This window comes from Lotus japonicus, chromosome 6 (genome assembly GCF_012489685.1).
Source record: "Lotus japonicus ecotype B-129 chromosome 6, LjGifu_v1.2".
NCBI classification, from domain to species: Eukaryota; Viridiplantae; Streptophyta; class Magnoliopsida; order Fabales; family Fabaceae; genus Lotus; species Lotus japonicus.
Genome location: NC_080046.1, coordinates 57,237,019 through 57,293,806, shown reverse-complemented (window position 1 = coordinate 57,293,806; position 56,788 = coordinate 57,237,019). Strand labels below are relative to the sequence as shown.

The 56,788-nt window shown below is 37.5% G+C and overlaps 5 protein-coding genes across 5 annotated transcripts; 1 reads left to right on the top strand and 4 right to left on the bottom strand.

The window, feature by feature from the left end:
• Positions 1 to 726: 726 nt before the first annotated feature.
• Positions 727 to 7,679, bottom strand: LOC130724300 (prefoldin subunit 3). The gene is made up of 6 exons (XM_057575497.1): positions 7,498 to 7,679; positions 6,633 to 6,690; positions 5,269 to 5,340; positions 2,382 to 2,501; positions 2,189 to 2,290; positions 727 to 1,144 (listed from the first exon to the last, which is right to left on the bottom strand). Exons 1-6 carry the CDS (start codon positions 7,641 to 7,643, stop codon positions 1,064 to 1,066), a joined length of 579 nt encoding a protein of 192 aa, XP_057431480.1. The 5' UTR covers positions 7,644 to 7,679; the 3' UTR covers positions 727 to 1,063.
• Positions 7,680 to 24,825: 17,146 nt separating this feature from the next.
• LOC130725625 (uncharacterized) lies at positions 24,826 to 26,088 on the top strand. Its single transcript, XM_057576837.1, has one exon. The coding sequence runs from the start codon at positions 24,826 to 24,828 to the stop codon at positions 26,086 to 26,088; it is 1,263 nt and encodes a 420-aa protein (XP_057432820.1).
• A 6,805-nt stretch (positions 26,089 to 32,893) lies between these two features.
• Positions 32,894 to 34,022, bottom strand: LOC130723399 (transcription factor bHLH148). The gene has a single exon (XM_057574437.1). The coding sequence runs from the start codon at positions 33,692 to 33,694 to the stop codon at positions 33,047 to 33,049; it is 648 nt and encodes a 215-aa protein (XP_057430420.1). The 5' UTR covers positions 33,695 to 34,022; the 3' UTR covers positions 32,894 to 33,046.
• Positions 34,023 to 40,714: 6,692 nt separating this feature from the next.
• On the bottom strand, positions 40,715 to 43,356 carry LOC130723846 (protein SINE3). Its single transcript, XM_057574983.1, has 4 exons — positions 43,188 to 43,356; positions 42,991 to 43,098; positions 42,240 to 42,674; positions 40,715 to 41,150 (listed from the first exon to the last, which is right to left on the bottom strand). Exons 1-3 carry the CDS (start codon positions 43,284 to 43,286, stop codon positions 42,276 to 42,278), a joined length of 606 nt encoding a protein of 201 aa, XP_057430966.1. The 5' UTR covers positions 43,287 to 43,356; the 3' UTR covers positions 40,715 to 41,150; positions 42,240 to 42,275.
• A 6,423-nt stretch (positions 43,357 to 49,779) lies between these two features.
• Positions 49,780 to 54,391, bottom strand: LOC130723439 (probable protein phosphatase 2C 42). The gene is made up of 4 exons (XM_057574493.1): positions 53,799 to 54,391; positions 53,087 to 53,457; positions 50,977 to 51,213; positions 49,780 to 50,225 (listed from the first exon to the last, which is right to left on the bottom strand). The coding sequence occupies exons 1-4, from the start codon at positions 54,136 to 54,138 to the stop codon at positions 50,013 to 50,015; spliced, it is 1,161 nt and encodes a 386-aa protein (XP_057430476.1). The 5' UTR covers positions 54,139 to 54,391; the 3' UTR covers positions 49,780 to 50,012.
• Between the last annotated feature and the right edge of the window lie 2,397 nt (positions 54,392 to 56,788).

Genomic DNA, 56,788 nt, shown 5'->3' with positions numbered 1-56,788 from the left:
CCTACTGGATTACCCAGTTTTCTATTATTGCATTACTTTTCATAGACTGTATGATTGACCAGTTGACTTGATCATGCAAACATCATCTTTGACTATCAATGGCAATATTATATTTCATCAGAAACACTGCAGATCTACCACCATTTTGAGGAAAGATAAGCTTAAGCTAACATTGTTGGAGACAATTGATTATACATACACGTGGAAAACCACGGCAAAGCTAAAACTCGGTAGACAGTTACAAAAGCTAAAGAATGTTGCATCTATTCACTGTAATTTTGGCTCATCTGTTCACAAAAGCTAAAACCGTACATGCACTAAGATTTCTTGTCCTTTATGTTTTAAGTTTAGGCTGACAGATTGCATTCATTCGTTGAGAATGCCTGTTAGTAAACGTCCGAATTGATTCTCAAATGTTCAAACCAATTCAGGTGTTGACTTGAATGTTTTGTTTCAAAAGTTCTTCTGGTCCTAAAATCAAAAATAGAATGAAACTACAAAACCTAGATTCTACATGATCATAATCAGTTGTGAAATTTTACATATGCATGTCACAATTTACAAATGTATCCAGGCACAAATTAAATCCATCTACTATTCAATTTTACCATAATTAATTTTATGAAAATCAATTCTGACTATACCGATCCAAACCTTCTTTAGGGCCCTTCTGATTATCCCCCTATTCCATAATTTGCATTTAAACACAGAACAGCCACTCGGAGATGAGTAACATTAGCATCAGCTATATAAATTAAACAAGGAACACCAAATCCCATAGTAGAATATATCCATATGACCACACCAAACAAAACTTTTCCCATCTCAACCTAATATATGGGCATTTTACAAATAATCCAGAGACTAACAAATCAACCAAAATGTATATATAAAAAAATAGCTCCTCTCGTAGGATCTACTGTTGAGAAACCGGAACTAGAGGCAGGAAGCAACCCACAACTCATCTAAATTAGAAACTGGCGAGAGATTAGAATCATACTTTAAATTGAAAAGGTACAAGTGCCCAACTTCAGATCCAGGCGTGAACAAATTATCTATTATACTAGTCTTGAGCAGTCGTAGAAGCAACTTGTTGAAGTCTTCGGTTATGAACATCCCAGTTATACACGCGGGCAATCGTGACCTGATATGATATTGATAAACATTCAATAACCAAAGATAACTATTATTTTTTTAGTTAAAAAAAGGATAATTATTGTTTTGACTTTTGAACCTTATGAAAAGATTGGTTAATAACTGATAAACACACTCAACGATATTCATGCAAAAAGAAGTGTTCAAGTATCCTAGAGACATTTACAAGGATAAGGGTGTGCAAGGTAGACATGAAACAGTAGGAATGAAAACTCGTGGGTTGGAAATGCTCACAGGACATCCTTGAATGCTTGCTTACTAAGGATACAAAGGAATGAATAGAGATGTGCCACAGTTTGCATTTCATTGTTCGTATGTGTGTATGAAGATGCAATATCAATTTCCAAATTAAATGATTAATATTGATTAATTTTGCAATTTAAAGTTTCTCATTTTCTTTGCAAAAAAAGTAACTAGTGAAATCACAACTTTTATATGCCCCCCTCTAAATTTTCACCTCTATGTTTTCTCCTGTTTTGATTACTTTCTACCATTTCTCGTTCTACCCCTCCCTGTCATTAACTCTCCTGTTAATACCTTCTAGGTATCTATTCAAAGTCATTCTCTATTCGGTTCCTAATATATAACATAGAATTCATGTTTTGTGTATCACTTGATAATTCAACAACTCACCAATCCTTTGACCAATAGAATTTCTAAAATGGAGGAACCCAAATATATTTAGAACTAGATCTTGCCAAGAGGACAACCTACAACACCAACCTGTTTTTCTGGAGTATATTTATGGACTCACAAGGAGATTTTGTTGAAAATGTAGCATATGACAGTAAAAATAGTTTATTAATTGTAAAACATGTAACTACACGAATGCATCAAAATATTCATTTGATCTTTTCAGCTAATGATTCTAAGAAAATTCAAATTTTCAGATATAAAAGTAGTATAGGGCTCAAGGAAAGGCACTTTTGCCATGCTGCTCAAGTTCAATGCCCTTTTAACATTGATTTACTTTTCATGGAAAGGTGTAGAAAACGCAAAAAGATATCGATCACTAGATCGTAAGCAATCTGACCTGGGTAATTGTCACCTGGTCCCTCAAGAACAGTAGATCGGCAACAAGGACTTCTAAACTGGCTTTAGCATTATCCAGGTTCTTATGTAGAAGACTAGTAGCCTGCAAGAGAAATTTATATTCTACTTATGCAGGGTTCAAATTTAAAAGAAAGGTAAAACAGTAATAACACCTAAAAGTAGCTTACAAGTACCTCTTCTAATGAATATTCCAACATAACATTGGCTCCCAGCCATAAACACACGGAATCGGTTTCATCTATGCGAGCTCGTGAATATATCCCTTCTGACACTTCAAAATCAGTAATAAGTTCCTGCATTTGAAGTCAAGCATAAATTTTCGAACTTATAACATAACTGATGATTTTCACAGCAGCAGAAACATTTGAGACATTATTAAATAGGTGTCATCATATGGTTTACGTAAAAGTAATGCAACAAAAAAAAATCCAAAAACAATGATGAAAAACACAATAACAAAATTAAATAGTCCAATCATACAGTCACAAGGTTATAAAACACGTTAAAATCATACATAAAATGACCAAATATCCAAATCTTAAGTTCAGAAAAAAATAAAAAAATAAAAAAACACAAGTTCATAAGGTGAAAAACTTCAAACAAGAGCAAAGAAGTTAGAATTAACAAGTATGCTAATAACATTCTAACTATATGCTGTAAGCCTGTAACGGACTAAATACCACTTACATTTAACAGTCAACATAGAATAAATATGCTAATAACAGTCTAACTATATACTGTAACAGACTAAATACCATTTATATTTAATAGGCAACATAAAATTGCAAAAGTTGTGTTAGACAGCATCAGAGATAACGCTCATGTATGCAGACTTCAGACACTCACAGCCAGCAACAATGTCCATACATAACAAAACTACCCAAACAATAAAAAAAATCAACTATTTACATGATCAGGTTACTTATATTAAAATTGAAGAGGGAAATAAGGAGGGTAGACCACACGGAGGACAGTCTAATTGTTAGAGGTAAAGGGAAACGAAAATTTTAGAAACCATTGAGAAGGATCTTGATTTAAATCTTATCATTAGACATGATCCATCGATGGTTCACCTTCACTGGGTAGGAGAAGGCTTCATGTTGTTGTATTAGATTTCACATTAAACACTACTATAGTGGCCTTTTACTCTTGAGCACCTAGACAGCTCCAGAGAGTAGTTTATACAAGTATTCAGGGCCAACCTCATAAATAAAAATGAAAACCTAGCAAATAATGAATAAAACTATGCTGTTATGCATAGGTATCAGTCCAACATCTGTCCACAGACAGTTTCTTTTGTATATTTTCCTTCATTCCGTCAAATGAAATCTACCTACCATACAAAATAAAAATACACAACTGAATAATTTCTGCACATCCTTGGTGCTTCAAACATGCCATATTTTACATAAATGACGGTAATGGCGATACTGAATCCCATCAGAACAACAAACTGGAAAAGCTTATCCTAAATTCTGCAAGAACCTAACAAGTGTGAGCATATAATATGAAACTGACACAGTACATTGAGCAAAAACATGAATACTCTTGCACCTGTGTCTAGAACTGCATCTATATATTGGGAAAGAGCATAGGAACTTGGTATTTTATTGCAAGAAATACAAACAAATACACCAATGACAGAAAGAATTGTGCAGAACTTCAAGGGTCTGCACCTCCTTTTCCCAAAGGCCTAACTTCCACCCAATGACTAATACTCCCCTTTTCTTTCCCTCCTATTATTCAGACATTGTTCCCATCCTACCCTCTCTATCTATCTTAGGCTAACTAATTTCAAACAATTAGGTGGGGCTACCTAACTGATTAATCATGGTACCTAGTACCTACATTGTAAGATGAGGGGATGAGCACAAAAGCAGAATGTACGTAGCTTGAAAGAATGAATCAACTATTAGGGCTTGCCAATAGAAATGGTAACTGACAGAAGAAACTCTTAGAACTTGGGTTAGGCCTAACTCTACACCAAAAACTAGCTTAGAGATACGGGTTGCTCCCCTATATGAACACTTATTTGGTCATATCTCAAGTCAACGTAGGACTTCTCAACACACCCCCTCACACCCAGGGATGGACATCTAGAGCGTGGAATTTGCATGAGTGAACATCTGCGGGTGACCCGTATATGGATAGTCTTCAATAAACGAATCTAGGATAAGCTATGATATCATCTGAAAATTTGTGTTAAGTTAGCTTAGAGGTGAGGGTTTCTCTACCCTTTATAAACACTTATTTGGCCATATCTCTAGTCAATGTGAGACTTCTCAATATAAACATATGATATATAACTTGACATAAAAACTATACACAAAAAAACCTCAAAAGGCATAACTATCAACTATAAACATATACCACAATTACAAAAGCAATCTGAACCACCAACTTCTTCATATAGGATAAAAAACAAGCAAAGGCGGAATGTGAACACCTCTATTTTAGAAGCGAACTAGGAAAGCTGAGCCAAGAAATTAGTTCTTCTACGAGAAATCAGAAAGTCTTTAGGATGCACAAAAGGTATTAAACTTAAGGCATACATAGTAAGCACCACTTTATATGCATTAACAGAATAAGATACATAAACTTTCATATTCCAGTTGTCACAAAATAGCTAATCTGACTATTCATATCAAGAATTGGCATAAGATAATACTCCCTCCGTTCCTTTTTAAGTGTCGTTTTAGAAGATTTTTTTTGTTCCTATTTAACTGTCATTTGATGTTTTAAGCATACAATTTGTCTATTATACCCTTACTTTTTCAATAACTCTACTTTACATTTTCCATAAAATTCTCCTTTCCCAATAACTCTCATTCTCATTACCTCTAGAATTGGAGGTAAATGGCTTAATGATATGAGAGAGAGTGAAAAAAACTAACATTCCACTATCTTGGTTGGATAGTTTTATGACTTAATGACTTGAATGTGAGAGGGTAGAATAGGAAAAAAACTCTAAACAGTCCACTATCTTGGTTGGAGAGCTTTATGCTAGAACGACACTTAAAAAGGAATGGAGGGAGTAACTAACAAGTCTATGTAACGTACCTCGCCAGTACCCTTCTTAGCCTGCAACGTACCAACAACATCTAAGCACTTCTCAATGTCTGGTATCTTTGCCTGCAATCACCATAAACAAATACGATCATTAGAGTATGTGGGTTAGATACTGAAACAAAAAGGATACAGTGAGAACAAACAGCATAGTTTACTTGTTTTACTTCATTTTAAATTTAAAAGTTTGCATTGAATCAATTAAAAAGATTATTTTTATGATTGAAACTAATTACATTCTAAACCAGCATTTTTTATCCAAGTATGAAGACAGTTAGGAATGGTGGTAGTTCAAAAATATGACAACTTTTGGATCGGAGTCTATATCTACCATCATAAATACAATGCAACTCAAATCAACTGTAAACTCAACTGTTTGGTCTGCTAATGAATGGTTATACATTATATATGTTTTCTGATGTGACTAAGTAATCATATGCAGACTAAAATATACTGAATTAATAATATAAAAATGGAAGAGCTCGGTTTATAAGAAAAAGGAAACTTGTGATATCATGAACACGAAAAAGGAATGGAAATACAAAAGACAAATCTCTCAGCTACCAAAGCAGTGAGCCGAAGCCTCTGGCCGAAAGATTCCTCAAAATGCAGACTGCCCCTCTCCCTCAACAACCTCTTCGTAAAGTCCGTTTCTGACACCATTACGCTCCACTTAGCATAAAAACCTCCTCCCATATTTGTTTTTATTTACCACAGGTCCTTTCTTTATAGCATAAACTCTCCATACTTTTGGTACATGGCTTAATTGATCCAACAAATGGCCTATATCCTCTTCGGACTTGCCTCCTTGGGCTCTATCATTTTCAAAAACTATATCATGGAATCCCATGACAGTGACACACATACCAAAATAACAATATATGGCATGTTACAGCGAAGAGCTTGATCTTGTCCAGGAGCTAACTGGCATAAAAAATGTCAAATGCATACTAGCTCTTTTAGGATTTGACATCTTACTCAATGCCATTGGTTCTAGCTTAATATATATCAAAATTCTTTTGTCTTTGCATCCCTCAATCAAAATATCAAAAAAGCACTAGTAATATAAGTGTATCTGTATGCCTCAGTGTGGCTTCTCCAAGGTAGATGGTAAGGTATAGTATATAGATATACGAGGCAATGAAACCTAAAGATGCATACTAGCTCTTTCAGTAGTTAACATCTTACTCAATGCCATTGGCTCAAGCTTGAAATATAATAAGATATTTTTTTTCTTTATATCCCTCAATCAATATAATAACAAAGCAATAGTAACATAAGTTTATATGTATGCCTCAGCGTGGCTTCTTAATGAAAGATGGTAGAGTATAGTATATAGATATATGAGGCAATGAAACCTGAAGATCCCTTTGCTGCGCAAGAAGCTTCATTTCAACCAACCTGTATTGCTGAAGTCTGCAAGAAAAATATGCCGGTTCATCATTCACACATAAGTGCATCTTAATTCTTAAAAGTAAGACTGAAATTTTGGTTTCTCAAGGTCAACACAACGGTAAACTGTGAAATCTAGTTTCTTTGTAAAATTAACACGTTATGACATGATAACAATGCAAGGGTAAGGTGTTCCTAATGCATAAATCCCATATTAAAAAAAATATAAAAAGAATCAAAAACTTAAGCACGACACTTTCCAGAGATTTAACTGACGAATCGCATTAATAGAAACTAATAGTCACATTCAAAGCTACCTCATTCATTAATCCAACAATGAAGCATACACCAGATGTGCAGAAGTAGTGAACAAAACTTATTATGCATCCAAAATCACCCCTTTGCCCACTATAGCGCGCTATTCCCGCTAGCGGATTTTTGGCTCACCGCGATGGTCCCTGATCGCGATTTGACATCACTGATCCAGTCACTTCTAATTTCCTCACCTTTCCAATCTCCAAACCAAAAGGCTTCACAGGTACAATCTAAACCATCCAACTTGATATCCTCACCCTACAATACATGCAGCTGAAGTTGCTATCTACCCCTTCCTTTGAATGAAAAATCTTCATTTCTAAACCATTCCCTAATACCTACTTCCAAATTCTTCTGAAGCCACATGCATTTCTCTACTCTTACTAATTTACTATATTCTCTTAAGTCTCATCATCATTGCTAATTTGAAATTTCATACAAAGAGACTCACCACACTGATCTAATACCAAAAGCAGAACCTAGAAATTGAATTTATGAAAAAGATGAAAAGCAAACCTCTCTTGGAGAAAAGCGAGGGTGGAATTAACATCGAGGCCTAACTGTGTGAGGTAAGTCTGGACATCCTCGACGAACTGAGCAGCTGGTATTCCTCTTCGCTCCGTCACCGCTGAACCTGATGAAGACGACGAAGAAGCAGCCATTGTTGTTGCTGTGAATGTGATCGACCACCACGACACGACGCTTTCTTCCTTGTCGTTTTATTCTGGGTCCAATGGGCCTATGCTTGAAAAGCCCATGCAATTCAGAAGCCCATAAGCTGCAATCGAAAATTGTTTTTGGGCCTTTAGAGAAGAGATCATTTTTTTGGGCCTGTCAATTTGCACCATGGGCTTTTTGGGCCCATCCCCTTTTTATTGGCATCATAAATTAAACAAAAATAAATTGTGTGCACCATTTTATTTTAGGCACCAGCGACACTTATAGTTTGTGGCAGAGGTTTTTAACCGCACAACCTACAAAGTTTTTTTATTCTACAGTTTGTGCAGCTAAATGCTGATGGTTACGAAAAAACGTTATATACCAATCTGTAAATTAAATTCCATCATGAAAACTCATTATATATTTAGCCAAAATTTGCAAACCCCGCCTAATATGGACCAAAGGAAAACCACCCTAGCTAAGAAAGGACAAGGAATGTGTGAACCTATGCAGAGAGTTTTAATTCATTCACTTCAAAGTTTCTTTTCTATCTCAATTCTACTCACGTTATCTTATTTAACTCTTCTTTTCCTATCACAAAATACATATCATATATTTTTCTCTATTCTTTTCATATATCTCTAATATTTCTAGGCGTATATATGCGTAATGGAAGTGTCTATACATCTTTATCTCTAAATAACATAGCTTTTAATCCAAGAATATTGATGAACAAGTGGAATATTTGGGATGTCCCAACCGATTTTGTCATGTCATTTCCATATGTTGATTCCTAAATAATGCCCTTAACATCAGAATAGCCCACGTCTTATTACATTTCGTTTCTCAATTCTTTATACTAAAATGGCCACTCTAGATTTCATTATAATTTTTTTTCGTCTTCTATCTAATTTTATATGGTATTTAAGTTTTTTTTTTGAATGCCAAAATGAATAAAAGAATGGTAGCACTTAGGGGGTATTTAAGTTAAAGGTATTTGCACAAACTCATCATCATCAGAGCCGGCCCAACACTAAGTGTGGCCTAAAGCAAAGTTTAAAGTGAGGCTATATTACATAAATGAGGACTATTGACAACTTTAATTTTGGAGGCCTAAAGCCCTTGTTTGGGTGGCTTTACCCTTGGGCCGGCCCTGATCATCATATGTATGATTAAGTCAACTGCGGGAGTCGACATTGTTAGCAAACGATAAGCCTTAGAAATAAAGCATAAGTTTGTCCATGCCTTTGTTAACAGAAAAGGAATAATCTTATCTTCAGTGTTGGATCTGGTTTTGCACGTAATTGTTTATATATAGGATATTTTCTCTTGGATCAAGTGCTTGCCTTGATTCAATGTACACACCAACGCACGTTGTGTAAAGCCTTCAAGGTCTCCTATCAGAAGAAGAATGTTGCTTAACCAAGTCATGGGCACGTAATGCAGCAGGACCACTCCTAACCTAACAATTTGACTCTTTATCTGCCAATGGCGGCTCATATATGCATGAATTTTACCATCGACATATGACTATTATGACGGCCATATATATTTATATACATATTCTCCATCATAGGTGCCGGTGCCAAATATGTTAATTTGTAGGTGCAATTCACGTGTTAAAACAAGTGGGGCAAAACCGATTGGTGGTTTGTTACATGTTTGATTTTTCGAAATTACACCATCGGGTCACTATTATAAGAAAAAAACAACATTCTAGATTCATTGAATAAATGATATATTTAGTCATTATTATAGACTATATACATCATTTATTGAATGAATTTAAAAACTTATTTTTTACTTATAATAGTAATCGGAGGGTGTAATGTTTTAGATTGAAGTCTAGTGAATTGGGAAAAAAATGGAACTAACCCTATCAATGTTTCAGGGTTAAACAAGAGTTAATGTTTCCCATGAAGATGGTAGAAGTCAATAGATAAAACTTATATACTTTTTTATGGCTTAATACATCATAAGGTCCCTAAAATTGTAAAGGGAATCAGTTCCAGGGCCTGAAAATTTTTCGCATCAAATTGGGTCCCTAAGAAAAAAAAATTAATTCAATTAAGGCCAAATGCTGCCAGACCTCAATTTTGTCCTAGTCATCAATTACACGTGGCTTTTATAAATTTTTTAATTAAAAAATTATAAAAAAATAATTTTTAATTCCTACTCAATAATTTAATCAGAAAAAAAAATTAAAAAACTTAAACAAGAACCCAGACAAGAAGCCAAGCTCTCCTTCCTTCTCCATCACCAAGAACAACAACCAAAAATAAAATTGCAGCAAGAAACCAAAAATACCCAGACAAGACTCAAGCTCTCCTTCCTCCTCCATCACCAAGAACAACAACCAATCTCAAAAAACCCAACTCAAAGCAGCAAAAACAAGAGCAAAAAAATCCATAAACGATGAAGATGAGAAGATCGAGCAAACCCGGATGACACACAACCTCTCCACTCACAAGAGCCACACACCACAACCCAACCCAGCCACACCCACCACAACCCCCAACCCAACCACACCCACCGCAACCCCCAACCACATCTAGATCGAGCCTACCCAACCCAGATCGAGAGAAGAGGAAGAAAGGTGCGAATCAGATGTGGATCAAGCTTCAATCTTTGCCTCAATCTCCTCTTCAGACCTACTCCGATCTGCATCAATCTGCAGTGGTGTCGATATTGGCGGCGGCGGCGGAGGATGAGTTCAGAAGCTTTGTTCTGGAAGAGGTCAAGGAGGGTTGCGGGTCAGGGCATGACCCAGTTGAAGAAGCTGGAACAGGAACAAGGAACCGTGGAAGGAGGCGATGAGGAAGAAGAAGAAGAAACTGGAACAGGGAAATCTTTAATATACACAAGTAAAAACTTGTGTAGAGTTGCACAAGCACCTTTTAACCCATTGTAGCAGGTTTCCAAATTTTGTTTTTTAAAAATAATTCAAAAATAAAAAATATATTTATTAATGAATTAGTTAATTAAGGATTTAGGTTAATCACATCTAATTTCATCTTCATCCTCAAATTCATGTTCATGATCCAACTTCTTCATTCCCTCTTGCGGCTCCTTTCTGGATGATGATTTATCAAAGCAGATGCAACAGAATTGGCATGACTTCATTATACAATGGAAAAAAAACTGACCACCTGTAACAAATCAAGAAAGTTCAAACCCTGCATTTGACATACACACACCAATGTCACAAAAAAACCATCTTCCTCCTCAGATCCCTCACAAACAACAATACCCCACAACGACAATCATATAAGAAAGGAACCACACAACTATAATCGTCGTCCCACCATTGTCTTCATCCTAATCATGGTGTTCTTCAATCGCTGCAAAAACAAATCTGGATTTTTCATTTCCAGATCTCGTAAACCTCCAGATCGAGGAAACCTCCATGCTCCCCTCAATCCACCAGAACCACCGCGGGACCCAAACCGCAGACCGCCGCATGGAAACCAGATCTGAGAAGCTCCAGAACCAAACAACGACAGATCGGACCTCGTGAGGGAGAACGGCGCTGGAACCGGCTAGGAGCGTGACGGCGGAGCTGGTCACAGTAACAGAGGAGGAGCGTGGCGGCGACGCGGTTTTGTGGAGGAAAGAAGAAGAGGTGGTGGTGCGGTTGAGAACGAAGGAAACGAGGTCAGGAGTGAGAAGGAGGTGGTGGTGGCGGCACGACCATGGATGTGTGACGACGAGGCCAGGGAGGTGGTGGTGGTGGCGAAGCCAAGAGGTGTGGCAGCGAGGTCATGGGAGAGATGAAGGAGGTGGCAGCTAGGGTTTTGTTAGAGGATGAAGGTGATAATGAAAAAGATTAAAATAAATGTTGTGATTAATAAAATAAGTATTTTGATTTGTTTTTAAAATAAAAAACCGGAAAACCTGAAATAAGAGGTCAAAAGGGGCTTGTGCAATCTTACACAAGTTTTTACTTGTGTATGTTAAAGGCCGTTCCAGGTGATTTTGATGAGGGCCGAGAGAGATGGGTGAAGTTTGTGGTGGTCAGGTCTTTCTTTTGTGATGGGGATGATTAGGGTTTAATTAGGGATTTGTTATAATTAGATTAGGTTAGATTATTAGATTAGTTTATTAGTTAGATTATTAGATTGTTTAGTTAAGGATTATTAGATTAAGTTTTTATTAAGTTTTTAAATACTTTTTTCTGATTAAATAATTGAGTTGGAATTAAAAATTATTTTCTTTTAATTTTCTAATTAAAAAAAATTATAAAAGCCACGTGTAATTGATGACTAGGATTTGATGCGAAAATTTTTCAGGCTCTGGCTGGAATTGATTCCCTTTACAATTTCATGGGCTTTCTGATGCATTAAACCTTTTTTTATATTAATTTCATTAGGTTCTCAGGTTCTCTAATTGTGACAAACTTTTAAAATCAAACAATTAAGTTCAGTAAATGTTATTTATTTTTAAAAATGAAGTTCATTTGTCATTTTTTTTTGGTCCAAGGTTAATGATGTTCCATTAAACCAACAAAAGCTGGAGCTTTGTGTCTCCAAACTGTACAGGAGTGGTGACCACTAGGGCCCCAAAAGAACCATGTCCATCAAGAGCCAAGCCATTACAAGTAATATACAATTCAATCGGCTAGCAAAAGGACAGAAAAGCTAAGTTGCACTGTGCCTCAAGAAGGCCAGGCAAAGGCCCAAAATTGGCTAAATAAATTAAATATGTTACATTAGTATTTTAGTATTCTAGATTTTTTAAAACAAGTATTCTAGAATGTTCCAAGAACCTGAATGATGTCATTTGTATTGTAGGACTCTCTTTAGTTTAAGTGTTTTACCCTAACTATAAATTATAGTTTGCTATTTAATGATATATGAAGAAAATTGAGCAATGCTTACCATTTTGATTCGTTCGTTAGCTCTTCTGGATTTTTGTTTTGTTTTAGAACTTAGTTGTTCTTTGATTATGATAATTTCATCAGAAGGATACCTGTCATAAAAAAGGGGCAAAAACTGAGATAAAACATTTCAATTATATATTATGTTTTCCACCATGTTTTGGTTAAAAAGCCATTCTCATACAAATTTCTTAAGGTCACAAATTCAATTGTTCCTTTTTGCAATTGATTTTTGTGGTTTAAAAATAATGTGGAGTTTGTATCTCAAAGCTAATGAAGAAACTAAATATTGTTTGGACAGGTAGCTCTTGGATACTTTTCCTTAATGACACTTGCACAAAGATAGCTAATATGTGGAACCAAATCCTAAAATCTTATGTAATTTAATAGAACTCCATCATTTGTTTCTATTGCCTCTAACAGAAATTAGGTTTCCTTCTGGCCTGTCTTTGGTTCTTTAATTAGGTTGACCTCCTTGTTAAAGATAGTTTGACTTTTGTTTGGTCAAAAAGATAATTTGACCTTGAAATTATCAACTTGTGCTCCTTTATGTAGGAGCTTTGATTCATTATCATGACCCAATCAACACTTGGGACACTTTTTACCTTTCAATTGTGTTTGTGCTAAATGTGGGTTGGGATACATTTTGCCTTAACATGTTGTTTGATTCTGTTTGGGCCATTGGGTTTTGTTTTTTTACTCCCCTTTCTGTGTTTGATAAGTATATACCCAGAGCAGAGGATCTTCTTTAAAGCCGTTATAGTCTATATTAAGCCTTATGTAGTTTGATATAGCAAGATATAGCTTAAGTAACATTATATAGGATATGGCTTATTTTCAATTGTTGCTGTATTTTTAACAGAACAATGTCTATGCTTGATGCTTGATCTTTTTAAGAGGTGTACAGAGATATCAAATAGTTTTTTGTAAAATCAAAATTAATTATAATAAATTCATGCACATAAATAGTCAATTTCTTATTATCAAAATTATCAAAATTGATTCTGAAAAAAGAAATGTTAATCTAAACATACTTCATCATTCAAGCATTCGTTTTTCCTTGTTGAGAACTGATATTACTTTGGAACATACATATCATCTTTTTCAACATTGTTTGAGTGAAAAGAGTCAATATCTAACATAATATAGTATGGGAAAAAGTAATAATTTGCTCAATTATTTTACCAATTTTGTATAGCCAGATTATAAGAAGTCAAAAACAGAAGACAGCACGAAAGTTGTACAAATCTAGGATAAGAGAAGATTAATTATCATTCAGGAATCTTGGGGGATATAATTGAAAGAAGTTTGTGGACATCCCTCATGAAAAAGAAAAATAGTAGAGGTTGAATATAGTAGGTTTAATTTTTTAGCATTTATAGGTTAAATAGGTTCACACACTAAAATGTTGTCATTGCTTTAGCCATGTCAACTAATTTATAGCCAGTACAAGGGGGCTATAGGTCTATAAAGTATGGTTTGGCCTTAGAAGGATAAGATGTTAAACAGAGGCCAATCAATTATTAGTTCACAAAATCACAAAAACATGCTAATCATGCTATTGTTATCTTTAAATAATTAACCTACAATTAAATATCTCATCCTATATACCCCTAGAAAAGGATGAATGGCGTTCCAGAATTGAGGTGTCAAAAACACCAAAACCTTATGATTAAATTTATTTCTCTGTATTATATGGCAGTGTTCTGTTTTGTAGTTCTACTATATGCCTCCTTGGTGAAGATTGCAAAAGAGCACCCTCAAAACGGGTCTAGCCTCTATAAAAAAAGAAATATCTTTTATAAATTTTAGTACTGTTGTTTACATTCTAATTAATCACAGGGCAAGGACACCAGTTGAAGGGAAGATGCTCTGTTATTATAGGCAATTTCCCATAGCTCGTTAAGAATCAAAATATTATCTTTTACTTTTCCTCAATTTCATGGAAAAAACAAGGTTTTGAAAGTTATTTTTGAAGTGTGGTCATTCTCTTTTGAATATAGGTTTCAAATTACGGTTCGCAACTACAATGCGATCATAACGTAACAAAATTTGGAGTTACTACATTATTGAGACTGCAAATCTGCAATGGTAGCCACATCAACTCACATTTGTCCGCAATTGGACAATTTTAAAATAGCCGGTCAAGCATTAATTTTTAGTCTTCTCATGCATGTGTTAGTGGGACAACCTGTTTGGTGAAAAGATCATGGTGATAGGAGAGTGCCTAAGCTCTGGAGGTTGGTCCCCATCTCTTGATAGTGTTTCAAACTTGAAAGTACCCTATAGTTTGGCATTTCCTTGTCCATAACAGTATTGAGATCAACAAGTGCTAGTAAATAATAGAGTCGATCCACTTCTTCATTTATGATAGTACTAATTTATCACCTAAATGATTAATTAATTAATTTCATAGAGATTAATTGGCTGCAAGCTGGACTCTTTCCACTCATTGTTCTTCTTGATTGTTAGATAAGTAGAAAGATTAGTGTCATGTGGACAATAAACACTGCTGGATCTTATATGAATTAATGACAGTGCAAAATTTGTAGATGCTGAAATCCAGCTGGAGCCACTGGTATAAATTATATAAACTATACATATAAATATAATAAAATATGTGGTCAATTCAGCTATGGCCAACCTTCCTTTGAGGAGAAATAAAGCTGTCAATATGAGTTCTAACCCGCGGATCAGCTCGACGGGTTGGCTAAATGAGCCGGGTTGGGTTGGTTAAATTCTAGCTCGAAAAGAACTTGGGTTAGTGTAACCCGACTCGTTTAACCTGCGGGTTAGACGGGTCAAGCGAGCCAACCCGTCGGGTTAGATTGATTTTTTATTAAAAATATTGTTTTATTTGTCTTTAATTTCAGGTTTGTTTAATGGATTATTTTTAGATAGAAAAATGGAAATTTTCATTTCTTTAAATTTGAGTCGATTTTTTATGTTTTATTTATTGTTATTCTATTATTTATCTCATTTTAATTGTGACAGTAAAATAATTGTGTTCTCAAAACCTATAAACTAAATTATTTTTCTATATTTCAAATGTGAGATAAAAGTAATTGCGTTAATAAACCTCTTTCTTATGAGTTGGTACCAGTTTCTGTAAGTATTTTTTTGAAATGTTTTTTTTATAACATTTTAAACATTTTCTAATCCAATTTCTCTATTTTTTATATTTATTTCACTCAACCTGCGAGCTAGCTCGCCAACCTGCGAGCTCGTAGCGAGCCGGGTTGGGTTCATATTTTCCTGGCTCGTTAAGACCCCGGGTTGACACAACCCAACCCATTTTCAACCCAACCCATACGGACTGACCCATATGGGTCGGGTTGGCCCATATTAACAGCTCTAAGGAGAAATACTGAAATAGTTATGTTGGACACAAGGATCTTCTCCAGTAATGACATACTCTCTCTATTTTAAAATATTTGTTATTTAAAGATATTCACAAAATTTAAGAACTCATAAATTGATATATATTTTAAGTTAAATACCTTTATTTAAAGTTAAGTTGTATTAAAGAAATAGAATTGTAGTTATTAGTTAAGTAATTAGTTTGAAAAAGTTAATAAATATTCTTGATATTTTAAAACAACAATTTTAAAAAATAGGTAAAAAACTAAAACGACAACCTTTTTTTTTTAAATGGGTCAGTTCTTTCACGACACTCACTTTATTACTTCTACTTTAGTGGGATTAATATGAATTTCAACAAATTAATAAGAGAGTGTTGAAAATAGAGTATTAAAGTGAGTGTTACTAGTTCTTCTCAATATTAAATAGCTAAAACTTATGTAATGAGATGAGAGCTAGCTAGCTTTAGAGCATCTCCAATGCTAGTTCTTATTTCTTAGTTCTTAGCACTATTCATGTGGGCACGTATTGCCACATGTGTTTAAGCAACTCTCGAGTAATTTTGCTCCAACCATGAGTTCTTAGTTCTTACTACTATTCATTTGGTCCCACCAACCACATTATTTATACTTTTTTTCCATAAAGTAATAAAACAAAACTCATAAAGTAATAAAGTAATTTGGATGAGAGATAAATAATTAATATTTTAAGCTAAGAACTCAAAAAGCAAAACATCTTATATAAGAACTGAGTTCTTATTTTTAAGAACTAAGGAGTCCATGTCAGCACCTCCAATGGTAAAGTTCTTAGTTCTTAGTTCTTAACTCCAAAATAAGAACTAAGAACTTTACATTGGAGATGCTTTTATCCTACGTTACGAATGGAAAAAACTCATTGGTTTGCTTCCTACCGTTTAGTGCCCTCACAATAGGGCGATAGATTAGTCTTATTGTTTTACAACTCTCGACTGTGGGACTTGGTTAACACCAAAAGAAAAGCTAGCTTCATCCTATAATCTAGTTGGTGGATGTAGGAATATGCCATTTAGGGGAAACTATTTCTTCTTGATTAGCTCTAAAGATATGAAATACCCTTACAAATGTTACTCCATCTTTTTTTTTGGTAGATTTTTTTTTGGTAGATACTCCATCTGCTCTAGTGTAGAAAATTTATAAGTCAAAATTATTTAAGCTCTAGTCTCTAGAGTTTTTTTTTTACACTTGGAAAATTCTATAGGATTAAAAAAAGTAATTATAATTAATAATATATTTGTAGAAAATTTTATTAACTTACCTAACTTAAACTTATTTAAGAACTCACCAATTCGATTAATATTTTTAGTAATTTATTAATTTTTTCATGAATTTCTCTTTTTAAGTTGGTAACTTTTCAAAATCACACTATCTTTTTTATAAATAAATAAGCGTAAATTTGAAAAAAAAAACCACATTAACTAATTAAGATAATGAGTTAATTTCTTGAGGATACTTGAGTAATTGGGTATTGAACATTCTTTGTCATAACTTCCTTGTCTATATGCATTTCAGGCTGGATCAGACTATTGCTGATTCATCCCAAATTGTAGAGCAACTCGACATGAAAGTTGAATAAAGAATACCCAATATCCACTTGGTATACTATTTACCTTACTGGGCCTATTTTTAATAAAAGAGTGAGGCCCAATATTAAGAGAACTACTATTTTCATCCTCCAAGTCTTCAACTAGTGAATCTATATAAATAAAAACCAGTGAATCTACATGTGTTTTTATACTAGTCCTTTAAACAAAGAAATATATATATATATATATATATAATGTGAGAGACTCACACTTAAATTTCCAACATTGATATCTCTTCATATCCATTGTGAAAATACTGCAGTGTCAGCAAATTCTATACCTTCATATATATCAAACAGTAGTATATCCCGAATTATATTAATGCAAATGACTTGTATTTGACTAGATCAACAAAAGTGCACAATTACCACTCTTAAAAAAATAATAAAAACTGGTATTATCCTTAGTCATTGGTCATTAATTTTATTCTCTGGTTACTCATAGTAGAAAACCAAAAGCTGGTGCATTTGTTCCAAAATCTGCAAATTTTGTCGACAAGGAAGAAGACGAAGCAAATGAGCATATAGTGGCAAATTAAGGGATTATGCTTGAAAACTAACTTCTCCTCTCATATATATTCCGATCAGCACATAGTGGCAACCATATGGGGTTGCCATCTTTTTTTCCTTTTTCACTTTTTTTTGCCACTTTATTAATTTTTGTTAGACAAGCCATGACCCCTCCATGTGGCTTAGGCCAAGCTTTTAAATAAAATAAAATTATGCAGATTTTCCAAATGCTTGTCCTTTTCCTTACCTTAGCTTTTGTTGTACTCACATGGCGCAGACCAATATGAAAGGCAATTAACAATATTATAATAATAATTAAAGGGGGATAGAAGAATAATAAGTATAAGTTGGAAGCCAACATAGTCCAGCACAATTGCTAGCTTCTTGAAAATTTAGTATAGAGTTCGCTTTCTGAACACAGTGGTGTGTATGAAAAAATATTTATTGACAAAAATGAACCTACTTAATGTAATTAATCTACGAGTTTAGAGATGATTATTCTCATAACTGTCATTGCGTGTACAAAAAGTAGGAAGCATAGGTAGGTTTAAGCTTACATGGCAAAGAGGAGTGGGGTAGCTAGCTAGCGCGCGACATGGTTATGGTGTTGGAGTGTGGCTTGACATGACACATGTGACTGTGATTTTTCAACGTCTTTGTTGTTACCACCTTATTCGATCTCATAATTATTCATGGCCAAATGTATATATGCTCTTCTTCATTTTCAGCAAAGACATTAGAAGCTCACAGAGGCTTCAAGGAAACAAAAGAGGAGACAGGAGAAGGGGACATAAATGATGACCTTCTATTACTTTGAAAGTTTTTTTTATAGACAAATGCTAGTTGTTAGAAACGTTAGTAAATTAATCCATATTCCGGGTTCAAACCCGGGATCTTTCATCCTTTATCTCACATAACCTTTATGTCCATATTTCTTACCACTTGAACTTTGAAAGTGTGTGATGTATATAATTGACATATTGGTCATTGGGATTGTGTTGAGATAAAACTCAACAAACAATCGCATGAATCGTAAAACTTCTGAAAAGAATTTTTTATTTATGATTTATTACTATTTTTTAACCATAACTATCATGTATTGAGACAATCCCCACCTGATTGAGGTAAATGCCAAATATCTTCTCAAGAATGTGTTTCTTAAGGATCAAATTAAATTAAACATATTATTCATTAGTTTAAGTCTATTACCTGCAAATGAAACATAAAATTAATGTAAAACATATGTCCAAAATTTGGAATATTATTCACTCCATCATTGCAATCCCGCGCTCAACTCGCGTCGCATAGTGTGGTTCTGGTTCGGTGGTGGTGGCATGGCATCTGGTCCGGTGATAGAAGCGGCGACATGGCTCTAGATCGATGGCGGAGTTCTGTAGTGATGGCGACAACATGGCCTCTGGTGCTGCGCGCAGTGAGATCGCGCGCCATACATGATTCTATGGCGCGCAACGCCCGCCATACATGATTCTATGGTTACCGCTTCCCAATATGATCATGATGAAGAAAAAAAAATGATATTTTGTACTTTAATAAACTTTACTAGTGGTTCATAAACGAATCATTATTTCAACTGGTCCACCCTAAAATTCACCGTGTTTTTTTAACAATGTCAATTTCTTTCATCTAATTTTGACGTACACTTTTACATACTCGACGATATATTTTCATTTTCTGGTAGAACTTCCGATGATATTCAAGTAGTCACAAAAAAAATGATTAAGAGTAGTAAATCAAAGCAATCTTAATGTTTCAGTAACCTGGAGAAAGATTTCTCATCCTCATCACCATGTAAGTTACCTACCAAAAATTTATAAACATGATAAAAATAAAGCAAAATGGTTACGCAATCTTTTTCTTTAATCCATGTTCTTAAAGCAATTCTAACTCACCTTTTTCTAATACTTAGGATAGTCATAAAGCACAAACTGATAGCTAGCCATTGATATTTAAGTAACATCAATTTCTTTGAGCTAGTCACCGTTGTATACCACAAGCTATGCACTAATAATTTGATGCTTAGTGCACGCGGTATATTCCTATTTAATTATGTTTTCCAAGAGTTAGTGGTGCAAGTTTGGTTTGGTCCTTTAGTCTTCAACGATCAAAATATTTCAAAAACAAGTTATAATTGAGGAATAATTAATAGTACCTGCCTGCAAACGGCCGAGTAATGATGTATACACACCTCATCTTTTAAACACTTCATTTCCACCTATTTTTATTTCTACCTCTCTCCTCTTATCATCTATCACATATTATACTTTCTCTCTCATACTTTTTCTTTTCTTCCTATCTCTCTCCTCCTCCACCTCCTTCCACCTCAAAATGAGGTGTGAAGAAATCATAATTCGCAAACGACCAATTTGCTAGTTTTAACAATATATTATACCCTTTTTCATAATTTAATTATTGAAAAGAGAGAGGGAGATACCTAAATATCTAGGCATCCATGATTTAATCAATTCCTTTAAATAAAAGTCAACTGGCATTTTTTTACAATCATATATATGCATGTTTTAATATTTGTGATGGATAAGATTACACCTAATTTTATTTCAATAGCTACTAATTTTCTATATCACAAAAAGTGGGAGAGTCTTTCCATTCAACTGCTTAGGAATCCTAATTTGAGTTTATGCTAATAGACATGTGCAAACCTTGCAACAATTATAGGATTAGTTATAGCCGGCCAAATGGGCTGGTCCAATTTCACCTTGCACGATCTAAAAGATCTATAGTCGAGTAAATCTTGTGTTGGCCGATTCTGACGCTCAAAGCAAGATAAACCGACACAATTAATAATCCAAATGTCGTCCAACAGTCTATCAAGCAAAAATAGAACCGGCACAATTAATAACCCGAAGGTTGTCATGCGTGGTCATGGACTCAGAAGTCACTGACAATGATTTTACTAAGGTTAAGTTCTTTAATTACACTTCATATCATACTCTAGCTATAGATACACACGTTTGATTGGTTAATTACTCATATGTTTATTGATTATTCTTTTAAGACTCTAATTTTTCTCTCTAATATGAAACTAACTTGAGAGTCATGGTACCTTTTTTAGGTATATCCGCTGTCGTGCTCTGTTGGACATTCAACCTACATCCACCATACTAACATAAGAGATACTCTAAATCCTTTCTTTGGAAGAACAAGATTGATATGGAAATGTGTGGTGTTAATTTGGTTGTTTAGAGTTAGATTAGCTTGTTATATTCCTTTATCTCTTTAACCATTGCTGCATATATCTTCTAGTTTATCTTCTACTTTCCCTATTTTTTTTTCATATATACTTTTTGGAATTGTACGTCTAGCACCTCATAAGGTGCTAGTTTTCCCTTGACAATTGTTGCTTGATAGATTACTTGCAAGGGTCTTAGAGAACTTAAATATCATTTTAGATTCCTATGATGGTCCCTTCATCAATTCCTCAATGCGAATTCTTATTTTAAAGTACTTTGGACTTCTTTTTATACCTAGTGTTGTGCTACCTGCTGATACTTCCCCTCATTTTCAGCCTTTCATATTATGTACCCTAAGTTTGTCATTAAGCTGTTACATGGTGGACTCAATTATATAGGTGTCTCATTGATGCTACATGGATCTGATCTACAAGCCATATGATGTAAGACTAGTCGATCTACTAATTAAAACCTTTAAAAATAAGAATTCAAATTAAACCCTGAAATGTAGAGTCATTAATTAATTAATTGGTTTGAGGGATAGTGAAGGTATTTGGTGTATATCTCCATCAACCTTCTATCCTTTAAACTAAAATAATTAATGGTGAAGATAATTGCTGGTTTTGACATATTCCTACTTGGACCTCTTTCTCATCCCCACTTTGGTCGTGGCTCACTTCAGCAAACGTAATTTAGAATGACAATGGTTTAGAATCAATTGTATCATTGAAGAGGTTATTGAAGTTCGTCAAATGTTTCGACAATTGAATATTTCCTTTATCTCATATCTCTATCAAATCAATTTAACTTCAGCCTAGCTTAGAAATCACTGGATAGAGCTCTTCGATGCGTGTTGCAAAAGGAGGGATTTAGTGTTTGTTTGGATAATTGGTTTTTTCAGTTTTTTTTTGAAATAATTACGTTAGAATATTTAGGTATTGATTGTGTATTGTTTGGATAATTTTTATATTAATTAAAAGTAAGTTTTTAATACCCAACACTTAAGTTTATATTGAATATATCACATGATCTTAAGAATAATAATATACTAACGACAAAGGCAAGCTGGATGCTCATAAGAGTGAATACACAACATAGAATTAAGGGGAAAATCATTTATTGAAAGAAATTATCACAATTTTTCGAATGGCGGCGGCTCGATAAAGAAAAAAGTTAGCGCATATTTTTGAAATTCTCTTACAAACAAATAAGGTTTTGGTTTTTGGTTTAAGGAATTTGATTCGCAGATTAGTGTTTGCAGAGATAGCTTACCTAATTCCACATTAGTTGAGCACCACAGGACTTTAAATTCCTCACACAACATCACCAATCCATTACGCATCAAACAGATTTGACGTTCTCTTCAAGCATTAAAAGATGTCTAGAATTATTATTAGGAATTAAACTGATATCACTATCAAACTTAAGGTTTACTGAATTATTCTTAATACCATGTCATACAATATATTCAAAAAATTCAATACACCAGAATTATGCAACAAACGTTTACTTACTAAACTTCTTAAACCACAGTGAATTTAAAATTGAAATAATTTTGTAGTGCAAAAGAGATTTGAAAAAGCTAGCGAAAGAATATAAAGTGAACCAGTTGTAAGTATAGGGTTAATTAAAGCCAAGATTTAAGATTTTTTAACATTAGTTGATGTAATTAAACTGTAGGGTCATTTTCAATATATATATATATAGTGGCGGATCCAGGACCCGGGGTCAGGGGGTCTAATTTTTCAAATGAGCACATCGATAAAAATATAATTAAAAATAACTGTAATATGTTTATACATATGAAGTTATATACAAATCATTCATGACAAACTTGAGCAATTTGAAAACATTTCCATTCAAATTCCAATCTCAAACCAATTACTAAATCAAACCATTTAAATCAATGACAATCTGAAAGATTAATTGCAACAAAAATGCCTATGGCACTACCCGTGTGAGCTTGAAAATTGAGACTGACCAAGTCTTGAAAAGATAAACCAAACAAAACAAAACAAAACAAAGGGGAAAGTAATGTGTTGTTAATTAAGATCGATCTGATCCTCTACAAGTAAGAAGGCACGTGCATTCCTTGAATCCACAGCTTATCTAAAAGAAAGGCATCGTGCATGTGCACCAGTGCTCTGTTTTCAAACAAGTGACATTTGTATTTTTCAAATTTAAGCAGAACTGACCACTGCCATACTATTTACATGAACCATTTGTTTTGTATAGAAGGATAAATTTTATATAGGATAACACTTCCATTGTGTAACTAGTATGTGGTAAGTTTCAGATTGCTCAAACCATCCATAAAAACCAATGACATCCTTATGCAGCAAATTATGCAGCAAAAAAACAACACCTGCACAAGTAAATTCATTCCATCTACACATGATATCTGCATAATCATTCCCATAGCCATGACAGCTCTAAACCAGCCTTTCCCACAACATAACAGCTCTATCACACCCTGAGCATTGAATCACTCTCAATCACAACAATTGACAAATTGATTTAAGCAAATTCAACAATTGACAACATACTCTACTTAACTACTTTCAAACTCAGCAAAAGGGAAAGCAAATCAAAATAATAGCAGTTAGGGTTTTCAATTTGGGGTTTAGGTTTTCAATTTGAGGTTTTTCAATTTGGGGCTTTTCAATTTGGGGCTTTTCAATTCCAACCAACCTTCAAGCTTCACCAGAGAGAGAGAGTGGCTGAGTGGGTGGTGGCGTTGTGGCCGCCGGTGGGGGTGGACTGGTGGCGTGGTGTCACTGTTGTGTGTTGTGCAGCTTGTGCTTGAGAGAGAGAGTGGGTGGTGCCTTGAGTGACAGCGTGAGAGAGAGAGAAGGTAGTGAGCAGAGAAGGATTGTGGTGGGCTGGTGGCCGGTGGCGGTGGTGCGTCGGCTGGTGGTGGTGGACTGGATCGGTGGTGGTCAGAACTCAGGAGAAGAGGTGTGCGTGAGTGAGAGAATCGTGAGTGTGGTGAGAGAGAGACTGAGTGAGAATGAGTGCGTGAGAGAGAGGAGTGACCATGGGACCTGGGTGCAATTTTTTAATTTCAGGGGATTCAAAAAAAAATTACTATAGGGGGTAGGTAGGAATTTTTTTTTCAGGGGGTTCAACTGAACCCCCTAAACTGTATGTGGGTCCGCCACTGTATATATATATATATATATATATATATATATATATATATATATATATATTAGTATATATATATATATATATATTAGTCATAATAAATATATTGAAGTGAAGTACAAGCTGTACTTCAACCCAATAATTCAGCTAATAAGATGATGAATTAGGTAATTAATCACCTTTACGTGATTTTCTCTTCCATAACTCATATGACATGAGTTCAGTCACCACCATTTCTTTCCTCCTTCCCTCTCTCATTCTCTTGCATTAACATCAATGATACATCGAGGCGGCGCCGCTATTGACCAGTTGATCCTGCCCGCCACGTTACCTTCCATAGGGACCCGAGTTGCATGATTTCTGGGCCTCGGTGACTTTCACTATTGCTCCTACTGCTAAAATTGGCATCACGCGGTTACGCCCCTCGTTTCGCACCACGTTTTCTCGCTGTCGATGCTACCCATGGCCGGAATGGCATTTGAAGAGCTGGAACCAGATTTCGAGCTTGACGGAGATGAAGGGGAAGTGCTTGACGTTGGGCCCATGGAGGTCGATCCAAACCTGGGTACTGATGAATGGCTGATCGGGAAGGTACTTTCCCCACACAAGGTGGAGCCGGGGATTTTCAGAAACGTTATGCTGAGACTTTGGGAATCCAGGAACTGCACGGAGATCAGAAACGTTGGTCTGAATCTGTTCTCTTTCCGATTCGCCTCGGCTAAGGACAAAGAATTGGTTCTTCGTTCTGGTCCTTGGATTTTTAACAGGCATCTGCTTGCCTTGAACTCTTTTGACTTGGCTGTTAATCCGGCTAGCATTCCTGTAACGAGAGTCCCAATCTGGGTTCAAGCTCACGGGCTACCTTACACTCTGAGGACCGAAAGAATGGCCCGATCACTAGGGGAAAAATTTGGAGGGTTTTTGGAGTGGGACAAGTATGAGGCGCGGCGGTATGGCGTCAGTCTTCGGATTAGAGTGTGGCTGGATATCACTGCTCCATTGAGGAGGGGGCAGATGGTGGCAGTTCAAGGTGGAGCACCGGTTCGGGTCTCTTTCAAGTACGAAAAAATTGTGAACTTCTGCTTCCGTTGTGGAATGGTGGACCATGTGCTTGCCGATTGTGTTCTGCCTGACGATGGCTCTCCTAATCGTTATGGCCTCTGGATCCGTGGAGAGACAGAGAAAAGGCGTGGTGCACGACGGGATGGGGGAAAATTGAGACTGGAGGAAGAAGAGCTACAGGAAGAGTATGAGGAGGATGCTGAGGAAAACCATGCTGGGGAGGACGCACAAGAAACCAGAGAATCAGGGAATGCTACGAGGAAGAAGAGTGTCGAGGAGGAACTGGTCACGAAGCCTACCTCAGCTGATGACAAGCACGAGCCCAATGCAAAGCTAACGGGAACAAACAAACCTGAGGAGGAGGTGGACAACAACAGGAGGCCTGGGAAAGCCAAGGCAGGGACTGACTTCGTTTTTGGCAGCCAGCGTGTGCATGGGAACAATAGCCCATGGAAGCGGCAACCAAGAAGTGGTGCAAGAGGGGTCCAAATCCGAGAGGGAGGGGGTGCTCATCATGAGGGTGATCACAGGAAAAGGTCAAGCGTGTCTTCTTCCTTGCCTGGCCCAAATAGCACTGGTTTTTCACCACCTTTGAAGAAGAAACACACTGATTCTGGATTGGGATTGGCGGAGTCTGCTAAGCAGCCCCGCCCACCTCAATGAAGATCCTAGCTTGGAACTGCCGGGGGCTTGGGAACCAGCCGGCAGTTATGGCCCTGAAGCGGCTTGTCCGCTCTAAAGATCCCGACGTGGTGTTCGCTATGGAAACTAGGTGGTATACAACTGAGGCGTCAAATCAGAGAGGTATGGGAGGTTTGTCAAATATCTTTCCGGTCCAATGTGCGGGGCACGGACGTTCAAGGGCAGGTGGCCTATGCCTATGGTGGAGACAAGATATTCAGGTGGAGATTTTATCAGCTTCCCTTAACCATATTCTTTGCAATATTTTGCACCCTGAGGACCTATGCCCGATGACTGTGGTTTTTGTGTATGGTTTTCCGGAGGACCGACTTAAGGATGAGACATGGAGACTGGTGAGTAGACTGGTGACTGATTCATCACAGCCCAGTTTGCTAGTGGGTGATTTTAATGATATTTTATCCCCAAGGGACAAACTTGGTGGCGACCCCCCCGACCTGAGACATCTTCAGATGGTCACCCAAGTGTGCACAAATTTAAATTTGCATGAGGTTGATTTTACAGGGTATCGGTACACGTGGTCGAACAAGCGGGTGGCCCCTAGAACAATTCAGGAGCGGCTGGATTATGCTCTTATAAATGATGCTTGGGACGAGCTGTGGCCGTCGACGGTGGTTTCTCATCTACCAAGGTATCATTCTGATCATAATCCTATTTTATTAACTTGTGGGTCGCGCAGGGCTCGGAAGGAGATGAGGAGGGAACATAGGTTCCGCTTTGAGGAGATGTGGCTGAGTGAAGGGGAGGAGTGCGCAGAGATTGTTACCGAGACATGGTGCCGTGATACAACAAATGTGTTGGCAAAAATTTCGGAGCTCAGCGGAGTCCTTGATGACTGGGGGCGCCAGAAATTTGGCGACCTACCAAGGAAGATCTCAGATACTCAAGGGCTGCTCCAGGAACTGCAACGGCAGACCCAGGATGAGCACGTGATCAAAGCTACTCATGAGGCAGAACAAGAACTAGACAGGTTATTGACACAGGAAGAGTTATGGTGGAGCCAGCGGTCTCGTGCCACTTGGCTACAAAATGGGGATAAAAATACTAGGTTTTTCCACCAAAAAGCCTCTCAGCGCAGGAAAGGAAATATGATTGAGCTGATTAAAGATGACCGAGGGCGTGAGTTTGAAGATGATAGAGATATCTCACATGTCCTTATGGACTATTTTATGCAACTTTTTGCATCTTCCAACCCTTCCGGGATTGATGAGGCCACTGATATGGTCACGGGGAGGATAACACAGTCACATCTCGAGGTGTTGTCCGAACCTTTTTCGAGGGAAGAGATAGAGGGGGCACTATTCCATATGCATCCGACGAAGGCACCAGGTGCTGATGGCCTCCCGGCGCTGTTTTATCAAAAATTCTGGGGTGTAATTGGAGATGATGTGGTGAGCTTCTGCTTGCAGATTCTCAATGGTCAAGCTTCGCCAGGTATCATTAATCATACTTTAATTGTACTAATCCCTAAGATTAAGAAGGTTGAGCATGCTACTCACTTTAGACCTATCAGTCTGTGTAACTTTTTTTCAAAATAGTGACAAAGACAATTGCCAATAGGTTGAAATTAATTTTGCCTGATTTAATCTGTGAAGCTCAGAGTGCTTTTGTGCCTAATAGGCTCATTACAGATAATGCCCTTGTGGCACATGAGTGTTTTCACTACATGAAGAAGAAAATTACTGGCCGAAATGGCATTATGGCTCTGAAGTTAGACATGTCGAAAGCTTATGACCGAATTGAATGGTCTTTCCTGCGGTCTGTTATGGAAAAAATGGGGTTTCCTACCTCTTGGGTGAGTTTGATTATGAGTTGTGTCTCAACTGTATCTTTTTCCATTATGCTTAATGGTAATTCCCAACCTGCTTTTGCACCAGCTCGTGGCCTCCGGCAGGGGGATCCACTATCACCATATTTGTTCATTCTTTGTGGAGAAGTCTTTTCAGCTTTAATTGAGAAATCTATTTTATCTGCAAGTCTGACTGGTATCCGGGTCGCGCGAGCGGCACCCGTAATCTCTCATTTACTTTTTGCAGACGATAGCATTTTGTTTGCCAAAGCTGATGTGATTGAAGCCAAAACCCTTCAAGCTATTTTAGCCATGTACGAGCGAGCTTCCGGACAAGTTATCAACCTTGATAAGTCCATGCTCTCAGTAAGCCGCAATGTGCCGAATACTAGATTTGATGAGCTTAAACAGCTTCTGAATGTTAAGGCAGTCGAGAGTTATGACAAATATCTGGGGTTGCCAACTGTCATTGGTAAGTCTAAGACACAAATTTTCAATTTTGTTAGAGAACGTGTGTGGAAGAAATTAAAAGGGTGGAAAGAAAAAGCTCTTTCACGGGCAGGGAGGGAAACTTTAATTAAATCAGTTGCACAGGCAATTCCATCATATGTTATGTCTTGTTTCATTTTACCAGATGGTATTTGTGCAGAGCTTGATAGCATGATCTCTAGGTTCTTTTGGAGTGGTGATGTTGGCCGACGTGGCATGCACTGGACTAGTTGGAAAAATTTGTGTAAAAACAAAGTAGATGGTGGATTGAGCTTTAGAGACTTCAAGTCTTTTAACTTGTCCTTAGTGGCCAAGAATTGGTGGCGTATCTATACTAACCCGGATACATTATTGGCAAAAGTTTTCAAGGGGGTGTATTTTCCGAGAGGGTCGATGTGGGGAGCCCGGAAGGGTTATCGCCCTAGCTACGCTTGGACTAGTATCCTCAAAACTAGTTGGATCTTTGAGAGAGGTGGCTTGTGGCGCGTTGGAGATGGTTCAAAAGTCCAGGCTTGGACAGATAAATGGCTGCCGAATGGAGTCCCACTCACCTATCGTCTTGATGTGGCAGAAGCTCTTGGTGTTGTTCGGGTTTCAGATTTGATCATGGATGGTCCAAAGCGTTGGAACCGAGAGTGGATTGAGGAAATTTTCCACCCTGCGACCGCTTCGCATATCCTTGCCATACCTTTGGATTTGCATGGTGGTGAAGATGCTATATCTTGGCCTTACACTTCTGATGGCCATTACACATCAAAGTCAGGGTATAGTTATATTTGTGGCTTACTAGCCTTGGAGGTGGCTTCATCATCTTCCTCGACGAGTTCGACCTTGCCGCCAAGCTTATGGCGGAAATTCTGGGCTACCGATGCACTTCCTAGATGCAAGGAGACAACTTGGAGAGCTATACGAGGTTTCCTTCCGGTTCGCGAGCAACTATTCCGGCGACATGTAGACACAGATCCGGGCTGCAGTCTTTGCGGGCATGATAGCGAGTCTACGGAGCATATTTTCATGCGGTGTCCGGCGGCTTTGGCGATTTGGTATGCTTCTCCCCTCTCCCTTAGAGTTGAGAGTGTGCCTTCTTTCCAAGCGCTGTGGATGTCGCTCCTGCAGGAGCAGCAACCCGAGGTGGTAGCGTTGGCTCAGACGTTGATATATCAGATTTGGGAGGTGAGGAACAGGGTTGTGTTTCGTCATGGCAGGATGGTGGTTTCAGAGGTTCTTGACCGCGTCAAGGGGATGGTAACAACATGTCCTACCAGGGTCCGTGAGGGGGCACCGACGAGTATGGCTGTGTGGCGGAGACCTCCAGAGCGAGTTGTCAAGCTGAATTTTGATGCTTCTTTTAGGGACGGCAAGGTGGCTGGCTTGGGTATGATAGCACGTAACCATCAGGGGGACATCATGGCAGCAGCTACCTCCTATCCGGTGCCCATTTTTTCATCTCTTTTGGCGGAGGCGTGTGGATTGAGGTGGACGATGCAGTTGGCGACTGAGCTTGGCTTTAGGCGAGTTTGTTTAGAGACAGATTGTCTCCAGTTATTCCAGTGGTGGCAGAAGGAGGCCGTGGGTCGATCCTATTTAGATAATATTATTAGAGATTGTCGTTCTTATGTTTCGTTTTTTGATTTATTTTCATTGTCTTTTGTTAGACGTTCTGGTAACGCAGTAGCAGACTTTTTGGCCAGGAATGCTTCTACCTATGCGGATTGTGTATGGGTGGAAGAAGCCCCTGATGCCGTTATTGGCTTGATAAACTTGGATGTAATTGCTTCAAGGCCGTCTGGCCCTTAATAATATTCATGTTTAGTTTCAAAAAAAAACATCAATGATACATCACTTCCCATGTAAAAGCATGTGAAAAAAAAAAAAACTAAACTATCTGTTAAAGTACAATTAGCTGAAACTTGAACCAATCTTTTTTGATCAGGTTTTCTTACCTTCTATAGCAAATATATTGTGTCATCATTCAAATTGAAATTGGAATCAAATTGCTTTCCAGTACAATTAAAACATGCCTTGTCCTTTTCCCTTACCGAAATGTCATACAAAACCACTTGATCAAAGCTTAAAATGGATACACATAGAATTCATATGAAGAGAATAGGGGGAATTAACTATTGCTCAGAAGAAACATTTTCATGCATGAAGGAGAGGACAACACAAAGGGAATAAAATTGTTAATTTCTTATTCCCTTTTCCCTTTCACGAATCTGATTTTGCTGTGATGCACATTTATGTTATTTGAGTTTGATTAAGCAAACTCCACGTTAACCAATGATCATTGTCACTGATTTGAAAAAGAAAAAAATACATGCTTTTATGTGGTGCTGGATGTGGATAGATAAAGCCAAAGACCCTCCTCAATTTCATTTATTTAAACATCAAAATCCCATTTGGTGATGCTTCTTTTGTCAGAATCCACAACCGGGCCACCCCTGTAAAAAGCAGGGACTCAATAACCACATGGGAGCTATTGAATTCTAGTCACAGGTTACTGAAAAAATTGAAATCAATAATAAAGGCTACCATCATGTGATAAGCTTTAACTGCACGTAGCAGCAAGCAAATGTTCATGCTTTTTCATGTGGTCCTCCTCTAACTCAATCATTAATTGCCTTTGCTGGTAAATTAACACAAACCTCTTTTTCCTAAACCATTTTATTTTCTTTGTGATTCTGACAAGGTGTGAGGAGAAGAGGCACTACTAAAGTCTTGATGTAAAAATCTTTTGTGCCACCAATTATAAAATTATGTTATATATTGTTTATCTTGAGACTAATGGTACATTTTCATCTCGGTGGTGGTGGTGGTGCGCGACCTTGAAATAGAAGCACAAAGAAGCTACGTTGATGCATTAAAGATATCTATAACAGACATTCTGACACTTAAGTTAGCGAGAAAGTAAACAAATGATTTTGGAGTCATAAAAGGACCAAAAATTTGCATAGCAAGTGATGCTCAACTAAATGAAAGACTAATTAAACCTGTGTTCATAGATTTAGTGTCTGTCATGTTTGTGACTTAAATTCTTTAGAATAGTCTTTGATTAGATTGTCGGAACAAGATGTTTCTTACTAAGTCATCTCTACTTGAAATAGTACTTACCTAATTGTAATACCTTTGGCCAATTAAGATGTTACTGTGCCTTATGGTAATTTGGGGTCGGCCGAAACAGATATAACCACCTTACATTAGTGATGAATTTCACAGAAAAACGGGCACATAGAAATTCCATCCCTATTGTTGATAGTGATGAAACTGAGGCACTCGTGTGCCTTTACAGGCGTTCTGCCACCGAAAGTGAGAGGTAGTTCTTGTCTCAGCTTGAAGACAGAGAGGACATGTGTCAACCTATCAAACCACTACGCATGTGAAAAATCAAGCTCATCTTCTCAGATATGCCCAAATTCAAATTCTTTTTTAACAACTTTTGTGGTGTCTTTTTTTCTGATAGAGAAGGAGGAAGAAAATATCAGCAGGGTTGTAAATGGCAGTGGGGTTAATATGAATATGAATGAGAGGAAAGAAGAAGAAGAAAGAGGGTGATGTCAAATGTGAAGCAGTGTGGGACAAGGTAGGGTCACATGCCACATGGGGACATAGTATAGTGTCCAATAAGCATGTTATTTGGCACTTTCGGCTAACAAGTGGAGTTAGCTATTCTTCATATCATCATGTCAAATGTCAATCATTTTTACTTCCCCCACAGTACCATGACAACAGGGTCACCCTGCACTGCTGCTCTGTGTGCTCAGATGAGATTAAAGCCAATAAATTCTCAGTTTTCAGAATTCAGTACCAAGACACATCACGTGTTTATGTGTGTGTATGTGATTCAAAACTCTTTGGGGGGAATCCAGGCTCATAAGACTAGACCAATTAAGAAAAAGCTGCTGAGTTTCTGTTTCAGAATGATATAGAGTTTTGGCTCAGTTCACTAGTAGTAGTAGAGGTTCAAAACATCATAACCCTGCACACACAACAACATAGAAAAAGCTAAACATCTGAAAAACTCTGATCAATTATCAATAACCTCCTTAATTACTATTCAAGCAAACCATTATCTTCTTTCCTTAAGCTAAACCTTTAAACAACACACAAAACTCATCAATCATCACCCTCAAGAATAGGACTAGAATATCATTATCATATACTAGTATGCACCTGATTAATCAATCTCTTGGTTATTGTAAGGAATGAATGCTGAAACTTAAACTTAAACCCTTTTATTTTCCCTAAACTACTCAGAATCAAAGCAGAACAAGAACTAAGATTCATATGATCCCTATTCCCTACCCCAACACCCCAAGTAACACAAGAACATAACTTTATGCTAAATCACATAAAAGCTTGTACCTTATGTTACATTACAAGAAATTAAATCATATCATTCCTTGTTAGACAAAGTTAACCAAAGGTGATATTCTAATTCTAATAAACATTTCAAGCTAAGTATGAGATTGAATTTGCTTGAAAGTTCAAAAATAACACAAAAAAGATACACAAATATTTTATGTATGTACTTAAACCAGAAATCTTTACTTGGAAGAAGAGTGAGGGTGAAAACGAGGCAAATTAAAACAAAAAATTAAGAGAAAAAATAAAATATGACAGTTGGCATTGAGGTTGAAGGTGTCATCAGCTCGGCGGCGGGAAGCTGGAGCTGCCGCCGCCGGAGGAGGAGGAGCCTAAGAGTAAGTCAGCGAGGGCTGCCATGGCTCGAACTTGCATCTCAAGCGCCGGGATGTAATCAATGGCTTCTTCCAGAATAACCGGCAGAGGTTCTTTCCGGCAACCAGGGACCAACCGGCCCAGAAACCTGACCTTCCTCTGAACCGCCGGGAGCGTCTTCCCTTTGAGGCGGAGCACGCTGAACCGGGCCTTCTTCGACCGGCCCGGTCCAGCTGGCTTCTGCTGCAGGAGCCTCTTCCGCTGCTGCTGCTGCTGCTTCCTGAATTTGATCTTAATCCGGTTGGTGAGAATCGCCCTGCTCCACCGCGTCCTCCCCCTCGCCGCCACTGCAAGAGCTCTATCAGCAGCATCCCGTACCGCCTTCCCCTTCCCGGAACCACCGCCGCCGTTGACTCTAACCAAAGCCTGCCGGAGCTTGGAGGAGTAAAGCTGTTGCTGCGCCTGCGATCTCCATTTCGCGGGCTGAGATGATTGATCTTGCTGATTCTGGTGATTCAGCCTTGATTTCTTCTTCCTCTTCATCGTTGTTCTGTGTGGATCACGTGACCGGTCGCCGCCGGTGGAGGGTGAGTTTGAGATCAGAGAAGAAGCCATAAAGGGGGAAAATGCAGAAATGAAAATTGGATTGGTTTCTATTTGTGGGTATGAGGAGAATGAAATTGAAAACGCTTCTGGAAAGGGAAAATTGTTGGATTCAGATGGATTTGGATGAAGAAAGAGGGAAATTGCGGTTAGATTCTAGAAAGAGAAAGAGAAACTGGGTGAAGTGAGTGAGTGAATGGGATATATATAGTGGGAATCAGAAGAAGAGAAAACGGAAATGAAGGTGGTGACTGGAATCAGAGGAGAAGGGTGGTGGTGGTGGTGGTGGTGGTGGTGGTGGTGGTGGGTGGGTGAGGTGACCCTTCTTCACTCGAATGAAGGTTGAGAGAGAATTGGTGGACGAGGCTTATATAAAGGAATCACTACACCCCACGCGTCCTTTTCTCTTTCTTCTCAACCAATTAAATTTTCTAATTAATCTCAACTCTTTCTTAATCATTTTTATTTATTATTTTGTTTTTGCCTCTTTGTTTTTTTTTGCTAGAACATTACTTTTTTTTTGTTTTTGGTCGACTTTTAATTTGCGTCATAAAAGTTTTGGGCCTTTGTATAGTATCATCATTTCTGCTCAAGTTTGCATTTGAGTCCAATTCACAAAATGTGAATTAGTTGTAGTCTTATTTGATTAAAGTTTTATTAGGCAAAGTGGTAGTTCAGTCAGCAACACAGATTGAATGTATTGGAAAAACTTTCAGGTTTTATTTCCACTCAATAGCTCGGGAAAGAAATCATCGGAATAATCAGTGTAAGGCCCGAGTTTTTAAGTTCATGCTAAGTGAATAAACTTCTTATTCACGATTAGGGTTGATGTAATGTGAAGGGAAACCTGAACGAAAGTTTATTAAATGAAATATATTTATGAAGGAGAAAGTTCAGGAAAAGTTCAAGGATTTCATTATGATCGATAAAAGTTATAGCACGATCGTTTTACGCTTAAACCTAGGTCAGAAACCCTAGTATATAGCTAATTTTCACTTTTAGGCACGACGGAAGTTAATTCCAAAAATCTTCAGAGAAATGTTAGAACTTCTCTTTTTCCATATATCACAATCGTTTCGAGGCGAAACTCTAGAATCTACGAACGTCCGATTCCAATCATCGGAAGTTTGCCGAAACCGAATCCCTGGTATTTCAAAACCCTAGAATCAACCGACAATGAAGACTTTTTCTATTCAGAGCTTCAAATGAATATTCTACACGCGTACACCCATTTCTCTTGATGATTTCAATCTTTCTTCACAAGGAAGTTTTCCATTCCGACATTCGATGCAAAAATCAACTTATCGGGTAAAATAGTTTTACACCGACTTTGCACCGACTTTGCATTAGTTGCCAAAAATACAAGGAGACCTCTTTATAGTTTTGGAATTCTTTTGCCAAAACATATCTATTAATTCACGGAGAATGACGCCGGAAAAATCAGATTCGCGAAACTTTCATTTCGCCGCGAATTTCCATCTTCTACATATAGCAAGAAAGGTGAGAAAATTTACAAGAACTCCTCCATTTCTCTCCCAAACCCGCGAGCTCCATTGAAGAGGAAGGAAGAAGAGTTTTTCTTCATCTCTTGCTTGATCGTTGATTAATCAGTTGCTGCTTCAAGGTTTCGAGGTATAGTCGCTAATCCTTACCTCTGATCGCTTTTTCCATAGCTTTTCTGTAGAGTTTTCTGAGTGGATAGTTTATGGGTTTTTGCAAAACTATCCTGAATCTTTCATTTCTGATTCTAAACCTCTTCTATATGTGCCCAAGATTACTTCTGCCGGATTAGATTTTCCGTTATGTCGCCGGAATTCCGCCGGAATCAATTTTAGCCTTAAATACCCATTTTTGGAGTTTTTGAGGTAAAGCTTCAACCTTTAGGCTAAAAACTATCGCCTTAGCTTAGTGCTAGTAGGATTAGTTGTCATAAACGTCGTTGGTGACGTCCCTGCAAAATTTGGTTTTTGGGATTTCAGTTTTGAAAATCCTAAGTTAAAAATCATGACCAAAATACCCCTGCGACAGTTTTTGATCCGATAATTTTTCCGAGTTCAGAATACCCTTAGTTACGGCTAATGAAAGCATAGGAACCAAGTTTGATCGAAGAAAAATCGAGCCCCACAATTGTGAAAAGTGGCCGAGCCCTATAGGGGAGGAAGGGGAAAATTTCCTTTTCCGAAAACTTGTCTTTCGCGCTAGATTATCGTACCTTAGAGTATAGATTACTTCGTGTAACCTTAGTAAGTATCGATAGCTTAGTTCTCGATAGATTCTGATAGTATTTCTGTGACTTTGCTTTAAAGGAACTTTTGAGGAATTTCCTGAGGAGCAACGCTTTGCTTGTGAGGAAGAGTTAGAAGATAATCCTGGAGAATCTGCAGGTGAGGGCTTCTCACTGAATCTCTAGTTAATGCTTAGGGTCGATGTTTCGACATTGTTTACTGTTTATGCACTGGAATTGTGTGTGATTGGAAAATGTTTTCTGAGGCTTCGGCTGACAATGTAGGTGATGCATCTACTGAATGTTTTTGATGAGTGAATGACATGCTAAGTGCTAAATTGGGTAATTTAGGATGTGTGGTGCATGCCTTATATGCCTTAAATTGCTTAAGATATTGACATATGACATGTTGATTGATTATGATGAGTTAATTCTGCTTTTGCACTATAATCTGAGTTTCTGAACGGTGAGAAAAGCGGGCAGGTCATGCCGATTTTATTTTGAGAGTTTTGAGAAAGCTTGAAAGGACGAATGAGATTCGGGCCTTGTTGTGGTGTTGTATGGATCGAGACATTCTCTGGAGTCGTTTGGGGATTAGGAGATCCCGAGAACTTATAGGATTCGCGATAAGACTAAAAGGATAATTATTTTGTAAAGAAAACTCATAAGACATTAAACAACCTCTAAATCTTTAAGTAATGGTAATAATCTCGGAAGGAAGCTTTGGATGCAAATCATAGTTTTGGAAAACGAGAAGTGTCGTCGGATCCCAGCATTGAGAAAGTTGAGAGGCTTCGAGTATGTAGATGTTGTGGTGCTGTTGGAGCAGCGTTTGTTGTTGTGCTGTTGGAGCAGCTATCGTGGTTGTGCTGTTGGAGCAGCTATGTTGTTGGGTGTATCCTCGACCTTGCGGCGCGAATCCGTATGTCCAAACCCGACGGGTTGGGCCGATTCGGCAATAAATTGTTGACACGTGCGAATCCGTATATTCAATCCGATGGATTGGATCGATTCGGCGGTAGTCACTCAGGCACGCGTGAGTCCGTATGTTCAATCAGAGGGATTGGATCGATTCAGCGATTGCCATTTTACCTCGCGTGAATCCGTATGTTCAATCCGAGGGATTGGATCGATTCAGCGACAACTTTTCGACACGCGCGAATCCGTATATTCAATCCGATGGATTGGATCGATTCGGCGGTAGTCACTCAGGCACGCGTGAGTCCGTATGTTCAATCAGAGGGATTGGATCGATTCAGCGATTGCCATTTTACCTCGCGTGAATCCGTATGTTCAATCCGAGGGATTGGATCGATTCAGCGATAACCTTTCGACTCGCGCGGATCCGTATGTTCAATCCGATGGATTGGATCGATTCGGCGATAGTCATTGGACACGCGCAATGTCCGTATGTTCGACTCTTTTGAGTGAACCGACTTGGCGTTGTCATTTGTTGCGTGTGCGAGTCCGTATGTTCAACCCAAGGGGTTGGATCGACTTGACATGCCTAATTGTTGGGCTATCCTGGGGATAAGTCCGGGAAACCGGTAGTTTCCGAGTATGTGATACTCTTTGCTTGTGGAGCAGTTGTGACAATCGGATTGAGATGAGTCGGACGATCCGGAGATCATCAGGAGTTACTATGTTGATGTGAAGAAGTGTCTTTTGTCGCAGAATCGACTTTACCTTAGGGTAAGCTTTTAGAGACTTTAATTTACCTAGAACACGTGGCGACGTGTCGAGTGAGAGTCGGAGACGTTGTTTGACTAATCATCCTGCATTCATGCATACTGATTTAGTTGTCGAGTGTGATTGTTATTTGTTAATCCTATTTGGAACATGTTAATTGTTATTATTGCTGTTAAGTTCATTATGGAAAATGCAACCCTAGGATGTTATCCCTAGCTATAAGCCTAAGTGGCTATTCTCTTATCTATATCTATTGGTGCTATTATTTATGTAATTCTTTGGAGTTGACCCTCGCGTCTTCTGTGTGTGCTTTGGCGGACTGGTTCACGACGGTTCACCCTTCGGGGGAAACTAGAGTTGGGATGCTGGAACAGGAGCGCATCGCGATAGCGAGCAAAGGACGGATGGTGTATGTAGACTAGGTCGTTCTGGATTTCGAATTCGGACGACGATCATGCTAGCATGTAGGATTGAGTGTTAGTGTGAGCTCCTCGAGATGGGATTAGTGTAGGAGTAGAGTCTTAGCTCTGAACATTATTTGTTTCATTCGGGACAGGGTAGTTTCCCACCTATAGCTTTTTGTGTGGTTTCTTTACGGGAATTACAGAGAGTTGGTTGGACTTAGGAGGTCTTGTTTCAGGCCGATGGGCCAGCTTATTCTCAGTTTTGAGGGATAGTGTTGCGGACACTTACCTTTAGATTTGGTTTGTACATTTTGCCTTCGGGCGCTACACTTTTCTTTCCGTCACTGGAGGTTACTCGTGACGAGGTTGTTACTTACAGCGGGGGCTGTTTATATATTGTATATTAGCTCTATTACTATTCGCTTTTGGGTTTTATTTAATTCAGTCTTGTCTTAGTTATTATCGAAAAAAAAATATTTCACGTTTTTCCGCATTAAGTTTACTTTTGGTTACTAAAGTGACGCCACCGAAATCGGGGTGTTACAATCAGCATCCAAATGGCAGCTGAATACCGGGTGGTTGATATCAATTTAACTTCACTCTTAGTTAGTTTGGGGTAAAACATTCACCTACGTCATGTTGGAGTTAGTTTTCCAATGGGTAGTTATTTAATCTAAAACAATGAAGGTTGATTAGAGCATCTCCAACACTGGGCTCTTAGCCCAGCTGGAGGGCTTAAGAGCCGGCTCTTGTTTTTTGCCAGCGTTGGAGTTGGCCTTGAGGCTCTTAGCTACAGTGCAGGGTCTCTTGTGCAAGAGCCCCTGCTTTATGGGCTCTTAGATTAAAAAATTAATATTTTCTCTCACTTGCTTCAACGGATTTCAGAGGGAAAGGAAACAGAATGAACATCAACATAACATAAACCACGATTCCAGAAATTTTATTCAACAATAAATAATTATAAAATTATAATGAAATGTTCAGAAGATTAACAAATTTATTGACTACATAAGATGAATTTTTATACATAGAAAAAAGAAAAATAAAAAAAACACAGAAGCTGAAAGGGTGTGATCTTGACTGTGTGGAAGAACAGGAGCTCCGATCCGGTCGTTTTGGCTCCGATCTAGAAGGGAAATGAGAGAAATACGATAGAAGAGTAAAGGAACTGACCAAGATCAACAAAAACTGCTTGCATGTGTGAAAAGGAAGCTCTTTTCCGACTTTTAAGGCCTTGAGCGTATGAAAGAGGGGCGGTGGCGGCTGGATCGTGGCCGGAGTGTGGCGGTTTGGGAGCGTTGGGCCCGGAGCGTAGCGGGTTGGTGGCGGTTTGTGGTATTGGCTGGAGAGAACGTGTGGGAGAGCGAGAAGAGGAGGAAGAGACAGTAAGTGGGTGAGGAAGAGGAAGAGGAGGAAGAGAGAAAGAGTGGATGATCGAACAAGGGTTTTGGGGGGCGAATCGTATGTTCGGTGGTGGTGGTGGTTGTTTGGTGGCGGTGGTGACCTATTGGGAAAGGTTCAGAAGATGAGAGAAGGAGGGAGAGGACGGCTAGGGTTTTGAGTGAAGAGGAGGTGAGGTTTGGCTTTTATAGGGGGTGACCAGCAGAGCAAGTCATCCAGCCGTTGGAGCCCCTGGTTGACCGGCTGGAGCAGGTTTTGTGGCCATTTGGGCTTTTTTTGACCGGCATGGCCGGTTTTTTCCTCTTTGGACTCCTTTAATTAGCCCAGTTTTTTTTTTTTTTGAACTTTTAGCCCAAACATTAATATTTAATTATAGTATTAAGAAATTAAAAGGAAATAATTAAATTTAATTATTGTTTAAATTTATTTATAGTATTGCTTTAGTATTAAATTTTAAATCTAAATTGGATGAAAATAAATATTATAAATTAATGTTGTATGGTGGGACAGGGTGGGACCCTTGTAATAGTAATTTAAGAGCCATGCATTGGAGCAAAATCTGCTTCAGGCTCTTAGCAGGCTCTTAAGTCTGACGTGGCACATGAATAGTGCAGAATAGTGCTGAATAGTGTATAAGAGCTCATATAAGAGCCCAAGGCATTGGAGTTGCTCTTAGGGATTACAGGTTCACAATTCTAATTTTTTGGTGGTAAAGGAGACGAGTAATGATATATACACACACCTCCTTATTTATACACTTCATTTTCACATATTTTTATTTATATCTCTCTCCTCTTATCATATATCACATCTTATATTTTCTCTCTCTTACTTTTTCTTTTCTTCCTATCTCTCTCCTCCTCCACCTCTTTCCACCTCAATTTAGAGGTGTGTACAAATAATTATTGAAAGGAGACCAATATTGACAAACTCTGACAAATATCGCGTTTCGGTGCACTGGGTTGTTTATGGAAAGAGCAAATCCATTATCCATCACCCATTTGGAATGGAGCATGCTGATGCTGTTTTCTTTCACTAATTGACTGAACTTAGGTGGACCGGGAAATTATTATTGTTTTTCATTCCGTGCAATCATTATTGGTGACTTGGTGTGTGTGATGATCTGTTACAAGGAACAGCAAACAGAGAGAGGGGTGCATGTGCAATGTGGGTTGTCTTTCTGGCACTTTTCTATACCAGGCTTTGTTTTCTATCCGGGACTTTGGGTTTTTACTCCTTTTCAGTTTCTGGACACATGCTCCGCAATTCATGAAAAGGACCCCATTACACTATGCCATGCCATCAATCAATATTTTATCAATATAATCCTCAATTATTTCACAGTTAGCCGAAAAAATTGTGTCGTGTCTTGCTTTTTCCTTTTACTAATTCCAAAGTACCAAAAGATTTTTAGTCCTGTTATAACATATGTATTTTCAATTTGTTTTCACAAAACTATAGTTTTTAGTGAATCTTACCAATAAGAAACAGCTATAATTGAACACTCATTTAAAGTATAATATCCATAAAATTTGATCAGTGCCACTATTCTATCAGCATTCATCATCCTTTGTCAATATCTCGTGTAAGCTTATAACTACTTCTATGCAATAGCCAATGAAGCAGGTAACACATTCTCCGTTGACAGTATATGAAACAGGATAAGGAAGTAACAATTTGCTAACAATAATGTCAGAGATAGAAATTTAACCCATTTCCTGCCACAGTACTAGTCTTCAGTCTTCACACCCTAAAATGAAAGCATAACCAGCATTACAAGCAATCCTTACAGCAAAGCAAAGCAAGCCTTCTTAATTGCGACTGCCCTTGCTCCCCCCCCCCCCACTCCCCAATAAAATATTCAGAACAAATCATGGCTAAAAGATTTATATGATATACAACTATATATTAAAATAAAAGTTCTGGGGTTGTCTCCATTTGATTGAGTGGTGGTGTCCCCTAATTGAAGAACACCTACTCTTTCTGCTCTCTTGTTAAAATACAGTGAATCAATTTAAGTAGGAATTTTAAATGATGGCTTGAACAAAATGGTGTAAATTCTATTGGAAGATGCAAAATGTTGAGTAGTGTCTGGACCTATATTTCATGGCCAAATGGATTGGAACTGGCCTACTCATGTATAGAACTGGGCTTACACTTAAGGACCCAAAAAAAAAGTGCACCAATAATCACGATAACCTTGCCAAAGAAAAACAATCAGTGTCTGAATATACATTCTCAAGACCATTGTATAAAAATAAAAACAATAAAAGATTTCAGAGACAAACAAGCAATTAACAAATTAAGGTGAATAGAAACAAGCCCAATTGACCAAAAAATCAATCTGGTGACCAAAGAGTAGCACTTCTAGAGTATACCATAGGAACCTGAAAAGGATCATGATCATAGGATTCTTTCTAAATTGTGATTAGTTGTCTTTTTCCTATTAGTACTTATTTCCTCTTAAATGCAAGGACCTTTTGTATGCATGTTTGCAGGGACACATGGCTTCATGTTGCTGATGCTTGCTGCCTACTATAGAAGGCATAAGTAATTGAAGTATTAACCCTAAGAATGTGATTTAAATTGCCAATCTCCCCTTATATATAACAACACAAATCACATATATGTTATATGAATCAGGTACTAACAGCAGTAATCAACCACATCATCCAAATATTCACACATGTATTATGTATAACTACTTCAATGAAAGACTATACACATACACATTCAGTACAATTCAAAATATCTGGAGTGTTAACAAGGACATTATATCACTTCCATGTCAAGAATTTCAGTGACAGAAATTTGCATAGCCATAGATAATAGACCTTACCTCCATTGCTGTAGTCTAAAAAGCAGAATGAATTGTTCAAGTTGGCATTGGTCCTCTGTAACGGCCATGACTATGCACAGCGAAGAAAATCGCAATTGCTATTCCAATGATCCAAATGAAGACAAACAGAAACAGCAATCCATTTTTTGCAGAAAGCAATTGTGCTAAGTAGTCTCTATCCTCTGACAGGGTATAACCAGTATGAAGATCATGTGATTGTATGGCATATTCAATTATCTCATCCATAAGCTTTCTATATTGAGATGCAGCATTCACCGAATTGACCAAATCAGGTTTAGCATTTCTGAGAAAATTCACAGCAATCTCAACCTCCATAGAATTAGAGGAACTAATTTCCGTTGTGTCAGTGATCTTTTTAGGTGTTTCATCAGATCGAAGCAAGATCACAGAAGAAGATTCTTCCAGCAAATCGATCTGAAACATATATAAATCAACTGAAAACTTCACTTTCCATGCTAATTTATTTTCTCGGAATCCAAACAGTGTAAAATGCTTAACAGATCTAAGCGATTAGCAGTTACAACAACCAGAATCGCGTTTGAAAATATCAATCACATATATAATATCAGCAACAAACCAAAACAGATCTGATAATCGTTTCTGACAAATGAACACTTCAAGGCATCGGAATTTTTCGAATTCAACAAACGAACAGTTCAATTGCATAACTACTGCGAATTCAACAAATGAACAAACAATCGAATTGCAGAATGTTCAGATCGGAACTTACTGTGGCATCTTCGTTGCAATTTGCGTATGAGATCTCAGATACCGGTGATGAATCGGTGAAATCTTGAGAAACGGAAGTGAATGCTGCGTTCAAGCTCTTGTTCGGGATCTGGCGGGAGAGGAGAAGAGAAATTGAAACATTGAATCTGAAAACTGAAAATGAGAACAAGAAATGAAGGTTTAGAGAACGTGACGTGCCTTGTTGTTAGATTTCTTGTGTGGAAAATCCTTGGATCTGCCATGGCGATTCTCTGCGGAGCGAGGAGGAAGCTTGTGTGGCGTTTGAATCTCTTTCATTGGCGGGAGTTGAATAAGCAATTGTGTTTCGCAAATGTTCAAAATCTGACTATATATACACGTCGAAATTTTGAAAGCGCGCGGAATGTAGAAATTTCAAAATGGTGTATTACTGTATTTTATAGATTAATGTTCTGTTCAAGCATGTAAATTAAAAATTACTCCCTCCGGTCCTATTTATAAGCAACAAAAAAAAAAATCACATAGTTTAAGAAATGTAGTAAAACTAGATAAAATGCATTAAATTTGTCTTGAATCAAAATAAACTTCCAAAATTACCCTTTGTTATTCGTGTTGGAAAGTGGGAAAGAGAGAGAATAATTAATGAGACACATTCTACAAGTTAGAATTAATAAGGGCATCATTGGAAAAAAATAATTAATATAGCTCAAACTTTCATTTGGTTCTTATAAAAAAGATCAAGATTTTTCTTCTCTTTCATGCTTATAAATAGGACCGGAGGGAGTACTTTTGAGTAACTTATACGTTAATATTTTATTTATGAAATAAAAAATAAGTGAAACATTAGATTTTCATCGAACACCAATGGTGGTGGTTGAAGATGGTGTGTGGTGCAGTGGCGGAACTAAGTGTGGACATAGGGGAGCCGAATTTTTTAGAAAAATTTTATATAGTGCCCTTCATAAAATTTTTCTTACAAAATATTATGTATAAAGTAAGTTGCAAAGTTATTCATAATCTCTGCTCTGGCCTACTGGTAAGGCCGTGTTTCATTTCCCTTGTGATGCCAGGTTTGAATCCTACTTACCTCAAATTTTGGATTATTTTTTCTTTTTCCCTTTCTTTTAGTCAGCTTAGGTTTTCCTTTTTTTTTAATTTCTTTTTCACTTCCTTTTAGCCAGCTTAGGTTTTTTCTTTATAAGATTAACCAGCTTGTTAGTTTCAAAAAAAAAATCAGCTCATTTAAATATTTATCTAAGTATTTATATACATCTTTTAATTTATCTTTATCTCGATAGTTGTTTTAATGTTATTAATTATTAGTAGATCTATCACACAAGGTCAAAATGAATTAGAATGACATCTTTATTTATTTTTTCTTTTCTTAGAAAAGTGAAAGTTTCAAATATAGTAATTTAGGACATGAAAATATATATACCATAAAAAAACAATATACAATTGAGAAAAAAATCTTTTATAAAACTAGTCATGAATAAATTCTTTTTTCCGACTTGTAAGATTAATGAAATTTTTTTATTTAAAAGTAAAGAAATATATCAAGAATCTAAAAATTGAAAAATAAATTTTCAAAATCGTTAACATAACTTATAATAAATTTTAGTATTTAGGTATATAAATTAGTTTAATCATTATTTTCTTCTGTATGAATACTGTTAATAATACATTTTAATTTATGTATCAAAATTTTATTTTGGCTCCCTTAAAATTTTACTCCATGTTCCGCCACTGCGGTGATGCTAATGATGGACAGTGTCAAGTGGTGATGGTGGAGAATATCAAGTAACAGTAAAAGTCACGACTTCATCAATGCAACTTTTGAAAGGTAAAGAGTTTTTGCAGCGGTCTAAATCGGTAAATCACCATAAGTGTTGATTGGGAGGAAATTAATTAAATGATGGAGCCCCGGTCAAGATGAGCTTTGTCCAATAAGAGACGGGGGTACGTTCGTGCCAACCACCATTGTCAAGCCCGGGAGGGGTTACTGTAATGACACTTCGATGCTTAAGTTAATAGTTGAGGAGTTTAGGAAACTCTCTAAGACTTGAAGAAGAAAGTGTATACGTACCTTATAATTCAGTTTGTCTTAGCCTCTTATCCATGCCCATAGGTTAGGGGAGGTCTAGAGGGATGCGATGAGTGCTTAGGTCCCGAGTGGATGTTGAGCGTCAAATCTTCCTGCATCTCCAGCTGTCTATAGAGAACCAAGGGCCAAGGGTTCCTCGTTGGTGGGGACTAGGCTTCGAGGTCCATGCCTACCCTTGCTTTTTAGGTTGTAGACGGGTGAGTTGATACGAATCTTCAGCCTTTTGAGAGATTGGTAGATCGGGTACCTAGCATGCTTCCTTGATTGGTCGTGGAGATTATTTGATCGCATAGGGGGTGATCGGCGAAACCGTCTCCCAAAACAGTAATCCGCTAACACTAGTCCACAATGATTGTGAGGCAAGAGGTGTGAGTGAAGGGTTTTTGCGGTTGGAGCGACCGATTGTAAATCTCCTTCTGAAACCTTGAATATCAATCTTAATGACAATCACTTATTTTATTTGGTGTGCGTTAATTGGCTCAATTAGCTAGCTAGTAACTATGTGGTACATCCACTAATTAACTTTTTTATTATTTCCAATTAAGTGCTCTCAGGTCACGCTTGCCTCCCAATTTGGCACAAAAACTTGAAAGCTTATTAGCTTACCGTTGGGGTTGTCTAAATGACCCATGATAAAGTTTGGGTTAAATAACCCATCATCCGATCACATTGGAGATAAATGAGTTGGAAATAAATTAAAAATATAGAAACTCTAACTCACTTATCTCCAATGTGATTGGATGATGGGTTATTTAACCTAAACTTTATCATGGATCATTTAGACAACTCTTACCGTTAGTTAAAAAGTGGCCTGTATACAATAACAGCCCATTTGCCAGCCCTTCATCACAACTCATTTTTATCCATCAAATTTTCATTTGGGTGAATTAACACATGCTGGTAAGTTTTTCGTTGGCACATTTTTAATAAGTTTTTTCCTTGTTTTATTCAGAAAATAATTAATATGGATGCTCTAGTTTTTTCCTTATTTCCATTTGTAACCCAAAAAAAAAGATTTCACAAGAAAATTCTCTCTGCCCATTAATTAATTAATTAATTAATGTTCCTTTACTTAACACAGGGTAATTAAGCTGATTGTACAAATTAAAATGATGAGGACCTTAATTGTACTCCTAGTTTCCATCTTATTATTGTTCCCTGAATCACTGCATGCTGCTGCTCATGACCCCAGGCAAATGAAGATGCTGCAGAAGCTGAAGCTCCAAAGTTTTTTTTTTGATAAGCCAAATATGTATTAAAAGGGAGTACAAGGGATACTCCAACCCATAATACAACGGAACAGAAATCAAAACAAAATACAATACAAGTAATACAAACCTTGGTAGCACCTCTAGTTGTGCACTAAGATACCCCTCCAAACCCAAACTACCAGCGTACTAGATTTTCATTCAAGCTATCCCCCTTAACAATTTCTTCCCCAACATACTAATTCATAAGCCCCAGCACCCCACCTTTTCCTATTATAATGATTCTAAGCATATGCCAGGGTTCCTTTTCCACTCATACCAAGAATAAGTGAATCCTTTTAGCTTTGCTCGGTTCCATTGCCAAGCTTTAACCTGTATCAGCTCAAGTATATGTGCCAAATCCAACTCTGCAATATTAAAGTTATTGAAAATTACCCGATTTCACATTGTCCAAATAACCCAAATAGTGGCCATCCAAACAGCCAGCTCCCCTGACTTGTGAAGCTTACTCCGCGTGCTTGAAGCAAATTGTAGCAAATGTTCCCTTGGCCATGGTATTTGCACTGTTGTTATGCCCAGCCATGCGTAGCACTCATACCAGATTGAAATGGAGACCGGGCATGAAAATAATAAATGAGACCCCGATTCTTGCAGTGAGTTACACAATGGGCAAAGAGTCTCCTCGACGCTGTTGATGATTCGTCGCTTTAACAGATTATCCCTCGTCTGAACTCGTCCCAACAGCACCCTCCACGCAAAGGATTTGATATTGGAAGGCACCGTTAATGTCCATATCAATTTAAAAGCATAATCAGCCTCCTCCAATGATTGTCCCTGCAAAAAAACATAAGAAGAATTAACTGTGTAATCCCCCTCACCCTCCAACCTCCAGCTCCATTTATCCTTCTTATTCTCAACCAACTGAACCCCCTGAACTGCGGCCAACAATTCCTCCTTCCACACTACCTCCCTCCCCCTTAACACTCTTCTCCACCTAAATTCCCAACACCATACTCCATCCTTCCACACACCCATGTCATTCACAGCTCCATATTTTTGCCTCGAATGATTATATAATCGAGGGAAACGCAGCTCCAAAGGTCCACTCCCAAGCCAATTTTCAGACCAAAATTTTGTGTCGTTTCCCTCAAACACAGTTTTGTGTAAGCAAGCATCAAACCAATTCATACCCTCCCATATACACTGTGCTTTGATCTCCTTCCACCAAGAAGAATCACCAAATCTGTTACTTCTCTCCTTGATCACACGGCACCATAAGCTCTCAGGTTCATTTAAAAATCTCCAATGCCATTTACCAAGTAGCACCATATTAAACAAACGTCAGTCTTTGATGCCAAGACCCCCGTGGTCCTTAGGCTTGCATACCACTGACCATTTAACCCAAGCTACTTTACTGTTCTCCTCTGCTCCTCCCCCTAGAAATCTTCTCATAATACCAACACAGGTTTTCAACACCCCAACCGGAATCTTAAAAAACGATAAGAAGAATAATGGCAATGCAGACAATACACTTTGAATGAGACATATCCTACCTCCGAAGGAGATGTGTTTCTGTTTCCAAGATGCAAGTCTCCCTCTCAATTTACTGATGATTGGGTCCCATAATGCCAAGCTATTCGATCTGCCCCCCACTGGGATGCCTAGGTAAATAAATGGTATTCTCATTAATTTGCAGTGGAGAACTGCTGCAAATCTGTTCAGGTTTCCACTCTCCACTGCCACCCCTGCTACTTTGCTTTTGTGAAAGTTAACCTTGAGCCCCGAAATTAGCTCAAAACATCTCAATACACACTTCAGAGTCATCACATTCTGCATGGTAGCTTTGCCAATAAAAATTGTGTCATCTGCAAACTGAAGTATGGAGATCTTTAGCTCAGAATCCTCCCCAAATTTAAATCCCTCAAATCTGCCCAAGCTCACTACTTTTCGGAAAAAGCCATTTAGACCTTCTGCCACTATCAGAAATAAAAAAGGAGATAATGGGTCCCCTTGGCGTAGGCCTCTATGCATTTTAAACTCCTCACACGGGCTTCCGTTCACCAATACAGACACACTGGCAGATTCTAAACAATTCATAACCCACCGGATCCATTTATTGCTAAATTGCATTCTCCTCATCATGTATTCCAAGAATTCCCATGAGACTCCAAAGTGATCATGCAATTCTCGGAATAATGAAGATCCTTGCTGCTGCTGTTGGCAGCGACACACAGAATGACAGAATAATTATTGTGATGAAAAAAATACTCAAACTAAGGTTAGCTCTGAGGACCACGATGATGACGTCAAGGAAAACGATTTAGATAATCACCATAAATTTCGCTGAGAAAGGAGCAGCTGATCAAACTGATTGCAAGTGCTGTTCATGTTCGGCTCTATATATATAATCCATAATCGAAATGCTCTATTAGCAGTTTAATTCCCAAAATAAGTTATTCGGTCCATAAGTGGTTTATGATGCTTAATTACATTAGCTTGTTTATAAATAAGTCTGAGTACTGTGTGTCACACACACACACACACACCTCCACATATTAATGGAAAATATTGTATGTGAATTACGGAATAGGGACCATAGAATACGTTTAAATAAGTAATTCACAGAAAAGATTATTTATGATAAATCTTATGATATATTTTTTTTGGTCTTCAATATTATGATACTAAAACATTGCTAATGTGTTTCCCAAATTTTACTGTAGATTTTCCGGCCGGTCGAGTTTTCTTTTATTTTTCATTATCCTGATTTGCAAAATTTTAAACGTGAAATATAATATAGAGGTTGATGAATAAACTTATTTTATTACCATAAGAAAGGGAAGAAGAAAAAGGAAGGGCCCCCCCCCCCAAAAGGACAAACCAAGCGATGCATGTTGCTGGAAGAGGGATAAAGCCTAAACAATCCACATGAATTTCATTAATGTTTCACATGCAAAACAATGACATATCATTTCCTATCCTATATATAGACAAGATAGTCTCATACTCTCATGTATTAGTGATGGAGAAGGTATAATTATTTGTTTAAAATAATTTTCAAAGCATTCATTCGAACACTTTAGAAGGGAAAATGAGTCTACTTCACAATCTAAACACACTCAATCGACCGCTACAATACAATAATAGTCAATGAATTTTATCTCAGTAGAAAGAGAAGACAATTTAACCATATATCTCATACATATATGATGCTTCATCATTTAGCCCTTCTAATATGAAAAATTGACTCTATACAAATAATCTTATGGTTAACATGTAAATAATCTTATAATTTAGTACACATATTAATTAGTCATAACCTTTAATCATCAATTTTTTCAATTCCTCCATTACTATGTATGAAAACTCTCCAACAACTTGTGATCAACTTGAACTCATCCAATCAAACTCACAACTTTGCTCGTCCATGGAGTTTGAAGGCAAAGATCAGGTCAAGCATTTCGAACGACTAACATAATGTACAATGAAGATAAGGGAGTTGCAAAATCAAAAGTTATTTCCGATTCCTTTTTTCTTGTCATTTCCATGGATAAATTTCTAACGTGTTATAAGTCCAAGCGTCAACAATAAGTTGTCTCAGTGCCACTATCAGCACTATGAACATGGTATATTCTCGCAACATGCCAGTGGTTATCTCTTCTGGTATTGGTACGCACACAGTTGTTGCCCAGAACACCCACCCGTATAAGTTTGCAACAATGATACAAGAAGTCAGTGATCAAGAGCACTTCGAAGTGAGAGTGGCGGGTTTAGAACTGAACCTCTAGATATAAGGTCGTGATTTAAGAATAAAACAATAACAGTTATATCGTCATGAAAATGCCGCCGGACCTTCTTGTCTATCTTTCGAAGGTCCGAATATCTCATTTCACGTTTCCTTGCTGCTTCCTGCAGCGCAGCCTTCACAAGTCTCTTTGCACTACCCTGCATCAACCAACACAGTTCATGAGCACCACTGGAATTTTGGAATCAACAAGCAAAAGGCAAGGCATTGACAAAAACAATAACCAGCTGAATCAATATCACCGCTTCAATTTTCTCTGTTTTTCTGGAAAACCAACAATGCACAGCCATATCATAAAATTGTATTACAACTTTAACCTATAAATGCTGCTCAATTACTCTGCATTGCACCCTTCAAGAACTAGCAATGCATAAATTGGGAATAACAAGTTTCCCTCATCATTAAGTGTCTCAAAAAGAAATGCATAGGTGGAAACAAAGATGAAATTGCCTAGACAAATAAATTATTATATAGGAGGCTACAATGGTGACTGAGTAAAATCTGAATCTCATCAAGAAAGTACAACTAAGATTCAAGTGATCTGAGTCCCACAATGGTGACTGAGTAAAATCTGAATCTCATCAAGAAAGTACAAATAAGATTCAAGTGATTTGAGTCTTGCAACACAAATCTATGGGGAGCTATCATGGATGACCTGTCAGCCTAAGACACTGGTAACTACGGCCACTATTCCGTTAACTGAAATGATACAAAAAAAGAGGACAGTACTATGCTGTATTCAATCAATGGATTAATTAATCCAGTGCAAAACAAATAAACCAAAACATTTTCTGGTTATATAAAATGAACACGAATAAACCATGAACCAATCCAATACACAAGTAAATCTTATGAGAAAACAAAAAAAAACAAAGTAGAAAAGAATTTTACCGCACGTGGATTGCTGTGAACAATATCAACTGCTTGCTCATTACTCAGGTGCTCCCATAAACCATCTGATGCAAATATAAGGAAGGAATCACTTGGTTGGAGAGGATGAGAAAGAATAGTTGGATTAGCAGACATGATAGGCATGTTCATTGGTTCAGGAAGTCTGAATTTTGGATTAATAGGTTCCCGATTAAACTGCGCATGTTTCATATACGAGTCACCTATAGATCTAGAAACCTGCATCAAATATCATGGAAGTGGTGAGATGATGTTATAATTACAGTGTGAAAAGCAATTCTGACAAATAAGATAATGGTTGCAGGAGATCGAAAAGTTGAAACATTTAACATCATAAATCAAATTGAAAAGGCAGCTGAGGATCAAACTGGAAAAGCTGATATCCAATTTTCTTCATGCATAACCATGACTATAATGCAAATGGTGTCATTTCACAGATGCACTAATTGAACTAAGTTAACCTACAAACTTTGTAGTAATTAAACAAAACAACAGCCAGCTAAGTAAAAGGAGTTATAAAAAAAGTTAAAAAACATAAAAACCGGCTATTATACATTAGTAGACAACTAACTTAAAATGCTGATTTCTAATCTCAGCAACCATCACATGTTTCTTTTCCTGATCACATCCACCATAAAAAGTTCAAATTGTTCTGATAAAAATATTTTTCTTTTACATCGTTTAAATCTTTTGAAACTTTAAATAAATGACTGCTACTGATAACTAACGGCCTCATATAGTTTGAGGACACAAAGTAATATTTGTTTCAATCAAACAAATGAAAAACACATTCTCTTGTAGTGTGCTGCTATGAAACACCTATTGCTACAAGCAGTCTCATGATATAATATTTTTTGATGTATGATAAAAATTTCTTTCCCATGCTAATTTTGATGTGTGCCCAAACTGAACTATTACCTAAACTTCCTTTCGATCTCTCTAAACCGCACCCACTCTAATTCCTCAATCTCATACAACTTTTTCTTACTCTCGTGCTGCTTCTCTTGCAATAATTTATGTCTCTTACCTAGAATTACTTAAAAAACCATGGTAGAGCTTACGAAAAAATTGTCTACTCCCTCATAAGAAGAAAATGGGAGGGAGAATTTTATGCATGAAATGACAAATTTACCCATCTTACCTACCCATCATTATGTAAAAGGTTGCAAAAATTATTTTAACACAACTACATTTTCTTTCTTCTCCATTTTCCATCCAGCCAAACAAAAGAAGAGTTTTGACCCTTCTTTCTTTTATTTTTCTCTTAATCCATCATCCCATTAACTCTTCATTTCTATCTATCCATTTTCTCTACATATCCAAAAATACCATTAAGAAATCCTATGAAAATAAACGAGACCTATGGCTATAAGGCTATACCTTGCATGTGTGCAGAAATATCATTGTAAACAAGCCTAGTCATATGAACTTGACAAACCATAGTGGCATATAGAGTCTCACTAGAATGTATGTAAGCAAAGGTTGAGTTAGGCAATGTATTGTTTTAAAGCAAGGTGACAATTCAGATAAGTTAAGCCCCCCACTTTCAAGTTAAAGCAACTTGCTTGAAATGTCTCATAGTTGACAAGCGCTAATCAAAATTTTGCGTAGCAACGTGATCATATAAATTTTAAGCACTGATTAATTTGCTAACACACATCCTCAATGTCAACAGAGTAGGACTAGAAACAAAAGGGAATTTTCTTCATGGAGTGCTTCATATAAACTACAATTCTTATCAGATTTAGTTCTTTTCGTCATGCATATTAGGCACACAATAAGTTTTCCTTTATTTTAGCATTTTGCATTGCCATTCAAATCAAGACTAAGCATATAAACCACAAACACTTGAAGACAGGGGTTGGTGAAGTTGATCACATGTATCAGACTTTACAAAATACAATGTTGCTTCCAACACTATCTTATCATCAAAACTCAATATACAAGTTTCTTCAGCACAGCACTTCAATAAGAAAACATAACAGAGAATCCAAGCAATTAATGAATATTTGATCAGCGATCATCCCATTTAAGTAAAACACAGGTTGCCATGTTAGGATAGTCCTTTAGAGGCAAAAGCCTATAAAATTACCTGAATAATGCCTTTCACTCTCCACACTCCATGTTTGAGGACGACAATTTGGGGATCGTCAGGGTGCAATTCTTTAAGCTCCTGTCTAATATCCTCAAGATTCGCGTTGTGCTCCGTAGACAGCTGAATTGCAGCAACCCCACCAGTGTTACCAACTTTCTTTCCCAGCACACAACGAGAATCTCCAAGATTTGCCACGAAGAGGGTCTGCTGAAAAATCACTCCAACCAGACAACACGTCCCATTAGTCGCAATTTGAGGTTGAGTATTCCATAATTCCGTTACATGTGCCGTGAACCCCTCTTCTGTTCGAAGGAACGCTGCTCGAATGGTCTCAGCCGTCACAACACCCTGTGACTCACCCGATATTGCTGCACAAACACCAAGTCCAAGACATCTCAATCAAATAGTTGACTCTTCAAACACAGAAAGCAACACTTTATCACACACAACACAAACCACACATTCAATTTCTAACAAGAAAAACTCAAGAAGATTTCGAAAGAGACAGAGTTCCTAAATAGCAAGCTCATCAAACAACAGTATTTATGGCGCGCATTTATTCAACTCTTTACATGTTCACGAAAAAGCGAATCAATGAAAATCACGGGTTGCTAACTTTAACAGTTCGAAACTTCCAATAAACTCACGATCAAGAAATGAACACTAAACCCTACATAAGAGAGAGAGAGAGGGAGAGAATTGAGCGAACCTTGGAAATCGCGGAACAAGTGATCGCAGACGAATCGGGCGGCGAGGGGGCCGCCGTGGCCGTCGTAAACCCCGACGAAGGTGCCGAGGGGACCAGACTCGATCTGGCTCTGGTCTTCAAGAACCTGGTTGGCCTGAACAACGGCCATGGAGAATTCACCGGAGCCGTACTTTCCGATGTCACGGAACCAGAGCAAGCCGTCCTTGCCTTCACCTTTTCCTCCTCCTCCTCCGACAATGCCTCCTCCTCCTCCTCCTCCTCCGGCTCCGGCAGAAGAGTCATCACCGTTCTTGAACGGCTTCCAACACGGAGAGAAGAGATTCATCAACGCCTGAAGCATACCACATCTCTCAGAAACCCTAACCCTGTGCGCCCCCGACACCAGAACCTCTTCCAATGGGGGGCAGTGCGCTCTGAATCTTGCAGATTGCGGTGGCAGAACGGTTATCGAGGAGGAGAAGGGGTGGGTGCGTAGGATAAGCAGAAGGCGCAAGTTAGCGAAGGTGCGTGTTCGGTGGTAGAGGAACAGGGATGGGCTCGTTTCTCTTGTTGAGAGAGGATGGTGTTGTGGGGAAGCCCTTGTTGCGTGCTCTTATTTTCAATCAATTCTTTTTAATTTAACAATTTTCTTTTTATATTTCACTTCACTATTGAGTGTAATTTTTTATTTTTTATTTACTATTGAATGATTGAAATTTTCAATTTGGATGAGAATATTGTAAAATTTGTATAGAATCAATCATACTTTAAAAATGTATCAAATCATCTAATCAAATTAAATACAATTATTTACCTTAACTCATTAAAATCTGATCGGTTGATAATGTAATTTTTTATTACATGTAAGTGTCTATGAATTATTCTCATTTTGGATTTGTATGATTTTTTTTATTTTGGGAGGATCCTTCTTTTTAACCAAACTCTTTTGTCCTTAGAGAAAAAGACTCAGAGACACACACCTAGGTGATTCCATTAGGGGACACCTTGATAGATAGCTTTGGCTCTTTACCATCATGTTGAATTATAAATGAAAGTTTTCTTTAGTAAGGATGAAAGTACCAGGCAATTAATTCATACATAAAGCATATTTAGTTTTGTAATTAAATTGCATTCATGGAGGTGTTTGTCAATAGCTTCATTTGCTCATAAGGCTTGCAATAAGCAACTTTTCCACTTTTCTTAATTTTGGTGTTAAACGAAAAAGCTACTAGTTGAATAACATATTTGGACCCTATAATGAATCCATGCCTTGTATTTTATATAGTTTGTAATTACAAGGTGTGGCGTGATGGTTGTTCACCTCATATCTTAACCATAAAATTATGGGTCTGATCCTCACTTATAGGAATAAAATATATTTCATGATCAACTATTTAATTTATCGTATAATGCGAGCAATCATGACAAAGAAATTTGTCACCATTGATAGCAGGGGATGTATCAATATTAAAAAAATTCAATAGTTTATACTTGCTTGATGTCTGATAAAAACATAAACCTAAAAATTAAAATGTTATAAAAATAATGTTTATCTTTTAGTTACTTCAACTACACGTATGTTTGAGTTATGAGTAATTTTTTCATAGTTATGATATTTATAAAATATATTAAAATAAGAAAGATAATGAAATAAAAATAAAAATTATTTTAATATTATATTATAGTACAAATTTTACTTGATTATGTCCATCAATAATGTATCAATTATTGCAACTTTCAATTTAATGTATTTTGTCTTAACATTGAGCAAGGGAAATGTATTTAAGTTATTAATTGCGTTGGATTGGGATTTTAGAGGGATATGTTTGTATAAGGACCACATTTTATTCTACTTCATTGAAAGAATTCAACTTCATTGAAAGAAGTTGTCTTTCACGTTATTTGTATAGATAAGGTAAAAGCACTTTTAGATGTGTTCCAAACACAATTTACAGTTTAGTTAGAGAGTAAAGAATGTCCTCGTTTACATCCATATCTGGTTAGTACTATTAATGCATATTATAATAGGTCTTCTCATATAAAGATCACTTACTAGTAATGCAAGGGAATTAGGGAAATCAAATGGAAGATTGGTTGGGTGGGTTTGCCCATTCTAAGCCAATGGACTTCCACTTCCTAAATTCCCCTATAGTGGGATGTCTATCTCTTCTTGTTCATGATATGATATGATTGGTGTTTCTTTCTTTCTTTGCATTTGTGGTAGTTAGGGCAAGGTCCCTTCATGTAAATAAAAAAGACCACTAAACTTATTTTGACATGGTAGTGGGTGATTTTACTTTCTTTCATATTCTTTTAAGATCCTTTTGTATAATGCGTGTAAACAGAAGTGAAATTAAGATGACTCATGAGCTGGAAGGGTGTGTTTGGCGAAGTCTGTGCTGACTTCACTGCCGGTTCATGCAATGCAAACCTTATGGTTACCCGACGCCGTGTGTGAGCATGTGGACCGGCTGGTTCGCAACTGTATTTGGGGGAAAGGAGGGAATCAGAGAGGTTGGCATCTCGTAGCCTGGAAGGATGTAACGCAACCAAAAGCAAAGGGGGGACTTGGAATCAGAAGTGCACGCCGGAACAACGAGGCTCTTTTGGGGAAACTTGTACACAGTATCATGAATGAGAAGGAGAAGCTGTGGGTTCAAGTTTTAAGTCAGAGATACCTACGTACTGGTTCTATTTTGGCAGAGCAAATGCGTGTGGGTGGTTCCTATGTCTGGCGTGGGATTCTGAAGGCAAGGGATTCAGTGGCACCTGGATATGGTGTGCGTCTGGGAGCTGGTTTGTCATCCTTTTGGTATTCCGATTGGTTGGGTTCTGGGAAGCTTGCCGATCGGGTACCATTTGTCCACATTTCTGACACCGACCTTGTGGTAGCAGATGTCTGGTCCCATGGGTCTTGGCGGTTGGAGACCTTGTACACCCAGCTACCCCCTGATATACAAGCGGAGATCAAGGGGATTGCAATACCATCAAACCCAATGGGGGAGGAGAGA

Coding starts and splice junctions, on each gene's coding strand:
- LOC130724300 (XM_057575497.1), bottom strand. CDS start 7,643: ATGGCTGCTTCTTCGTCGTCTTCATCAGGTTCAGCGGTGACGGAGCGA. Junction 5,341..6,632: donor CGCAGCAAAGGGATCTTCAG/GTTTCATTGCCT, acceptor TGGTGATTGCAG/GCAAAGATACCAGACATTGA. Junction 2,502..5,268: donor CTAAGAAGGGTACTGGCGAG/GTACGTTACATA, acceptor CTTCAAATGCAG/GAACTTATTACTGATTTTGA.
- LOC130725625 (XM_057576837.1), top strand. CDS start 24,826: ATGGCCGGAATGGCATTTGAAGAGCTGGAACCAGATTTCGAGCTTGAC.
- LOC130723399 (XM_057574437.1), bottom strand. CDS start 33,694: ATGGCTTCTTCTCTGATCTCAAACTCACCCTCCACCGGCGGCGACCGG.
- LOC130723846 (XM_057574983.1), bottom strand. CDS start 43,286: ATGAAAGAGATTCAAACGCCACACAAGCTTCCTCCTCGCTCCGCAGAG. Junction 43,099..43,187: donor ACAAGAAATCTAACAACAAG/GCACGTCACGTT, acceptor CTCTCCCGCCAG/ATCCCGAACAAGAGCTTGAA. Junction 42,675..42,990: donor ATTGCAACGAAGATGCCACA/GTAAGTTCCGAT, acceptor TATATGTTTCAG/ATCGATTTGCTGGAAGAATC.
- LOC130723439 (XM_057574493.1), bottom strand. CDS start 54,138: ATGCTTCAGGCGTTGATGAATCTCTTCTCTCCGTGTTGGAAGCCGTTC. Junction 53,458..53,798: donor CTTGTTCCGCGATTTCCAAG/GTTCGCTCAATT, acceptor GTGTTTGTGCAG/CAATATCGGGTGAGTCACAG. Junction 51,214..53,086: donor GAGTGAAAGGCATTATTCAG/GTAATTTTATAG, acceptor TATTTGATGCAG/GTTTCTAGATCTATAGGTGA.